General features: G+C 33.8%; 6 protein-coding genes across 13 annotated transcripts; 4 read left to right on the top strand and 2 right to left on the bottom strand.

Moving 5' to 3' along the window:
- Window positions 1-330: 330 nt before the first annotated feature.
- On the bottom strand, window positions 331-1937 carry LOC148209874 (protein rough sheath 2-like). Its single transcript, XM_088128062.1, is given in 3 exon segments — window positions 331-1120; window positions 1123-1150; window positions 1152-1937. Coding segments are annotated over 3 exon segments (1026 nt in total). The 5' UTR covers window positions 1649-1937; the 3' UTR covers window positions 331-619.
- Window positions 1938-13433: 11496 nt separating this feature from the next.
- On the top strand, window positions 13434-29384 carry LOC111013209 (uncharacterized). Of its 4 annotated transcripts, none has more exons than XM_022287615.2 (9): window positions 13438-14694; window positions 18802-19095; window positions 21446-21571; window positions 21889-21969; window positions 23702-23756; window positions 23835-23907; window positions 23981-24102; window positions 26316-26401; window positions 28898-29384. In XM_022287615.2, the coding sequence occupies exons 1-5, from the start codon at window positions 13779-13781 to the stop codon at window positions 23728-23730; spliced, it is 1446 nt and encodes a 481-aa protein (XP_022143307.1). In that variant the 5' UTR covers window positions 13438-13778; the 3' UTR covers window positions 23731-23756; window positions 23835-23907; window positions 23981-24102; window positions 26316-26401; window positions 28898-29384. The 4 variants fall into 4 exon arrangements, with proteins under 4 accessions (XP_022143309.1, XP_022143307.1, XP_022143308.1 ...); XM_022287616.2 differs by having other exon boundaries at window positions 26309-26401; XM_022287613.2 differs by lacking the exon at window positions 26316-26401.
- Window positions 29385-33586: 4202 nt separating this feature from the next.
- Window positions 33587-36904, top strand: LOC111013326 (uncharacterized). 5 transcript variants are annotated; one of them, XR_002601665.2, is made up of 6 exons: window positions 33588-33891; window positions 33982-34026; window positions 34147-34425; window positions 34512-34687; window positions 36296-36370; window positions 36457-36598. XR_002601665.2 is itself a non-coding variant. In XM_022287760.2 (5 exons), exons 1-5 carry the CDS (start codon window positions 33678-33680, stop codon window positions 36233-36235), a joined length of 750 nt encoding a protein of 249 aa, XP_022143452.1. In that variant the 5' UTR covers window positions 33587-33677; the 3' UTR covers window positions 36236-36373. The 5 variants fall into 5 exon arrangements, 4 of the variants coding, with proteins under 4 accessions (XP_022143452.1, XP_022143453.1, XP_087984368.1 ...); XM_022287760.2 differs by lacking the exon at window positions 36457-36598 and having other exon boundaries at window positions 33587-33891; window positions 36200-36373; XM_022287761.2 differs by lacking the exons at window positions 36296-36370; window positions 36457-36598 and adding an exon at window positions 36085-36211 and having other exon boundaries at window positions 33587-33891.
- A 3835-nt stretch (window positions 36905-40739) lies between these two features.
- LOC111013231 (Protein kinase superfamily protein) lies at window positions 40740-57611 on the top strand. Its single transcript, XM_022287640.2, has 16 exons — window positions 40740-41106; window positions 41207-41290; window positions 41906-42046; window positions 42123-42193; window positions 43896-43989; window positions 45342-45419; window positions 45548-45614; window positions 46404-46489; window positions 46719-46769; window positions 48093-48140; window positions 49370-49490; window positions 49587-49767; window positions 50474-50611; window positions 50704-50816; window positions 57006-57077; window positions 57151-57611. Exons 1-16 carry the CDS (start codon window positions 40900-40902, stop codon window positions 57285-57287), a joined length of 1689 nt encoding a protein of 562 aa, XP_022143332.2. The 5' UTR covers window positions 40740-40899; the 3' UTR covers window positions 57288-57611.
- Window positions 57612-58174: 563 nt separating this feature from the next.
- On the bottom strand, window positions 58175-58879 carry LOC148209873 (uncharacterized). Its single transcript, XM_088127015.1, has one exon. The coding sequence runs from the start codon at window positions 58877-58879 to the stop codon at window positions 58175-58177; it is 705 nt and encodes a 234-aa protein (XP_087983141.1).
- A 6791-nt stretch (window positions 58880-65670) lies between these two features.
- Window positions 65671-67056, top strand: LOC111013295 (TPX2 (targeting protein for Xklp2) protein family). The gene is made up of 6 exons (XM_088127984.1): window positions 65671-65748; window positions 65839-65889; window positions 65982-66080; window positions 66235-66294; window positions 66389-66483; window positions 66727-67056. Exons 1-6 carry the CDS (start codon window positions 65716-65718, stop codon window positions 66848-66850), a joined length of 462 nt encoding a protein of 153 aa, XP_087984110.1. The 5' UTR covers window positions 65671-65715; the 3' UTR covers window positions 66851-67056.
- The last annotated feature ends 4125 nt before the right edge of the window (window positions 67057-71181 follow it).

Below are 71181 nucleotides of genomic sequence, written 5' to 3'. Positions count from 1 at the left end.
TTAGAATGGCCAACACAAAGCTTCTAAAAAAAAAAAACTTGGTAAAATTTAGATATCAAAATAAAATAAGCTAATAAAAGTTGAGAAAATAAGGTAAAATTTAAACCTTTTATCTTTCCCCACCTAACAAAGAATATCCCAAAATGCTTAGTGGATTATCAGTTTTCTTCTCTCTTTTTTCCTTTTTCCTTTTCTATAATTCTGGAATATTCCCTAAAAGTAAAACAAGAATGCAAACAATATGTACTTTTTCCAACTTAAGTCCATTGTGATTAATTTCCACATAAATGTTCATCCACAATTCAAGCCACAATAGTTACTAATCCAGGCTAATTCAATTACATTTTTATTAATTAACTAATATATCATCAATGTTATCATAACATTAATAAAACAAAAAGAAGAAAAAAAAATATATTTTGCTTCAATTTTTTTTTAAAGGGCAAATTCAGAAGAGTTTTTAGGGAGGCCCCATTTGGAACAGAGATGGTTTCATCTTTATTACTTTCTTCTTTCTTCTGGTTCTAATTGTTCCCAACAAAAACAGTCTGTGTAAAAACAGTACAGAGAGAAAACCAACCTGCATTTACTCGACCGCCATGGCCATGGAGGCAGAGCTTCATCCATGTCCCTGGCCTCCGATTCGCTCCACAAGGTTCCCCAATTTCGCATGCTTGCTGCACCAAGCTTCCACAAGCTTCGCCTCTTTGCTCTCTGCCTCTCTCTGCAGCGTCTTCAGCTGCTCTCTGTAATCGCTCTCGATTCTCCCCAAATACGCCATTTCCTCCTCTCTCAAGCTCCGTATCTTCGCCTCCATCTCCTCCATTTTCTCCCTCTTCTTCCTCGCCTTCTCCGACTCCAGCTGCTGCTCCAATCGATTCAGCCGCCATGTCGCCTCCTTCTTGTGTTGTATCCAGCTCTGCCGGCCCTCTTCCAGATCCTTGCAGTACTGGAGTAGCGTTCCGATTTGGTGAACCGGCAAGATCCGGTTCACCTCCGAGTCGAGAGCGGCCGGTTCGGATGGGGACAGCGTGAGGCTCACCGAGGGGGAGGGCGTGGTGGAGGAGGTGGAGGACGAAGCGGTGCTGGTGCTCATCCACAGAGGAAGGACGGCGGAAGACGAGGTGGTGGAGGCGACGGCGGCGGCGGCGGCGGCGTAGAGCTTTGGCTGGACGTACTTCTCGGCGAAGGTCTCCAAGATGTGGTCGTACGGGCCCTGGAGCGCCTTCTCCGGGGAGGAAACAGCGGCGGCGATGGGAATATTAGCGTCGGAATTCTGGAAATCGCGCCTGTGAGAGTGATTATGCGCCTTCTGCAACTGCTTGAGCTGCTTCTCCTTGAAAACCTCCCACCACTTGCCGAGGCGCTTGGCGGTGCGGCCGGGGACCTCGGCGGCGATCTTCTTCCACTTGTTGCCGTACTTAGCCTGGAGAGAGATGACGAGGGACTGCTCTTCGGGGGAGAGGGAGCCCTTCTTCAGGCCAGGCTTGAGATAGTTCTTCCAGCGCTCGAGGCAGGATTTAGGATCGCGATGGAGAGGCTTCCCCATCCGCTGAGAGATGAGATTCCATTCTTTGGGGCCATATTGCTTGACATAGGCTCGAAGGAGTGCGTCTTCTTCCGGCTGCCACCGCTGGCGGTCCTTCATTTCATCGCCACCATTGCTGATGCAGTGAGAACAAGATCGGAAGATGATCAGAAGAAGAAGAAGAAGACGACGAAAATGGAGTTCATTCTAGAGAGAGAGAGAGAATTTTAGGGATTGGGAATTGGGGAAATAGGGTTTTCGAAGTTAGAGAAATTGGGGAAAGATGATGATGATGCTACGTACTGTTATAATGGAGCTCCGATGCCTCTGAATTCTGCTTCAGACCACGCGCCTTTTTACGGGATTTCACGCGCCTGCAATTTGCCTTCGACCTCAACTATGTGAAAATTTTATTAATTTACCCAAAAAATAATTAAAAAAAAGGTAAATTTTGGTTTAAAAGTTATGATTTCACATTAAAATTAATTTTTAATTTTAAGTCAAGGTGTGCAACTTCAACGGGAGTGTAAAAGACAATAAAATAAAATTATAAGTTTAATTCCACAACTTTCAAGTTTAAATTTAATATGTACGATAATACACTTAATTGTGTAGTTAATAGATTCTAAAAATCTTTTAATTTTGTATTTAATAGATTCATCAATTTTTAAAATTTATAAATTTATTAGACACAAAATTAAAAGTAAAATTCTTATTAAATTAAATTAAATTTTATATCTAATAAATCTGTTAAATTTTAAAAATATCTAATATGTTAGGGTCAGTCTGGTAATCTTCTCATTTTTTTTCTTGCTTCGGATAGAAATTTTGCAAACAACCAAAATAAGTTCTTGTTTATTGCTCCCATTTTCAATTTGTATAAATCTTTTTATTGTTCTTGCATTCATGTGCGTTCGAGTCGTGCAATTCTATTTTCTTTATTAAAAAAAGGAAATTAAAACATTATCAAACTGGTTCTTAGTAACCCATTAAACACAAATTAAAAGTTCGATAATCTTTTAGTCATTTTTAAGTTTTGGAGAAATACTACCCACTAATTAAATACTTTAACTCATTAAACTATAACATATTTAAATACTAATTTTTTAAATTTAGAAACTAAATTTATAATTTAATCCGAGATAAAGATTGGTAAAGGCACACACTTACGATGCAGCTGTGAATAAATTGGAGTGGGCCCACAATTTAGAAATTTCACTCCTTTTTTTTTTCTTTTTTTGCAAAGTGAAATTTGTTATTATCTTATAGTAAATATGTGAATGAGGATGGACGAGAGAGATACACCTCAAGTAGTAAAATATGTACAGAAAAAATCTATGAAAATTTTCAGTGAAGTGTTTTCTTTTTAAACTTTAGTTTCCTTAAATAATAATTATCAAAACATTTATAAAATTAGAGAACATCCTTTATAAGTTTTTTTAAAGAAACAACATTTTTTATAAGTTAATTAATGACTTTGGTAAGTTTGTTTTAGGTAAAATTGATAACGATATTGGGTAATATAGTAATAGTTTGGCCAATCGTTAAATTAATTAGTCATATATTTTGTTTTATATCTAATTAAGTAATTTAATAGCTGTTAAACAATATTATTTTATTTAATTAAGTTATTCAAACGCATAAAATGATTATTACTGTTCTAACCATTGTTATTATTATTATTATTATTATTTTATATAAGTTTTAACCATTGTTATTGATCACTGGAATGTTTCAACAATACTAATTTCTTGATTGCACACTTGTTCTTTTTTTTACTAGAACAAATATTAGTACTACACACTTCTTTTCGGTATTTTTCTTAGACAATTTATCAATATAGTGTCAACCAAGAGGATGAAATAAATATCATATTTGTCTGTATAAAGAGAAAACCCGATATATAATTTAAAAATAAGAACACTCAATATCATTTATCAGGTGATTAATGAAATGGTGTATACTTCTAGTTGTATCTAGGTGTTCAAAAAATCCAGTAATCCAAAAAATTCAAGCAATCCAATTTACTCATTTTAGTCAATGTACTTTTAAAATGATCATTTTGTTCGATATACCTTTAAAAATGGATCATTTTGGTCCTTCGTTTGTTTATCTCATTTTTTCGATCATAATTTTAGCATGATACTTTGCTCCCTAAAGTCCTTGAAATACAGCTACAATTTATTTTTAAATGATTTATATTGTGTATAAAATAACTTAGGTTAAAATTTTGCTTATAAATTTCAAATTGATCACTTTTTAAAAGTAGTAAGATCAAAACAGACGGTTTGAAAATATAATGACTAAAATGAATCAAAATTAAATAACGTTTTGAAAAATATAATGACCAAAATAATGAAAGTTAAAAAGTATAAAGACCAAAATAAACAAAAATGAAATCTACGTGAATCAAAAAGATATTTAAACCTATGTATTATTATTTGAAATATAGGTATTTTTGTAAGAAACGGTGACTATATTTATTACTAAAAATAGTAATCTTTAGTCCTATTTAACTATCGTTTGATTCCTTTTATGTTTAAATCTCTATAATTTACGGTTAAAAAAAATCTCTATAGTTTATAATTATCTTCATTTTTTAAATTAATCGTCCACTATTTTGTATATTTAAATCTCGATAAAATTATTCTAGTCATTATTTCTTTTAAAATCTCAATTAATTTTTTAAATAATAATGAGTATTAACAGTTTGGGTAAGTATTTTTCCAACCAAAGTATTATTGTCGTTATTTTTTCCATAAATATCAATATTTGTTTAAACCTAGATAATATCATGGCCATACTTATTATTATGTAAATATCAATATTAATTATTAATAACTAATCAAAATGTCACCGGTTCGAATTTCCATTCAACATGGAATTAAAAAGAAGTTCATCCAATAAAATTCATACATCTTTTTATAGATAAAAAAAGGAGTTCATTGATTAAGATAAAGTGTCACATGTACTACGCGAGATGAAATCTTCTTCAACAATAGTCTTAAGCTAAAGAAAATCGTGGAAAAATCATAAGGAAAAGCGACTATAAATTTGCTCTCTTATCCAAATATTTGTTGCCTTATCGAGAGATCTGCTTACATGCACGAAAGAGATGCAAAGGAAGAAGTTAAACAAAAACATTTAATTCTATTTTTCTCAATAGAAAAATATTATTATTATTATTATTATTATTATTTTGCTCATTTCTCGAGGAAAATCATTTTTAAAAATCTCTTTATAGTTTATAATAAAAGAAATATATTCTGAAGAAAACTGACAAATATGACATAATGTTAAAAATATATCAAATCTAAGTTTGGAGGCTAGTGCAATAATTTTTCAAAAATTTGATAATTAAAAAAAATAATTTCATCAATCAAACATAGTTATAATTAAAATATTAGTAATCTTTTTCAGTTCTCATCTCCACATTTTTTAATGGAAATAAAAGAAAAACAGTAAAGACTTAATTTATCAAAATTTGAAACACTTGATCCCAATTAGCAAGAGTACATGAGATGTGAAAATAAAACATTCTACAGTTAAAAAACCAAGGTAGTTAAATAGTCAAATGGTCGAAAATAGAATTATATATATATATATATATATATATTTAAAATATATATTTAGCTATATTAAAGCGGCTATGTCTTAACTATATACAATAAATATATTGGATTAGTCAGTGTAAAAACATATTAACCTGACCTGTGATGCTTTTTTCAGAGAATATACTCATTAAAGTATTATTATACTTTCTCCTAACAAAAAGTATTATTATATCAACAATTTTCCAAGTCACATTTTTTAAATATTCATATCATATACATTTTTTACCCACGTCAGTAATTTTAACGGAAAACCCAATGTACATCGAAGATAAAAGGTTAAAATTACCAAATCGTTTCTTATTTTTTTTGGTTAAATTTCAATCCTTTCAAACTATTACAAATATGCAAAATATTTTTTACTTACCCAACAAGAAACAATGAACTAATGTTTTGTATTTGGTTGACCTACTTATAATTAATGATCAGAGGGGCTCAAATTGAACTTAAACCCTACAAAATCAGGGGATGCAAAAATTGAGAGAGAATATAGAAAAGCGAACCTAATAACCTATTTATTCCAATCTAAAATACTAATCTACACTTGCAAATATAAACCCAAATTAGACCTACCTCAAATACGAAATCAAATGAATTTAAACAAAAATCTATCTAGCATATCTCGTACTATAGTATTAAGATGATTCTATCAATAATATCAACTAATATTGAAACCGATACAGGTATCAAAATTGATAAGACCAAATTGAAACTAAATTTAGATAAGGAGAACAAATTTATAATTTAGAATGAAACTAAAAAATATATATATAACCAAGAAAAAGGGAAAAAAAAAGTATAAAGGAGAAGGTGTCAGAGAAGGGGATGAGTTGGTTTTGGAGCAGTGTGGTGTGGCAGACTCAGAATCTCAGACTGAGTGGACAACTCTCCCTCTTCTCTCTCTCTTTCCTTTCTCCACACCACACCACAACTTTTTTTTTTCACACTCACAAATTTTTTATTTTTGTATTTGTATTTAATGGAATTAACCTATTTTAACTTTTTTTTTGTTACACTTTTTAATCTCATCGTTCAAATTTATGAATAATATTTACGTGTTTATTGAAAGGTAGATATCTCTTACCTCGTTAAAAAATTTACAATTAAGAAAGATGAATAATATATAAAAGAAAAGAGATAAAATATAATAAATAATATTCAATTTTGTACGTAACTACTTTACTGATGTGGTAAGCACCTAAATATTATTTAATATTTATAATATTTTATAATATTTATAAAAAATAGTAGAATTGGTAGAGGGTGAGTTATTGAAAAAAATTGTTGGTAGTAATTATGAGCACCTTATGTTTTATTTGTTCTACTTTTACTTTTATAAAATTTTAACTTCTTATTTGGGTGAAATTTAATATTGAATAAGTAGTAAACTTAAGCATAATTCAACTATGGGAGTAATAATTTTAATTTTTTTTTGTTGGCCAAAAGTTCTGATCCCTATCTATTTACATTTATTTTCCATTTTTTTAGTCACTCGTTTGTAGTAATGTATTCTAAAATTAAGTGAAAAAAAAAAAGAGTATGACTAATACTTTAGTTGTTAAATTCTTCGTAGTTACGAGCATTCAAGAAGTTTGGTGAGTTTGATAGTGGCAATGGACATCAAAAGGCAATAGTTATTTCCCGTTTCAATGGAGATTGCTTGCTCAATAATTCTAGGAAAGATTTTGGTCATCTGCTTGTTTTCATTCGGAATCCAAACCATTGTATCTCATTGTGGCCACTCGTCGAAAAACTGTATAAGTAAAAAAGTCTGATTGTCTGCCCCTTCATTATGATTATTAAAATGGGAAAAAACATGCTATAATAATTAAACGACTCGAAGAAAGCAAGATAGTCGAAAAGGGCAGGATAAGACAAGATGGCTAGGCTATAATAATGCGACAAGGCTGTATATATATATATAGTTTTTACTTGTTTAATTTTAAGTATTTTTTTTTGTTTGAACTTTGTTGTGGTTTATAAGTTACATTATGTTATTGAAGTATAAATTATCTCTAAGAGAGAGAGAGAGAGGAAAAAAAAGGAGAAATTGTGTGAGTGTTTTTTAAAGCAAAAATGGAAGAAAGAAAACAAAGAGACAACAAACTACGGAAAGGGAAGCAGCCCATACCCACTATATTAGGAGAAGATCTAATGGCAGTGTCTGTTCTAAGCTTTTTAAAGTGTTCCCTCACTACCACTACTAGTAGTAGGACCTTCCCACTTCTCATTTTTCTACCATTATTTTCCTCTCTTTCTTCTTTTCTTCTCTTTTCAAATATGATATACGATGGTGGTCAAAATCAGATTCGACACGTGTAAGTATCAACTCAGTTTGAAGTAGTACCCAACGATCTAGTCCATACCGAACTGAGATTAAGGAGGTACATCCACCAACCTGAGAAATCCGACAACCAATCTGAGGCCCGACAACCATAACTGTCGGTCGTAACAACCCAACGACTTTGTCTCCCTCGTCTGCCTACAAAAGAACACTCCACCTCATTGATCAGGTATGTTATTTCCTCTAAGAACGACCTGAACAGCTCGAGCTCGCAACTAACTTGGACGTTGGAGTATTTGTTCCCTGTGCAGGTTCACTTGTGTGCACTTCGTTAGCTCGTCCTTGTTAGCACGTGACCGACCTGTGAGCTCGACGGAAAACAGCATCTACAATATATGATATGATGAATTGTATTTTTTTAGTTGTTATTTTTATTCCTTTTAAGTTTCTAAAGACGTGATCGATCTTACCTCTTTCAAGTTTCAGTTCATCTCTTAATTGGTAACGTACTCTCCAAAGCGCATGATATATAAGTGAAATCCTTCGCTATGTTAATGGCGAGTTTGATACGTTGCTAGAAAAGAGTGTTCTCAAGCGAAAATATTTGTTTTGTAAGAATTTATGGAATATAATTAGTTAAATGCTTTGTTAAAAGGTATTTTAAGTTTTTTTCCCTTTTCATATTTGTTTTAGAATTTCTCGAAGTTATTTTTTAGATAAAAACATCATTTCAAGGAAAAAAGAATCAAACTTTACACAAAATTAAGTTTTATTAATGCACAAAATCAACCATGAGACAATTATGCGAAAACTTACAAATTAAGTTTATATGTGTCCCATCAATTTTCTACCAAGTATATATTTAATAATTTATTCACACCATCCTATTACCTTTTTCAACAATTATTCAAACAAAAACCTAGTAGAAAATCACCATATTTTTAAAAAGTTCGTAAAAGATTACCCTATTAATTAAACTAAACCTAGTAGAAAATCACCCTATTTTTTAAAAGTTTGTAAAAGATTACCATATTAGTTAAAGTTTAAGATGAAAACTGATATCTTGGGAGAACACATATTTAGATGATCTAGCACTAACACACGTGATGACAAAGTGAGACATAAAGCATAACTCAAGAGTAGTTGACAATTATGTAATTTTTTGGAGGTGAAGTTCCGTGAAAAAACACGTGAGGAAAGAGAAAAAGAAAGATGTGTTTGGTTTGGGATAGTTGGGGAAAAGTAAAAGGGGGAGAGAGGATTGGGACGTGGAAAAAGAGGAAAGGGAAAAGGTTGTTGGTGTTGGGGATGAACAAATAACAATACAACGCATTTCTCGGATCTGCATCAGAAACCGTGAAGCCCCCCCACCCCCTACACTACACTTTAGACCAACCCCCTTGCCCTTTCCTTTATTCTCTCTCCCCAAACTTCACCAATCCAAATGACAATACCCACCCATTCATTCAAACCAGTATGATCGAGACACTTCAATTATTCTCAATCCAACCTCCACTTTGGAAGGATGGATTTTGAAATCATTTAGTATGTTTGGATAAATAAACAAAAATAAAATTTGAAATCTAGTTTTTCGTTCAAATATTTTCTATTTCAAATACGTCAAATTTGTGAGAATTTTAAGTTTAAACTTAACGAATCCCGAATTTGCCTTACTTTGGTAGAAAAATAGTGCGTATCACTTCAACCTCCTTTGCACATCATCATTAGCTAAATTAGTTTCAAATTTTTATTTGTCCTACTATATATATATATATATATATATATATATATATATATTAAATTCTAATAACTATAAATTGACTCTCCCTATACATTTTTTTCAACATCATTCAAAGAAACTAACGTTGATTTTCTATTTTGTTTTTGATGTATTTAATTTTCCTTGTATTTCAATATTGTTCAGATGTTTATGTTTATGTTTTATATATATATATATATATATATATATATATATATATATATATTTTTTTTATATATTTGAATCCATAGTTGTTCAAAAAAAGAAAAAATATTGTTCAGATGTTTATGTTTATGTTTTTATATATATATATATATATATATATATATATATATATATATTTTTATATTTGAATCCATAGTTGTTCAAAAAAAGAAAAAAAAAACTTAATCGAGAGATTTGCAAGTTTTTTTTTTTAGTTTTTAAAATAAAGATGACATTGACAAGTTTTATTTATGTTTTCCATGGTTGAAGTGTTCATATTAAAATATTATATTATTAATAATATAATATTCTGCAAAATATTAAGGGTATAATAGTAAAATAAAATGTTATACTCTCTTTTTATTCAAACATCCAAACAATAAATTTCAAACGCAAGAATTCGAAATCATTCCATCATTTAAAATCTTATAATCTTAAATCATTTCCTACCAATTCCAGAAGCCAAACGGAGCATCGATAGATCCCGTGTCATTTTTTAAAATATTTATTGACATTAAAATCTTGATTTTAAGTTTTGTTTCGTTGGTTTCACTTAAGTCACAGTTTATTCCAGGAAGATGATGGGAATCAATGGATCAAATTGAAAATTTTCATTCATTATTTACTAAAATGTAAAAATGAAATTAATTGGTGGAACACGCTTCAAATTTGGAAATCACTTTCAAGTAATTTAGTTAATCTCCTATGATCTCATCAAATCTAATTCATATTTCTTATGTCATGCCCCCACACATTTTCAACTAACTTTACATACTTTTTAGTTAATATATTTATAATTAGCTAAGAATAAGAAATTAATATTAGGGTAATTGTTATATATTTGGGCTTCAATTTCAATTTTAGATTTCCATCGTGCATGTTGGTCATAGATGTTTTAACCAATTGAATTAATGATTGACAATCACTGAGCTATTATACTCGTGTTGGTGGAAAAAGAATATTTTATTTGTCGAAAACATTTTTATGTTTTTTTTTTTGAATCAGTAATATTTTAAGATAAATTATATTTAAGTTTCAACTTATCCTACTAATTTAAGTTTTTATTATTTAAATGTTTCAACTTGGTTACTAAAAAGTTGATCTGTTAAAGAGAGATTGAATAACCCTTATATTTATGATTTTCTGTGCTTAAAATTTTAGTTTATAAATATTACTAATGTATTTATTTGTTTTGTTATCTACTCTTTAAAATATCACTAAATTCAAAGTAAGCATCACTAATTTCAAAGTTAAAATTTTGAAAACTAACGAAAGTCGTTTCTGAAAACTTGTTTTTGTTTTTTAAATTCGGTAAATATTCAAATGGGCGTTTCTTTTTTGGGGGCAATTTATCTATAATTTTTAATAGGCTTAAAAATAAAATTATGATAAATCATCTTCTTAACGCATGATTTCATTCCTAACAAAAAAAAATTATTAGTAACTTCAGGCATCAATTTTTTAAGAAAAGAATAATCATCGAACTATTGATACCGATGTGATAAAATATATATATATATATGACGAAATCAAACCCAAAACCAAAAAAGATTTCCAAAATCAAAGCCCAAAAAAAAAATCAATTATTCCAAAATTAATGCCAAAAACTAAAACCAAACCAAAACATAAGTCAAGCCAAAATAAAAGAATGATCATAAATCAAACCCGAATTTAAACTGAAAATCAACCCAAACAAAATTCCAATCAATCAAAGAACAGAACCAATAAACTGAAAACGTGATTCCCAACAAATTGTGATTTCCACAACTTTCATGATGAGAAAAAAAAACGCATAGAATGGAGAAAATAGGAAAAACAAAGACTTTTCAAAATGAGATACAACTCTAATAAATCATTTATACGAATATAATCTCAAATTATAATTCAAATAATATAATTTAATTATATATAATTCAAATAATATAATCTAAAATATATTTAATTTAAATAACATAATTTACATAACATCGTTTAGGTCGGATGATGTTCGAATCTGCACACCCCACATTCGTTATATTAAAAAAACATACAATCTTATGATAATAATAAGAATAGTATACTTTAATTTATTTAGGCCATTCAATAACCATTTTACTTCCTAGCTATTTTTCGGTATGTTTTTCATTTTTTTTAATACACATTTGAATGTCCCCCAACATAACTTAAATGGTTATCTTCCAAAAAAAAAAGTTTGAGGTTCGAATTCTCGAAGATAATTACAATATTTATATAATAAATGAAAACTTTCTATTGAATATGCAATTTGGACACCATGAATGTTTTGGATGTCGATGGTGATGAAAATGTAAAGTTTCAATTTTGTGGAAATATCAATAAAATGTGGATATCAATGAATATTTTTGAAAAAATCATAAAATATTTAAGTTAACAAATAATCATCTTATGAATGTCAATTCATCTCTTAAAGATGTTGAATCCACGAATGTATACAAATACACATGTGAATAAAATTTAATATGGTGGACAACATTAATTCACCGAGTGTGAGAAAGTTTATTTCATGGAGGCACCCCCATGAAATAACAATGTATTAAAATGGAGCTATATAGCTCAGTCTAAATTGACATGTGTTTCTTCTCTGCGAGATTTGATGATCCCAAATTATTGTTATAAAAAGAAATATATATGTTTGAATTGAAATAGTATTTTGAAAGTCTTACCAAAAAGTTAAATGGGGCGTTCGTCCAATTTTTGGAACTCGTAATTCTATAATTGTTGATGAAAATTATTTAGAAATCACAAAAATAATACGCTCGAATTAATTAAAAAAAAGCACTTGAATTATTTTGGCCTTGTCGGTCCCTATCTTATGTCATATTATGCCCCGTTATTTTAATAAATGCATCGTGCGAACAAAGTTAATTGCATTAGTTCAAATCTGATAATTGGCAAGAGGTTGTGAGTTCGATCCCCTACCCTTTGTATTAAAAAATAAATTGCATTAATTTAAAAATGTAACTGAAACTAAAATTTAGGGATGAGATGAATGACAAAATTTATATTTTGTGATACGCCAACGTTTCTATCAACCTTTTTCATATTTTCATGGATTTGACATCAACATGAGGGATGAATCAACATTTCCATAGTATTGCATAAAAAATTGAAAAAATACAATAAAATATCTATAAAATATCAACATAATATTAATAATTGTTAACTTATTTAGAAATATTTATCCACATCAACATTTTCATAGAATTGAGATCTCAACCATTGATATCAACTTTTAAAACCTTGTGTGGACTTATCATTTACAGAACAAAAGGAGCACGTGTCAATTTTGAAATATAGCACATTATTTGGCAACGAGGTAAAGAGTTGTGCACACACCAACGAGGTAAATATAGATTCCTCCTCCAACGAGGCTCTGATGAAGATTAACTTAAATGCATCGATTACGAGTAACAGATATGGAATTGGAGCTCTGATTCAAAACTATCGGAACGAGATTCAAGCTACGATGGTCGATTTGCATGCGGCTGCAAATCCGTTAATGGCCGAAATCCTTGCGATCAAGGAAAGTTTGCGTATGGCTCTATGGTTAGGGCTGCGGGAAGTGGAGATCAAATTAGATTCTTTGAAGGCCATCAATTTGTGTTCTGGCGATTTGTATTGGCAGGGAGAAGAAGCCACTTGGGTAGAAGATGTGAAATTTTTGGCATGATGATTTCATGTTTGTTCTTTTCTTTGGCCTAACAATTTCTTCAGTTGGTTCACTCGTTGTATTGAAGCTAACTTTCAAACTTATATAGCCTTAATGATATTTTACTTATTTAAGTAACGATGTTAACAACACAAATTTATTAGAATCAAAATCTAAAATTTTTTTACCAAAGTGAGATAATTGACATATATCAGTTAAAAAAAAAAATCTAATAAATTTTGGGAACTAAATAAACAGTCAAATGATTAAATTTAACCATTATTAAAATCATCGAATTGTTTTTTAGCATTATTTTTTTTATAACTATAAGTTCAGTCATTCATTATATAAAAAAAGCTCTAGACAATGATTAAAAAATGGTCTGGTCTCGTTTCTTCCTCGTCTCTTTGTTTGCAAAAAAGAAAGGAGACCCTTCAATTTTGATTTTTGACCACGCAATTGAAACTTCCAATTCATGGGTCTTTCTTCTTCACCACTCTCCAAAATAAACAAATATGAAATCAATAGAATAACCCAAATCCCAAATCCCAAACCCAAAGCATTGAGCTGGGTTTCCCACAAAACTCAAAAAAATGCTACCCTTGAATCCTGATTTCCTTCTTCTACCCCATCGATTCCTCTCTCTGCTTCCGACCCAACTGCGAAAACAACATTCTTAGCGATTCTCTCACAGGTATTGGGCGTTTTTGGTGTAAGATCTTCTAATGGTTGTTGTACAGGCCACCAAGCTCAGCCTCCCCAACCCTTCTCTGTCTTCCCCTCAAATAACTTCTCTTCTCTTTGAACCCCATTCCCTCTCTCTCGCTCTCATGCACTCTGACTCTTCTTTCTCTCTCTACCCCTCTTTCTCCCCCCTCTCTCTCTCCTCTCTCCCTTCCCCTCAAGCAGTCGTGCCCTCTCCATGTTCTTCTGCTGCTTTTGTTGTTCTTCAGAACTCTAATTCCAACTCTGATTCTAAAGTTCTTTTCGTTGTCTCCGGCCCCCACAAGGGTGGGTCTCAGATTCTCCTCCGGTTTTACGTTCTGGAGAGTTGTAAATTGTTCAGGAGGGCTCGAGTGGTTTGCACGCAGAAGGATCTTCGATCTGATGATAAATTGGGGGTTTTGGTTAATTTTAAACATGGGCTTTCGGTTTGCCTAGCTGGGTCGGTCAATTTCTTCGCGATGTACTCTGTTTCGAGCTTGAAGATTTGGGTTTTTGCGGTGAAGATGGTGGGCGGCGACGGCGGCGATGATGGGATGGGTTTGAAATTGATGAGGTGTGCTGTGATTGACTGCTGCAAACCCATTTGGTCGATTAGCGTTTCGTTTGGGTTCTTGTTTTTGGGGGAAGAAAATGGGGTTAGGGTTGTTAATTTGAGGCCTTTTGTGAGAGGGCGTGGTCGAAAAGTTAGAAATCTGAATGCCAATGCGACTTCTAATGCCAGACGTGAAGTTCAAAAGTCATTTTTGCCTCATGGAGAAGTTTGTGGAACTTCTGGAGGCACTGACTTGAATGGTGGTTCTCTTGTTGTTAGCAACAGTGGCTTCAATGCACAAGCCAGCAGAAGTGATGATGCTGGAAGTTCAGCGGTTTGCAATGGATACTTGGATGGGAAGTTGGATAAACATTCTGTTTCTGGTAAGTCAAGAAATTTATATAACTTTTGTTTATTTAGTTATCCATTTACAGTGAGAGTGATACAACAGAAATATTGTTTCTTTATTCTGTGAACCAGAATGTGGATATATTGGTTGTGTTTCCAGGAACTTGGATTTTTTGAGGTACTACTTTGTTGATTGTTGATTCAATCTGGCATTTGAATCATAATTCTAATATTGGGAGCCTTCTTTTAATTACCTATGATTGGTGTAAGTGTAATACAAATATTATGCGTTTGTTGGACCATCTTTGCATACTGAATCATTTGGTTCTATCGAAGCAAGTGGGCACTGGTGCTTTGAACACTTCAACCTATGGGCCGCTAAAAAAATGACTGTAATTGTGGTGAAAATGACATATCTTGGTGTTCTCGCTCTTTTCCCATCTCCGTTATTATATTATTGTTGACTTATTGTTCTGATTTGTACAATTATAGGACTCACGATATTGATTTAGTCTTCTTGTTTTGAATAATTTGTTTTGTTTTGTTTGAAACCTGATTTTACTAACATAAAGCCATTGGGTTTATTGGAATTGTTTAAAGCTAGATGCGAGGAAGACATTGGATGAAAATGATAGATTAAATGCATGCACTTGTTATACACCTACATTGCTCTCATGCTTAAGAGAGGAATAGTTGGAAAGACCAATTAACCTTGTTAGGAGCTTGTCCTTGATTTTTTTAATGACTTCTTTGCGGGGAATGCCCTCAAAGGAAAGCCTTTTATTATTTGGAATTGTGCAGCAAGGGCAGTTCTTTGGCTCTTACGGAAGGAAAGGAGTAGCAGAATCTTTGAAGACAAAATGACTCTGATAGATTCTTTTTTTATGAATATTAAGCCTACGGCTTCTTGGTGGGCTTCTATGCACAAGAAAGTTTTTTGTAACTACAATATTTTTTGATTATGAAAGATTGGAAATCCGTGATTGTATAGTCTGTAGGGGAGGGTTATCTCTACCCTCTGCCTTTAGGTTGTTTTTGGCCTCTTTTTTGGATCTTGTTTCTAATACACTGTCCTCGTTTATCATGAAAAAAAAAAATTGATAGGAAGAAGAACAATATATTAAACTATCAAAAGGTACAAAATAGGTGATAACTGATAACAGATCAACGTACCTTCCTAATGGTTTCAAGAAGTTCTTCGTTCACAATGTCAAGGAGGTCGAGGTCTTGATAATGCACAATGGGACTTATTGTGCCGAAATTGCCCACGATGTTTCCACAAGGAAGAGGAAAGAGCAGCCCAACTTGATGTTGTAGTTACCAACAAGCTTGGTAGGTTGCACAGCCAAGAGGATGAATGAACAACTTAGAACATTCATTGCAGTTTCCATTATGCTCTGTAGTGAGATTTGGTTAAAGTATACTTTTTTTTTGGTTGATGAGATTTTGATGTTCAATGACCTCTGAAGTTACTACTGTCATTTTAACAATATATTTGCAACTTTGAATGTTTGAGGTGTTTTATGGTCCAAAAAACAGATCAATCTCAAAAGCCAAGGGAGTTTCAACAAATCCCTCTTTAGAACTAAGGACGGTTGTACAACCTATAGAACTGATCCTGTTCTAGTAAGGATGTCTCAATAAATCTTTCTAATTGGTATTATTTCCAAGATATTATCAAATAGGTTGTAACATATAAATGACAAGTTTCTCTTTCCTATAAAAAAATCAAATAGGTTGTAGGATACGGCAAATAGCATTGTCTCTAAGAATGAAAGAGCTCTTACTAGAAGGAAGAAAAAGGTACTGGACTTAATTTTAATCACCAATGAAATCATTTATGAGTTTAGAGTCAAGAAGGAGAAGGGCCTTGTGTTGAGAATCAATTTAAGGATGCCCTACAACCATGGGGGAATTCTTGAAGGCTATCTTGATTAAGTGTTTGATGCTATTTGAAGGAATTAGAACTTTAACGGTTCGGTGAACAGATTTTTCTGTCTTTATTGATCGAAGAACTAGAGGGTGAATAAGTTGCTAGAGGTTTGAGGCCATTTGAACCCTCTCTTACTTTCTTTTCCTTCAATTCTCGTGGGTCGTGTTGGAGCATAATACTGGGTTTTGTAAATATATGTTGGGTGTTTCCATTGTTAAGTAAAAGATTTAGAGCAGATGTGGTGTGGTGTGTGCACAGCTTAAGTTGAAACCATGACTGGAAAGTAACTATAGTATGTTCAATATCAAAGAGAGGCATTGGAAGGAAGTAGTTGAGAAGGTTAGATTTAATGCTTCACATCGGGACAATTTTATTACTGCAACCATATTTCCCCAGTATTTGAGCACTCTCTTAGATATCAAGTACAATTTTCTCATTATTCTATTGAATTGTCTGCTTTGTTCATTGGGCCTATGGTAATCTCCTACTTAAGAATCTCATTTAAGATATGACAGCCTAAACTATAGTTTTGGATTAAGGATGTCATGAAATGAATGTTAAGAATAATGATGTGATAATTAGGGTCAGACCATTGGTCCAAAGGGGCCGAGATAAATTTTAAAGAATTTAAAGGGAATGAGTTCAAACCATGGTGACCACCCACCTAGGATTTAATATCGTATGAGTTTTCTTGGCAACAAAATGTAGTAAGATTAGATGGTTGCATTGTGAGATTAGTCAAAGTGCGGGTAAGCTGGCTCGTACACTCACAGATATCAGAAAAGGAAAAAATGTATGAGATGGCGCTTGCAATTATCTTGTTGTTTGAGTTCTATCCTTGGGCTAGTATTTGAAACTATCCGTCGTTGGCACCTCTTGTATTTGAAAACTTTAGGCAGACATAACTACAAAAGGATTGAAGGACCAGATGGCTATAACCTTGGGGAAACTTTGGGTGTTTCTACTTCATACAATTTATCTATTCTCCCTTCTTTGAGTGTTTCTACTTGGTAAAACTTTTCTTTTTGTTGCCCATTGTTCAATAGGAAGACTTTTGATGTTTTTGCCATACTTTCTTTGTTGGCTGGTTTTCACTGTTGTTCTGGGATCATGGCCATCCGTTTGTGGATTCACACTGAAGGGGTTTCTAGTTTTCCTTTTCTTTTTTCTTCTTTTGAGTGATCCACATCCCTCTAGACATTCTATGGAAGGTTAGAGTTCTCAAAACAGCTAAATTATTTTAGGCTCTGATCCATAAGACAAAGTAAGAGGTTTTGATTTTGCAAATGAAATTGGAGTTTGTAGGCAAAGCAAAACTCTTGGATGGAATCCACCGGAACTATTGTCTACTGTGAGTGCAAAGTTCTGGACTGATTTATCTTTTTGTTTCTTAAATTGTAACTTACATTTTACCCTCAAACTCTACCCCAAAGCTTCTTGCTAACTGAAGCAGTGGACGAAAGCACATTGGTGGCTTTTATGCGTTCTTATATGTTTATCACAGTGATTATGATTGTAAAACAAACAATCATTTTATATTTCCATGCATTGATGTTGGGGTGGTTTAAATTGTAACAACATCAAAACTCGAGATTCCACAATCCATATTTACATGCTCTACTGACAACAACTCAATTAGAATGAGAAGCCCGATAATAAGGTCTATGAGATATGAAATAAAGCCTTCTTTATTAGGTATGGTAGATAGGCACTTCTTTCTCATAGCTAATTTTATCGGATGGATACATGTGGGATTTTTTTAACTGTAGTCCAACTACCTGATCTGCACTCGAATACTTTTCATGACAACTTATAAAATATTTATTATCTTAGCTAACAACTTGTTTTTTAGGTTTTCCTTATATGGCCAGGAAATGGGTGCTGAAGGTGCCGTCCTTTGGTTTATTTCATAAGGATGACTCTAGATGGTAAATGACTGATTGTTGAAGAGGTCTAACTTCGACAGTTCTTTTGTATCCAAAAAGACTTGGACAGTTCACATATTTTTCTGATGGAAATGAAATCTTTAGTTGGAGCCATCACCTTTGTTTTTCAATTTTTATTATATTATTCAAGTCCATTAATTTTGTCAAATCACTTTTCAATATTTTGCTAAAATTAATTTTTTTGGATATCATTGGTGTCCAAACATTGTAGTTGTGAATTTGTTCGCACATGCCTCTGATTCTGTATTTATTTTAAATTGCAGTAAGACCAAGATCTGTAAAATTGAGACAAGATTCAACCGAAGGAGGATTATATTTTGTGGCGTTGAAGGGGAGAGGAATTGAAGACCTGAAATCTGCAAAAATGATGTCATTAAAGGCAATCTCAATTCAAGCACTGTCCCCCAAGAAAATTTTGATCCTGGACTCTGTTGGTGGTTTACATCTGTTGCACATTGCTAGCACTGCCAATGGATCTGACTTTTCTTGCAACATTCGGCCATTGCCTCATCTAATGAAAGTTCAAATGCTGACCAGTCTTCCTGATATATCAATAAGTATGTTCGTCCAATTTCTTTGTTCAACTCATTTTTATATACATTTTAGTTTTTATAGGAAACGATAGATATCATTGCTATGGATGAAATACAGAAAATGGGAACCCATCAAGAACTAGAAATAACAAAAAGGCATTCCAGTTTGTCGTAAAGATCCATAAGAGTGGAATTTGTAAAAGATGAGCTAAAACATTTACACCAGCTAAGAGCTTGAATAAAAATTCTTTCACTAAAGCTATCAAAAGATAGGGATTTTTGGTTGAAGATCTTGTTCCTTACGTCCATAAGCACCAAAAAGAAGCTCCTACCATATGAACCCAGAGAATTTCTTTTCGCTTTTTGAATGGACGACCCACTATGATGGCCGATAGCAAAGTCTGGATTGTGTTACTTGGGAATTTTCCATCCAAAGAGGATAGAAGGATGTTACATTAGGTGTATATAAAACTTCGGGCTAAGAATGCTCTTTTACTAGCAGAACCCTGAACAAAACTTTGTAATTGAATGTTTGAACTGAGACTAGAGCAAGGAAAATTTACATATTTACGCTCTAATTTTTTTTAGTTGGAGGAGAGGAGCCTGGTCTAGCCTGTGCTTAGTTTGATTCTATCATTCATTTATGAGGGGTACAGTTAAGTAGGTTTTTGTCATGATCTTTACTCTAGTGTGTTTGGGGTAGGATAGGATTGCTTATGTTAAAGTTGCAGCAGCTTTTCCCCATGAGGGCAATAGTTAGAACAGCAGATCATTGTAGAATGATCTCTATAATCTGTTGGCTATATTGTGTTTTAATTCAAAAAGAACTTAGCATTGGAAGACTTATGAAAAAACTTCCCCAGTCAAGAAGTCTGGAATGTGAATCTGAAGTAAGTTGATGGGATGTGATGGGATATAACAAAGTAAATTTTTTTTTAACAAGAAACAACTTCTCATTGATATATGATTTATGAAAGGAAAAATAGATCAAAGATACAAATTCCCAGTAAAAGAGAAAAAGAGAAAAGAAAACGGTACAAAGAAGATCTCAACAAGGAGCATTACAACCATAGATAAGAATAAGGAACAAAATAAACCAATGACTGCCACGGGAGAAACCAACAAATTTTTCAAAGAATGAATCTTGGAACACCGTAGGACTCCAAGATCTATTCGGGCGAAGGGGAATCCTCAATTGCATGATAGCATCCTTCAATTCCTTTATAGAATTGATTTTCTTTTCTTGAATTGGTTCTATTGTTTATCTGGCTATCTCTTGGTTTAAATTATCTTCACTCTTTCATTTTTATGGACACTTTTGCCCAATTGGAGAAGTCTTAGGTAACTCCCTTGGACTGTGGCATTTTCTTCCCTTTTTGTAATTTCATACATCAAATGAAATTGTTTCTTATCAATTTTTTATTTTATTTTATAGAATCTAGTGGTTCAATTTTGGTTCTGGTCCTCTTTTTCGTAGAACCGAACCTATTGGTTCCAAAAATTGAAAGAAACTAACTAATGTATCCTACTTACATGCATCAATTCCTTACTTAACACTTTCTGTATCCCTTTATAACTTCTATGATCTTAAAATGTGATTTCATCTTTTCTGCTTGGTAGTTTTCCCAATCTCAAATTGCTTTGATACCACTTCTTAATACTAAGAGAAAAATTCTCATTGACTAGGTGGAAAAGAATGAATATCCTTTGTGTAATTGTAATATTTTGGGAGGGACGTGAATTTATTTCTGGGGATTTGGTGAGGTTTGATGTGAGTGTGGGTTTACTATTTGGACTTTATGTAGCTTCTCACCGTCTGAAGTTCCCGTCTTTGTTTCAAGAATGAAAAAACTAGGGAAGAAAGAAAACATTTTGGTAGGTGGTCTAGAATTTACCTTCCTCTCCCTTCAATCTAAATTTTCCTGGATTTACTACCCAATAATTAGCTACTCTCTACCTCTCTGCAATTTATTCTCTGCTATGCACCAATTTCCCATCATAGTTTTCTCTTAGTTATAACAATTCCATTCCTTTTCTACACTTTTGTCCCTCTTCTTTCTTCTTCAGTGACCACGCATATACAACTGGGGCTATCAGAGAAGAATGAGGATAAGATATCCTCCCAAGATAAGATAAATAGAGATTACAATCCACCTCTCAAATTGGTGTAGTAGGAAATAGGAAATACTGACAAACTTTTGGAAAAAAACATCCGGAAGAACTGAAGAAGCCACAAATTAAACAAGTTAGTTCACCTTTTTGCTGTCAGTCGGAATCATTTTGGCTCGATTGTTATAGGAGACATATTTTGGGGTGGGTCATTGTTTGCTCTTTTACAACTCTAACAACCAATGGAAATATATTACTTTGGCAGGGAACCAAACTGTCTGGCTAGCTGATGGGCATCATTCTATGCACACGATGGTGATACCTGATGTTGATTCTGATGTCACTGAAAATAGGGGAAACGAGAGTGAGGAATTCCTAATGAAAATATCAGGTCTCTTTAGCTGCATATGTTTCTGGTTAAAACTAATTGGCCTGAATAATATACTATTATGATATTGGAATTGCATATAGGCCCCATTAATAATGTACTCGAAAGGTAAATTGGTTTGAGGCATAACACTAGCACGTAGATTATTTTTGCCACTGAAGTTGGTTTAGAAATTTGTTTGGACACCATGCCAAACTGTATAGCTGTTTAACAATTTGGATGCATCTTTTATTCCTCCTGCGCTTCCTACTTCATCTTAGGTTCGACCTTTTCGTCACGTTCTTTTCTCACTTTACATTTTGGGTGGTTTTTGTTGCCAGTTATGCAAGTTATATTTGCTGGTGAAAAGATTCAAGACATAATGTCCTTGGCTGCGAATGCTGTTTTAATTCTTGCACAAGGTAATTTCTTATTATTTTTATCAAAATTCCTGTAAACATGTTTTTGTATGTGTAAGAAAAGACCGCTGATACTTTCTACATGAGGAATTGTGCTGCATACTATTATCATGCTGGTGTTTTAAAGATTATGATGTAAATGGAATTACCATGTCTGTTATTTTGTGAAGGTTCGTAAGCAACAACTATCTTGTACTATTGATCAATTGAAATTATTTTGAAACAGAAACTATTTAACAATTCCAAGTGTAACTCCAGCCGCCTACACTATAAATAGGACTTCTATAACTGAAGTGTTTGATTGGTTCCCAAACACTATTAAATTTGAAAAGTGATAATTTCCGGATATTGGAAAAAACGTCCCAAACACTATTAATTTGGATTTGGCCTAATCAATATAGAGACACTTCTATTCAATTATGGGTTGTGCCGTTGTGGGTTCAAAACCTGGAGGCATGGGGGCATTAAAAATCCCATGTGATTCCCTAGTTATATGGTTTTAGGAGCAACTGGTGGTTCCCTTTTCTAATCCAATGATCATCAAAGGTTTGGGAGCATTTTTTTAGGACTAATATTTTATTCCCCTAATTGTGACTTCAGCTGCCTACTCAAAAAAGAAAAAGCATAGTCATTCATCTGACAAGTAGGCAGTAGCGAAGAAGAATGAAAAAGATCACATAAAAATTTATGCAAACTGGCAAGGGGAACAAGTTTGTAGACCTAAAACTAGTCATTTCTCTTCCTTCGGCTGGCCAAACAAGGTCTTAGAGAACCCTGCAAGCAAGAATGAACCTCGAAGAATACCACAATAACAAAACGAAAGTTGAATTACACTCGTTTAATGGATGATTTTCAATGTTGGACTGAGAATGAGAACCTTTTCAAATACATGCAAGTCCTAGAAGATAGAAAAGTGAAGTTGGTGTCTTACAAGGTGAAGTTTTGAGACGATTAGGGAAACCAACAGTATGTTGTGAGGTCAAGATGAGAAGATTATTACTTATAAACTGTTGGGGAAATCTAGATGGATAAGGCGAAGGGATGGGTGCTATTTTGACATTGTGTTTCTTATAGCTTCAAGTTGGAGTACTCTCCACAAAGTCTTTTGTAACTTTTATAATTTCATTCATCAATGAAATTGTTTGTTACACCAAAAAAAAAGAAAAAAAAAAGAAGAAAAAAAACTATGCTTTATTTTTGATCAACTTATATTGAAGATCTTTTGCTTAATCCATTCAGGCAAGAGGAGATTTTGTCCCCTTAGCTTCTAGTCCATGTTCTCTTTAAACGAAGTTTCTGTTTTTTGTCCAAAAAGAAAAGAATGTAAGCTTGTAAAGTTCGATCAAAATGTTTTCTAATTCTATATTAGTGTAAGGTCAATATTTGCAAATTTTCTTTAAATTCAATTTAAGGACTTAGTTTATGTGATATTTTCTCTTTTATGGTTTTCTTTTACAACTTCTTGTAAATTTCCATCAACTCTTGTTTCTGGTTGGTGAAAATTTGTGCATGATTGTCTTTTTAATTAGCTCGCCTAGATAAGTTAGAAAAGTGTCAATAGATAGAAGAAAAGGAAAGAAAGACCAAGGGACGTCATGTCAAACAAAATTCATAAAAAGAAAAGTTAGGAAGAACACTGCGCCCAACAACCAGCATGTTCTTTTAAAATTTTGTTCTTTATATGTTACTATGGTGTTTTCTTCCGTTGTTAACAATATTCATTTCTGTTAACCAGGAAGCTTATATGCGTATACAATTTCCTGAAGTTGCGTTGCTGACTTTTTTGAAAGGTGAGCATCTTCTAATGTACTTGCACCTTCTCCTCATGCATGCACCCAAAGTTCATTTCCATTCTTGGTTATTTGTAGGACATTTTCATTCAAGGCTGTGTTAAATGATCTCTTCCAGAGTGGAGGCTTCTCGGCTTCATGTTCCGCTCAAGTAAGACAGTGAGCTGTACTGCAAGTTAATTATATGAACACATTTGTATGGAAATCTAACCTTTTTTTTTTAGATCCTAGAAATGTGGTCTTCTAATTATCGTGTCACTGTAAGTCAATACCAAGGGAGTCGAGAACTGCAGTTTTCTAACAAATGCATGGTGCATAAGACTCAGAAAGACTCAACTCTGAATAGGTATATTGTTTTTATTTTTATTTGTTTTATTTAATTGAGAGATGAATGTCATGAGATTGAAATTGTGAACTTTAGCACTCTATTGTTTTATTATTATTATTATCTTGGAAAGCAAACTAACTTTTCATTTTAAGTGCACCTTTTCTTGTTTCCATCCATTCTATGCCCTTTTTTTTGTTTGATCAGATACAAAACTTTTCATTGATTAATAAAAAGGAACAATAGTATTCAAATTTACAAACTCTTCAAGGAGTGACAGAAAGTAGAAAAGAAATAAAAAATAGACAATCCTACTAAGAAGAAATGAATGCATCCCAATTCGTACAAGTAACACTGGAAGGAATGTGCCAATAAATTAGAAAGTGCCCTGGCCCTTGATTTAGCTAGATCAAAACACTCGACCCAAGATTTATGCTTGTCTTCAAAGAATCTTCCATTTCTTTCAAAACATAACTACAATATGATAGATTTGACTAATATGATTGATTTGACTTAAAAAAAAAAAGATTTGACTAACGTATGGAAAACCCATGTGAAGCATTAAACCTAACCTTCTCAACTACTTCCTTCTAATACCTCGCCTTCCTATTGAATATCCTCTAGTTACTTTCCAGTCACAGACAGTTTCAATTTAGTAAAGTTTGCCTAAGCAATATTCATATACTTCTTTAAGCCGTGCACCCACGGCCACCACATTTGCTTTAAATCTTTAACTTAACAATGAAACACCCAACATATATTTACAAAACCCAATATCGTGCTCCAACACTAGAAACACAAGAATGGAAAGAAAAGAAAGCAAGAGAGGGTTCTCCTGGCCTCAAGCCTCTATCAACCTAAATTCTCTCTCTAGTTCTTCCATCAATAAAGACAAAAAGAACTCTTTTCTCCAAACAATTATAGTTCTAATTCCTCCATTTTTTTTTGACAGGAAACAGAAAGAATATATTAGAACAGGACCAAAAAAGGATAAGACAACCTAAAGGCGGAGGGTAGAGGGAACCCTCCCCAAAAGACTATAGACACCTTCAAGAATTCCCCCATGGTTGTAGGCCTTCTCTAAATTGATTCTCAACACAAGGCCCTTCTCCTTCTTGACTCTAAACTCAAATGATTTCATTGGTGATTAAGTCTAGTTTTTTCCCCTTCATTAAAATCTCCTTCATTCTCAGAGACAATATTAATTTGACGTATGTTACAACCTATTTGCTAATATCTTAGAGATAATACCAATTAGAGGGATTTGTTGAGACGACCTTACTTGAACAAGAGTACAACTGTGTCCTTGAGTTCTAAAGAGGGATTTGTTGAAAGTCCCTTGGCCTTTGTGGTTGATTTGTTCTCACCAATTTTGTACCTTTTGATAGCTTAAAAAAAAAGATAGCTTAATATATTTTTCTTTTCCTATCAAAAGAAGTCTTTAAAATAATCAAGTACAAGAATCTAACAAGGTTAATTGGTCTCTCCAACTATTCCTAAGCATGAGTGCAATGTAGGTGAATATTGGAAAAACAGACATTTTCACGAGTTCCATGAGTTTTAAAGAAGTAGAGGGAGGCATATTTGCTTTTGGGAACTCTTGGGTGATGGAGTTTCCATTGTCGTCCTCTAAATTCCCTGATTTCTATGCAATTTCTGCCAAGTAAGAGCTATTAGATAACTGTTGGAAGGACTCCCATGCGTGGGACCTGGGCATCAGGAGAAGGCTTTTTTCTGGAGAGATCTCAGATGGGCTGTGGAAGTGCTAGAGGCGGCTCAGATAGGCACGGGGCTTGACAAAATTTTGTGTAAAATCGATCCCTTGGGCTCTTTTACAGTGAAATTTCCCTTTATCCAACTTACCAAATCGAGAGCTAAACTCAAATTTCCCTTGGTGGATCTTATATGAAAGTTCATAATTTCTAAGTCAAGTTCTTAGAACTCAAGGACACAGTTGTACAACCCGTTGAACAGATCCCATTCAAGTAAGGTCATCTAAGTAAGTGAAGTTCTTTCTATCATCTCTATCTCATAGGAGCTTAAATATGGGGGATAAATTATAGAGGATGTTCTCCCATTGGGTGTTGGCAACCTAAGTTTGCTGCTTATGCATTAAGGAGGCTGAAATGCTGGATCACCTCTTAATGCCACTGCCCTTTTGTGCTCTTCTGTCTATTTTTGAATTGGCGATTGCCTCCCTGATAAGGTTGATTTGTGGCTTTTGGAGATTTTAGGGGGAAGTTTGTCAAAGGCAAAGCTGGAATCCTTTAAAAATGTGCTGCGAGGGCTTTGTTCGAGAGAAATCAGATGATTTTTGAAGGTAGAAATAGTAAAGTGGATTCTTTTTGATGTGATGTACAACATACTACTTGGTGGCGTTTGAAACCACAAGAAATTTTTTTTGTAGTTATAGCTTTTTCATGAATTTGAATGATTGGACGACCTTGTTGGTTTAGTTATCTCTTGGGAAGGGGTTTTCTGTACCCCAGCCCAGCCCTTAGTTTGTCTCCCATTTATGGGTTTTGATTGCAATCTCTTGTTTCTTATCAAAAGAAAATAAATAAATAAAAACAAACAAAATTGAGGAAAGAGGAAGAGTTGTGGCTTCAATTTCCGTTCACCTGGTTTCAGCTATCTGGAGTGTGGAATTTCTATATGCATTGGGAGAGTTCTAGAATAACAAGTTTTTTAGATGGACAATATGTGATGACTGTATTATGTTTGGAAAAGTCCTTTTACAAAGTAGTGGAAATATGCTTAATAAATTCAAGTGGAGGAAATTCTAGTACTTTCCTACCTGAAGGTGAAAAAATGAAGACATGAGGAGACTTTATGATCCTTGTTAGAAGCTTTTCAAGAAAATCAACTCAGATGTTGCTTTGTTGCAAGGATCAAAATTATCCTGTGATTGAACTTTGTGGACAGCCAACTGCTGATATGGAGATTAAGAAAATGATTTATTATTTATTTAATTTTTTTTTTCATGTACTAGAAGATTAAGGGTGAGATTAATGAAATGATCGATGACAGGAAGAAGAGTGGGGAAAACCATCAGATCAAACAAGGGAAAATGGCCAAAACTCTAAGAACTGGAGGGTGAGTGAAAATATGAAGAAATTTGAGAGAAGAGACGCGAAACAAAAAAAAAGTAATGGAACAGAAGTTTGGAAAGCTTATTAAAGGAAATGTGGGAAGTTTTGCCTTTCAAGAGATCAAGTGGGAAAAGATTATTGTTATCAATAAGACTTTGTTTCTTTGTTGGTTGGTACAAAATCTGGGAATCTCTAAAGAATACTATTGATGATGACAGCATGCTAAATCCAATTAATTTTGATATGGAATTGATGAGATATCCAAGTGCTTTTGTTGGAAAGAAGCTTTGTAAGTTAAGAGTTGGGTACCCCCAAGGATGCCCTGATGGGCTTGTGGATGATTGAAGATACCCTTCAAGGTTCTAGATTCAAGCCTGAGGTGAAAAACTTAATAACTTCAAACTCTATTGGCTACTAGAGTGGCCTTGGAGTGGGTGAAGCCTAATCCCTGAGATTAATGGGAAGTGGGTAGTGTAAGGGTTAGGGGATACCTCAATTATAAAGAAATGTAAAAAAATGTACAAGGGGTGGGCTGGAGTACGTACTCAAAGGCATCTTCTTTTTGAGGCTGCAATGGTGTGTGTTCTATAGAATTTCCTTGAAGGATCTTGACCACATTTTGTGGAGATGTCAGTTTGCTTATTTGGGTCATTTCTTTGAGTTGTTTGGGTGTCCTGGGCTTGTAACAGCTGCCCGACGTTGATGGAGGAGATTTTGTTGTTTCTTTCCTTTCAGGATAAGGGAAGGTCTTTGTGGTAGAAGAAGATTTTGGCCAATTATAGTGTTTTTGTTAACCTCTGAAGTGTTTTGGGTGGATCTTCTTATTTCCCTTATATTTTTCTATCAATATGAGTTCAATTTTCAGCATCCGAAAAAAAAGTATTTTATATCCTTTAGCTTAAAGCCTTTGCCAGAGGTTCCACGTGATTGAGAGAAGGGTAAAAATGTATTTGACATGGCAAGGATATTTATTTAATGAAAACTTCAATGGGATTGTAGTTAACTTGAAAAGGACATTTGGTACCGTCTACCATGTCTATCTAGGGTGGTGGTCGTGGTCCATTGAGATGTTCTAAGAGGGAAAGAGAGAAGCCGAAACCTTTAAGTGTAAGCTACATAAAAAGAGCACTTTGGTAATAGAACTTAATGTGGCTGGTGAGTAAGGTGAGATGTTTTAAGGCTGTATTTATGATTTCTATATTAATAGTCGAAGACTCGACGCACAGCAGACGAGAACTGATCTTGGTAAATTTTGAGGAGCTGTGGTGTTCGAACTCCAATGCTTCCATTTTCCCGTTTTGTCCCTGTGAATTTCAGGTAGTAGTGATTTTCAAAGAGAGGTTCTCTTGTTGCACATTTTGATATTTTGCTCTGGATCTCTACTCTAATACCCACTATTTTATCCCTTTTTCCTTTTTTTTACGAGGTTACTTGTAAAACTTATATTTATCTGTTGTATTTCCATATTATATTCTCTATTTTGCTGCTGGTAGTCGTTTGTAACATGTCTTGTGCATCTGTCTATCGTAGTGAACGTTTTTCTTGCTCAGTTTTCTTTAAAGGAATGCATCTATAAAGCAATTTCAGCCTGAAAGACGAACTCTCTTCGAATTAGTAATTGCCTCAATATAAGTGCCAAATCTCCTTGGGATCTTGACTTTATTTGCATCAGGATTATGTATTGCTTTTATTTGTCTCATTGAGATTTATGGTATATGACATAGGACCACACTTGGGAATATGCTTTTATGGAGTTCTGAAATTCTGAAGATGGAAGTCTTTCAACAGCATAAAGCCACCACTCTGCTGTGTTTTGCCTTGGCCTTGCATCCATGAGCTGCAAGACAAGTTTGGGGCCAAGAAACGAGCATGCTAGCTGTTGGTTTGTCTATTTCGTCCTTATCTTGGTTCAACTAGCAGAAAGAATTTCGTATGTTCATCCGACCCGCTATCATGAAAAGATACAACACAACAGAGGCCTTCTGTTGGTTTTACTGTTGCAAGATGAATGTCATAACTCATAATTGCATGGATCCTCCTTACTCCCAACATTCTAGTTTGAATCTATATATGCATCTACTAGGACTGATTTTAATCAAGGAATGTATGTAGTTAGCTTTTTAGTTTGCTATTTAATTCTAATGCCAACTATTGTCCTAATATATTAGCTTCTTTTTCCTAAATACAGTTGGTATTACTTTTTGATGACCACATTTTTCCCATCTGTGATGACTTTCACAAATTTTTACTCATCTTTACCAGTTTCATAGGTTCAAATTTTGGAGGGATCATGGTAAAGACGACCGACAAATGAGATTAATTGAGATATATCCAAGTTGGCATACTTCGAAGACGAATTCAGAAAGTTGCCGATCTGTTCTTTTTGATAGGATTATTGGTTTTTTTCTTTTTCTCCTGGAAGGTGAAGAATCAAAGCATTAAATGAACTAAAAACATAAATAAATGAAGAAGCAAGAATCATTATGCTTCAAATTCTCTGGAATTCCTAACTTGGACAATTAAAGAGTTGTAGCTGGGTGTGAGAATATAATAAATTTAATATTTGGCTACTTGATTTTGTGTTTAGATGAGGTCTCTGTGGGTGAATTTTGAGTGAAATAATTTTTGTTTAATTTTTAAGAAGGTATTTGTTTAAAATAAGGTCGAATAAACACTAGCTTAGTAGCATTAGGACATATATAGGAAAAAAAAGGTAAAAGGACTCGTTAAGAACAAATTAGTTCGAGTTTTATAATGATCCCGATAATTAAATATCGTAGGATCAAATAGTTGTCTTGAAGGTTTGTCAAAGGTGCTTAAGAAAGTGACAGTGTTAAAGAGAATCTAGGATGAGGAATGGGACAAAGCCAAGCATTTAATAGGGTGGGTTTTGAGGGAAAGCATTTTTAGTTAATGATTCAGAAGGTAGCAGAAAGAATGATATAAATAACCATAAGAGAAAGCAAAAGAAAGTTGATTTTCTTAGTTGGCAAAGGCAATGGACCCCAAAAAAACAGCCTCCATTTTTCATTGAAACCAACCTTCAATTAGCGGGAACAAATTCAATACTACACGGGTACCACACTTTCTTTATTTACACTATGATTTTATGTTTATAAATAATCTTTTAATATCAACGGACCTCATATAACTTTTAATACGATGCTGACGTGACAAACAGTAAGTGAAAAAAGTTTCCATACTTGAATATATGTGTCATTTCATTTACATTGGATTCAGATTCGAGCCAGACAAAATTAACGGCCATGATGAGTCCTCACCAATTGGGACCCTCCCACTTCTATAATTGGAATCCCCCAAACTCTCCATTCATTCTCACCACAATATATGTTGATAACTTCATCACATGCACATGCCATTCAACAAGTCTCTCTCTCATCCACTCCTTTTTTCACTCATACAACTCAAGGAAAACTACTTGACGCTTTGATCATATCTCTTCCCCTCCCCCACCTTCTTCTACCCATTGTCTCTTCAAGGACAGTGATTAGACATAAAGGAGAATATTTGTTTTGTTTTTCTTTTTCCTCTTTTACTTTTCTAACGGTTTTAATCTCTACGTAATTTTTATTTCTCATCTATCAAATAGTTTGCAATGAGACTTTATGTTTGGAAGAGACATATATCTGAGCATAATGTTATAAAATAGTGTATGCTTTTTAGCTATTTTATAGTGTGGAGAGAATACTAGTTTGTTTTTTCACCTTGGACTCTGCGAAGAGGATTTTGCACATGTAGAGATATATGTATATATTTTTAAACGTTTAGTACAAATAGTGATAATTGTTTTGTCTATATACAAATTTGTGATGTTCTAAGTAGATGTAAAAATCTTTTTCAATAATTTGCCTTCACTTTTAGAATTTTGCGGGACTCTATACTAGAGTAAAAGGTGGAAGAGAGATTGAGCAATTACCGTTGGGCCATACTTAACCTATTTTGACCAATGCCCCATAACAATGAATTTTGAAAAGTCAAAACTCTCCCATAAAATATGAATTCCTACCGGGAAAGACTTGCATCGTGCTCCACAGCAAATTGCCTTGATCCCATCTTCTACCTCGATATATGACAAACATATGTAAGGGCAAACTCTTTGTGTTGGAATATCTCTAGGCCGGAAGCGCTTTTCTTTCTCTTTCTTTACATTAGCACACAAAATCGATCTTATGTTATGTTAGAAAAAGAAACGATCCGCTAGATTCAGAATTGATATGTAATAATGAGTTAGATTGCACCCATATCAATCCATTTTATTCTATTTGGTAAAAAATGTATAAAGAAGAGGACAAAAATAGTTCCACCTTCTAAAGGTTCATATTTTAAAATATGATTTGAGTTAGTTTCCGTGTGACTAGGATTTTAATCGTTAAAAATCAACTAAGATTTCAATAACATATTTAATTTAACATGACTCATTTAAATTCTAGAGATAAATATTATTCTAATTTCAATAAAAACAACATAATAAATAAAATATAAATTATGTTTTAGGAATAAGCTTGAAATTTTAAAATTATAAATTAATCTCTGATTTTCAACTTCTACCTTTTAATATGGTAAATTTTAAGGCGGAAAAAAAAGCATCTATTGTTAACTTATCTACTAACAAAAAAAGATAATTTATGCACATGACCATGTCCTTAAGTGCAAATCTATGAACTTCTGTTTAGCGGAACAAAAAAAAAAATCATTTTTCTTCATAGCCCTCAAAAAAGATATAATAAATTAATTTTACTTCATTTTTTTTCAGCAATTATTAAAGCATCATAGGTTTTAGGTTTCCAATTTATATGTCTCAACTGAAAATTTTACTTCAATAAGGTGTAAATTTCATTAATATAGAAATAAAAATATAGAGTTCACCCTTCTTTTCTTAGTTTCCTTCGTACTTTTATTTCTTGTGTCCTACAGAGATCGAGGCTTGGAACCCAAAATGTATGTTTAGTAGATTTTGTACACGATGAGGTATGATTGCATGAGCGGGTTCCTCACATCGTATTTGCCTTTAAGATACAATAATAAAGTAGATTTTTAATATTAGTATGCTTGGATATAGAGTTTGGAGCATTGCTTGAATTGCTTCTATATCTTATACGTATTCCAGGATCCATGATGGTGCTTCACATTTTACCTCGACTATTTAATATTTTGGTTAGAGTGACGTATATTTTCGTGCTATTGCTTGGCGACATAGTGTTCGTTCATCTAGTTTCCATTCATTGATTAAGATTTGTAGAGACTAAAGTTTGAGAGAATCAGATAATTCTATTATCATTCACTGAATAGTATACATAGACAAGTTTTTAAAGTTGAATGATAAAAGACAAATTAATACATGTGATTACGATAATATTAAATATTCTAACGGGATCCACTTGAGATTTAATTATTTTCATCGATGATTTTTATTTTATTTACCTGATGTTTTTTTTTCCGGTGTTTTTAAGGTTTTGTTAGCCGATTTTTTTTTTTCCTTTTTGTATCTTGATCTCATTGGTAAGATATCTCTTTTTTCTTGCAATATATAAAAATAAAATAAAAAATAATAGATACCATAAAAAACACACAAATATATTAAATTACCATTCTAATCCCTATATATTTTTTTTTAACAATTATGGATGGCAATTTTCCCATGAGGACCCGCGCAAAATGCTGTGGGGAGTCTTAATATTATGAAGGACAGGAGGAAATTTTTGTCCTTTATTTAATTTTGAGGCTAGGGTGGAGGTAGACCGTAATTTTTTAATATGCATGAATTAATAAAATAATTAAGTTGAATCTAAATATAACTTAATTAATAAGACATATATCTTCGACAAAAAATAAAATAAATAAAATAATGAGTTCGAATCTCTATCTATACATGTTGTTGTATTTAGCATGAAATTTCCCATGAGGGAGGATAGATAGTGGGAGTAGGATAACATTTTGAATATATAGAAACAAAAATGAATCGAAACTGAAAAATATAGAGGCCAAAATAATATTTTAACCTGATAATATGGTTAATATAAAAACAAAGTTAGCCTATCATAGCACTATATTAGCTGCAACATAGCTTTCCATATTACTATTTTAATTTAATAAGATGATTTATTAAATTCAATAAGTCAAGGGACTAAACTGTAATATGGCTAAATTTTCATTTTGAGACTAGTTAGTATGTATGATATGATAATTTTCAAAAAGAACAAATTAAAGGTGCAATAAAAAGAGATGAATAAATAGGAAAATGACAGTTTATAAATGTATATATGTTACACACAAAACTAAAAAACCAACCAATGAAAAAAAAAAGTAATAAAAAATATATTGAATTCTTATACATGCTGATGTGGCAAAAAAATTCATTTTTCAATTTGAAAACCGTTAGAAATAAAAAGAGAGAAAAAGAAAAAGTGGGCATTGCCAAAGTAAACAGAGGCATTTGAAAAGTTTGAAGGAAGGTCTGGTAAATTTGTTAAGCTCATCATTTCCATGGAGCAACCTCCGTTAATTTCTCAGCGACGAGATGAGCCGGAATTCAGCCTCCGAGAATGGGCGGCCAAGGCCAAAGTCGGCCGCGACACCACAATTTCCCGGCGATTCTCCGGCTCCTACATCAGAAGCTTTCGAGAAGACGCGAGGTCGTTCCGATCAAACATCACCACCATCACCAGCACCGCCTCCTCCCCCGGCTACCCTTTTGGAGGTTTTTCTTTCTCTCGCTTCCTTTTTGTGGAATTCAGACTCTGGCCATGGGGTTCTTCTGTTCTTGACTTCTCTGGCTTCTATTTTGCAGATGAAATTGACCCAGCTACGTATTCGTTCACCAACGCCATCAAGGGTGGGTTTATTTGAATTCGGATCTTACTTTGCCTACAAACTGTTTGTGGAAATGCATGTGGTGGAGTTGATGCATTTTTGTGGTTTTTTGTTTTGTAACTGGGTGCTGCTTCTTGTGCAGCACTGCAAGCCAGGTCGCTTAACAGTTGGGAATGCTTTTCTCTTGATGGGTTCACTTTGAATTCCAAGTGGAACGAGGCCGAGAAATATATATGCAACCCACTTTCAGGGGAAGTTCCTATGGAGTGTTTGTCTGCAAAATCGCTTAGTGGAAGGTCGTTTAGGAACTTGACGAACAGAATTGCAATTTCTGCTCCTTTAGTTTATTCAAATCATTCACAACAAATCCAAACGAAGCCCTGTTCTATTACACAAGTAGTTCAGAAACTCCCTGTTCCAGGTTGAACCATTTGTCTTTCTTCTTTACAATTCGAGTTTGTTCAGTTTGGGGGTCGGAAATTTTGAATTCTCTGTGGTGATTTCCAGAGAAGAAAGTGGATGCCATGACCAGAGACGTGGGAACTCAAAGCACACCATCGAAACTTGGTTCAGATAGTCCTAGTCCTGCTTCCACACCTCCCATTGTGGAGAGAGCGTTAAAGCGATGCGAATTGGAACAAGACTCGCCTAATTCAAATTCAGAAATTACTCCAGAGGCAGAGGTATGCCGCTTCCAATCTTTCATGAGCTTAATCTTTGTTATATTTGTCTGATGCATTTAGTTTGATTTCAACTGTCTAAATGGAAAATTTGAGAGTCAACTGCAGAGCTAACTGGTAGTTTCGAAATGTTAAAATAACCTTATGAACCAAGAAAATACTTGGCTCCTTAGAGGTGGAAGCAATTATGTCTTTTAACACCCTTAAATGTGGGAGCAATTATGTTTTTAACACCCTTAAATATTTGATAATTAAGAGAGAAATATAAAAAACAAATTTTTTTTCTAAATAATGAGTTGTCCAAGATTTAATGGTGTCAAAAGACAAAGTTGCTCCGTGTATTTTTTCTACCCAATAGCAATTAAATCCAAAAGTTTAAGTTAGATATGTTATAATTTATATAATATTTTAAAATTTTTAATACTTCTCTCAGTTACACACTCGAAAATTTACAGGACACCTGACAAGTGACCTATTATTAATTGGAGAAGAAATGAGACCGAATAAGTTTACATACACCATATACTTGTTTTGGTGGTGATTTGACGGGAAAATGTTAAAATGAATTTGATATGATTTAGTTTTAGCGAACATTTGAAACAACCTTGCTGGGATCCCCAAAATCTGACCTGCCTTTCTTCATAGCTTGAGGAGAAACGTTTCTGAGCTTTGTGAAGTTAATGCAAAGTTTAATTGTGTTGGCCTAAGCCTCACAGAATAGAATATAAAGAAAGAAAGAAACAAGTGGAGCACAAGTGAAGTCCAGCTTTCTCAGAAACAAAAGCTTTTCCTCCAATCTATTTCTATCCCTCCTAAACAGCCCCACTAAGGATGAGGCAACCAAATCCGGATTGTCCTGATAGATGTCACAAATCAGAGTACTATACCCATCCAAGGTGGGGGACTGTTTTTGTTAGCCACAAGTTGTTACAATTTTGGTCCCTTTTTGATATTTTTTTCCCATATTGGCCTACTTTCCAGCTCATGCAGTTGTGATTGTCTCTATATTGTGGAAACATAAATTTCTAGAAATTAAAGTGATAATAATATTCAGATGTCAGAAAACCCTGCCTCGAACTTTCAGAAGCAAAGAGAAAACTCTTGGTGTTGAGAGAGTCAGTGTCTCAACACTTGAATTGCTGCATAAATTTCAAATTTCCCTCCTTAAGTTATGTATTTGTTTTTTTCATTCCTCTATATCTCTTTCATTTTCTTTCCTTTTTACCATAGTGGAGCCCATCAAGATTCGCCTTTACATATATACTCCTTTGTTTTTCATCGAGATTCTCCTGCAGCTCTTTTTTTTCCATCTTTCTGAGAGTTGTGGCCATGTATGTTCCCTTATTATTAGATTAAGCAGCAAAAAGTTGCTGAATTACTGCATCTGCCATTTTTTACAGAACCATCCACCAGAAAAGAATCTTCAAACATAAGAACCATCAAGAAAAATGGCCAGTGTTGATTTTTTTTCTTTTTTCTTTTACTGCTTAGATCAAGTGAAATTTGTTTCTGCAGACTCTTAACTTAACTGTACGCGGAAGAGAAAAATAGAGGTTAATAAACCATCATTCTGTATTGTTTCTCCTGTAATTCCCAAATGAACCTCATTAGATGTGGACAAGTTGAAGTGTCAGAAGTTCCAAAAAGTGCAATCTGAAGTACTCAAATAATTTCAAAGGGGGCCATGTGGGTATTTCCTGAATGAACATCCAGGCTTTAACAAAAAGCTTGTAGATGACGACTGAATTAAAAGCAACCTTATCTGAGTGCAGGTGATAAAAAGAGAAATGAAAGAGGAGGAGGGACACACAGAAACAATAATAGCAGAAGAGAAGTGCAAGCAAGGGGGATGCTTGTCATGGATGAAGAAGAAGCAGAAAGAGGAACAGAGATCAAGAAGATCAAAGAGGTTTCTTTCTCATCTAAAACTAAAAGGGTGCTGAAAAAGGGGAGGGATTGTAGAAAATGGTGAAGAACAAGGAGGAGATGGGAGAGATCTGTAATAAGGGCAAGGGATATATCATAAGGATTAAGGGATGGTTTGGTGTGAGAACTGAGAGTGGTCCTCCTATTGGCTTTTGCCTCTAAGCCACTTCATAATTTGTTCTTTGTGATGGAGAAGAAAAGAAAGTAGGCCGACAGCTTAGGATTCACGTGCATGCTTTTGTCTTTGTGTTCTGAATAGTAGGGCTCTAAAGAGCCTCTCCCTTTTGTTTTGAACTTTAAAATCTCTCTCCTCTCTCTCTCTCTCTCTCTCTCTCTCTCTCTCTCTCTCTCTCTCTCTCTCTCTGAGCCTCTCCCTTTTGTTTTGAACTTTAAAATCTCTCTCTTCTCTCTCTCTCTCTCTCTCTCTCTTCTCTCTCTCTCTCTCTGAGCCTCTCCCTTTTGTTTTGAACTTTAAAATCTTCTCTCTCTCTCTCTCTCTCTCTCTCTCTCTCTCTCTCTCTCTCTCTCTCTCTCTCTCTCTCTCTCTCTCATAGTTATTAGTTTGACCTTTATTGTAAAATTTTTACACTGTATTTAAGAAAATTTGGCTTAGACGACCTGTTTTCAAATTCGAATCTAGTTAGATATAGACTCTATATCGTGTGGTTTAGGATTTTGGTTCATGTCGGAGTTGGACCACTTGTTTTTTGAATTTGATACTAGGATGGATAGGTATGGTTTAAGATCAAAATCATGTCAAAGAAATGACCAAACCCGTTCATCGGAATCTAGCCACAAAATCGAGCAAATAAATACTCTCGTGAAATCATTTAAAAGCAGTCAACACTATTAGAGTAACAAATTCTTGCAAAAAGTGTCTTATGTCACGCTAGGCATTAGCATAAACCTGCACCTTCTGCTGAACGAAACAAGAAAAGGGGGGAGACTATTGATGAATGAGAAATTTCGGCTAATTACTAAAGGTCACGTCACAAAATTAAAATTATATTAGACGAATGACAAATTTACACGTGTCTTAAATTAATTTTTAAATCGACGAATCAAATTGCGTTATGTGTCTCTCTTATGACCGTTCGATGAAATCAACTAATTTGATAAAATCCATGAAGAGATTGGGCCTAAGTAAGCCCATGACCCATAAAGACCCACCAACTCTATAAATAGAGGGGTGGCCCCTCATTTGAAGGGAGGAGAAGAAGGATTGGAAGATATCTAGAAGAAGCACTCAGAAAATCATTCAGAGTCAAAAGAGTTCCAGACTTCGAGAAAATTGAATCTTCTCTCCCCAAGCAACATTACTTGAAGAGTTCATTGCCGGCTGCAAAGCCGAAGCACTTCACAAGCTGCAAAACCGAAGAACTTCACGAGCGCAAAGCCGAAGACTTCAAAGATTCTTCAATAAGCTCAAAACTGAAGACTTCACAAAACCTTCGTCAAGCTACAAGCCACATAATTTTATGAAGTCAAAGTGTTCAACAAGCTCAAAGCCGAAGACTTCAAAGATCCTTCGTCAAGTAAGAAGTTAAGGCATCAACCATTTATTTAAGAACAAACTCACGAGCCCCTGAATTAAAGTTTACATTTGAGAGAATTAATCGGATTATACATTAGAAATTGTAACACTTACATACATAAATACAAATAGAAGTTCATAAATTCGAGTTTTCTCTTATTGAATTTCTCGTCGAACAACTATTTAAGAAAACACTGAAGAATCTCTATCACACTTCGCTTGAGAAACAAGAGAAGATTTTTGTTTATCAGATTGCATTTTTTAAATTTTGAAACTATCGAATATCTTGTAGATCTCGTTCTTAGATTTATGCTCTTCTCCTCCCTTGCTTCTCGAGGGAGAGAAAAGCGTGAGCGAGGGAGGTGAGCGAGAGCATTATGGAGTGAGGGATAAGCGAGAGCGTGAATGCAAAGGAAGAGAGTGAGAAAACCTTATTTTTTGGCGATACATGTATTAATCAGTTGAACTACGCTCAAGTACGAGTTGGCACGTAAGGATGAATTTAAATGGAACATTTTCTATTCAAATTTACTCAGCATAGTCATTTAAGTCTGGGGTTTAAATTCAAAATTTCCCTAGACTAAGTTTATATTCCGAGTTATTTCGGATCCACTTAAAAAGTGTGAAGATAGTACCAATTTCCAGAGGAGACGTGATGGGCGTGATATGTTCTTTTTTCTCCTCGTTTTTGATATTTTAGTTAGAAGTTTGATCCTCCAATTTTTTCAAAGTTACGTCTAACAAGGTGTTGCATTCTTAAAAGTTTTTAATAAATTTGTCTCTTCGAATTTCAAAAAGTTTATAATAGATTCTCAAATGTTTGATTTTGTGTTTAATAAATAATATATCCAACGCAATATATAAATGCTAAAATTAAAAGCTACTCGACATTAAATGACGTAGCTAACGTAGGGAGCTATTAAATATAAAGCTAAAAGTTATCATAAAATTTTAAAGTATAAGATCAAATAGACACAATATTAAAATTTTAGGGATCTATTACAGTTTTATTTTTAGATATAAAACTTATTAGACACCATTCTAAAAGTTTAAGCTAAATTTTAATCTAACAATTTTTTCTCTCTATATTTGGCTTGAGTGTTTAATTTTATAATCCGCTACTTAATATTTTTTTTTTTGTTAAATTACAAGATTAGTTTCTTAACTTTTAGAGGGGTGATCTAATAGTTTAACTTAAAAAAGTTACTAATAGATGGTTTAACTTTCAATATTTTGTGTGTAGTAAATCCCTAAACTTTAAAAATATTTAATAGATTTCTAAAATTCTATCTTGGGTCTAAATAGAATCATGACCTTTCAATTTCGTTTTTAATAAGTTTATGGATTTTAAAATATGTCTTGTGACCTATTAAAAAAAAAATAAAAATTGAAGTTCACGGAGCTACCAGATACTTCTAAAATTTATGAACTTATTAAACACAATCTTGAATGTTCATGAACTAAACTTATAACTTTATATTTAAATTATTCCATTTTATAAGAACATAAATAATAAACAATATGAAATTAATGTTATAATGACAGGTAAACATAAAAATTATTATAAAACAAATAAAAATAAACTAACCAACCATTTTTTCTTTTATTATTAATGTAGTTTATAAGGGGAAAAAAACTAAAGCAAGTGGTTTAAAAATTTTTGAAAATATTTTAAAATTTATGTTTGAACTAGACATTAACTTTTTATCATGAAGTCTCAAAACTTTTAAATTTCAAATTACATCAAGTTTGATTAATTTTCTGTATTTTCAATTAGATGTAATCTATAACACCCCAAGTCTTTTTTTTTTAACAAAAAAAAGCTCTAAGTCTACCCCACTATTTAAATATTTACGGACATTGATAAAATAAATGAGCAAAAGACGAAAGATAACCAAAATAAAGAAAATAAAGTAGCTATACAAAATAAGATTGGTAGGGTAACCCAATCTATGAGTAGGTACTTCTCACTTAGTCTCAGCTACAAACTATGACCAATAGAGTTAGACACTTCACCTAATATTTTTAAGTCGAACCTCCAGTCGCCTTCTAGAGATGAGACCTTTTGGTGAAGCAAAGTCAATTTCAGGTACTTTGTCTTTCTTCCCACTTTTTTTCTTGCCCTACTTTCTAAGTCTAGATAGAAAAGGGAAAGATGAATAGACAAAAAAAAATAGTATAAAATATATTATGCAGTGTAATTTTTTAGTACAACAAGTGGAGGGAGATTCAAACTCATGACCTCTTGATCATAGACAGGTGTTAATTACGGTGGAGCTAATTCAAGTTGGAACTCATGCCTCTTTTTAATGGTAGGTTTAAAAACTATTTTGATTTGACCTTAAAAGGTTCATTTTGGTCAATGTATTTTTAATTTTGGTATTTGTTCATTTAGTTATTGTACTTTTAAAACGTCTATTTTGATTCTATTGTATCATATTATATCAAAGTACAAATTGTTTGAATAAAATACGTAGGGACGAAGATTCGAATTAACGACCTTTTTAGTCAAATATACATGACTAGTTGAGCTAATTTCAGTCCATTATTTTTGTTGGGAAGGCGAGATATATATATATTATACATATAAAAATTATAACAATTCCCCGGGAACCCAGGGAAGGAAAAAAAAAAAAAAAAGAAAAACCGCCAGCGGTGGTGGAAGAACAATCCACCGTTCGAATTTGAATTTGACGCCAAAATCCCGCCTTCTCTGTATCGGCGGCGGCGGCGGCTTGCAAATGAGAAGCTTCAAATGAAGAGGATTAGGGAGAATTTGAATTTTCGCTCTGTGGCAACTCTTTGCGTTCTAACAACAGGAACCGTCCTTGCGTTCAAGCCCTCCAATTCTACCAAATCCGTCTCATCATCTTCCGATTCTCATTCCATTTCTCTCGATTTCGTCGAGAAAATTAGGACTGCTGTCTCCGGCTTCCGGCGCTCTTCCCGCGCGATCTCCACAGTCTGATGTTCTATTATCCCTTTTCCTCACTTTCGCTTTATTGATGTTTTTTTTTAATTCGTTGAATCGTTTCTTAACTCCGGCATACCTTGAATGGCAGATTTCTCTCATTGTTCTTGACTACAAGTACTCTTTGCATGGGTTGGTTCCGAGCTCTGAGGAGTACCGTCTCAAATCATCTGAGGTTTGTGTCTATTTACTTTGGCATGTAGTGAAACTGTTTGATCTCTGAGGGATAATTTTCCTACTGAGATTTTCGGAATTGAAATTGTACGAAAATGTACACACACACACACTCTCTCCCTCGTGGTGCCCGTGAGGGATTAGGTCGTTCAATCATCATTCTGTAATGCTGATGGAAAGGCTATATGCTGTAAAACGGCGTTCGTTACATCATTTCTATCTCAGTAGGTTTGTTTTAGATGATCCATTGATTGTCAATGCATGATGGTTGCGGAATAGTGGCGAATTCAAAATTTTGCTCGTCTTTCAATTTTCATGTGGGTCTTATGAACTGCCTAAGAAAAGGGGTTTCATTCTTCTATTTACCTACTTGATGAAAGGGGAAGCCAAATTATCCTTGTCATCTTTAGGATCAATCTTATACAAGATCTTTAACTTTGAAATACATATAATTAATAATTCTTCAAAGTTACTCTCTGGCTTTAAGAATGCCCATCTTATTCTAGGGCTTCATTGAATTTGAGTTTAATCTCGAGCAAGAGATGAACATAATTAACTCAATTCTAAAAAGGATTCTATTATTTATTTCTGATTTTATGAAAATGATCTTGACTAGGTTCATTTACGCTCTGCAAAGAGACTTTTAAAGCTATGTCAAGTTAACAAAGGGTTTTATGTTAAAGCTGGTCAGTTTGCAGCTTCATTGCGGCAGGCACCAAATGAATACTCATCCACACTCTCTTCACTGCAAGATCAGGTCTGATCTAAGTGTCTTGCAATTTCTAGTTTTTGTAGATTGAGATACTAATTTTATATAGTCATTAAAACCTCAGGCTGTTCCTTGTCCATTCAAAGATATAAAAGAAGTGCTAATCAGCAACCTTGGTTCAGATATATCAGCGATGTAAGTACAAAAATAGTGGGACTAGTGTACTGGTATGTACTTTCCACGTTGGTTTCATATTTTTATTTTAGGTATATTTATTTCAAGTTTAAATCTCAATTTGGTTTTTAAACTTTTAGATTTATTGATACTGGTCCCTTGTAAGGTATTCCCTTACTTTTATTGATATTCAAGAACAAGAACAACGGAATCAACCCAGCCAATTCGAGAGGGCTGGAAAACTCTCCAAGAAAGCACTATGCTATTCTTACTTGCTAAGAAAATACCTACCTCCCTCAAGGGACATTCTCCCTTTTAACAAACTACTCCCCACACTCAAGTGGGCCCTACTCTTCTAACTAACTGGAAGTATAATTCCCCTTCTTCCCCTCCTAGTATATGTCTTCACTACTGGGGGTCTAACATCCCCAAATTCTGTGAATGTCTGTTTTAGCTGAGAACTTTTAAAAAATAACCATTTTGCTTCTTGTTGTTTTGATGCCGTCAGGATCCACCTTGCCCAATAGTAATACCCATCTTACCCAGCCTATGCGTCTTCAATATATGCTCATGTCAACCCATTAATACATATATTTGATTCAATGTCATCCATTTGTTAAATAATTGGTGGCAAAATAATGTAAATGACCAAAATGGTTATTATATTTTTAAAGTTCAAGAACTAAAATAGCTACAGTTATTGAGTAACTAAGGCAATTAAGGAACTCACTATACTATATTTTATAAATTCTATCATTTTTGTTTTAACTTATAAATTTGTTTGGTACGTATATTACAGTTTATTTAAAAAGGTTTCTTTAATCAACATGTTAGCTGAAATTATCTATGTTATTGAATTTTAAAATCGATGCTCTTCTGTCCAATGGGTTCTGTTGATTTGTTTCTAAAAAAAATAAAAAGGTTTCTTTAATAATCAAGCGCGAGCAGAATGTCCCACCAATCTTTAGATTCTAGACATGCTTACAACTCTACTAGATACACATACAATGGTCCGAAAGACTCTCTGACATGACAAATTCATTGAAATTTTAGTCTTACAATTTTGTTACTAAAATACCTGCTTGTGTATGGTAGCATCGTAATAAGCGTTTAGCATTTTCCCAAGGGCATAGTTCTTATTCAATATTTGAGAATGATAAGAAGTTCATCAAGTTAGATAATTTATTGTGAGAAGCCATTCTCATATTGAGTTTGATTCTAACGCCAGGGCCAGCAATAGAAAATAAGATGTGAAGTAAGAATGTTCTTATTGCTCTCATGATTTGTGAATGATTTATGCAACATTTGTAGGTAATAATCAATAAGGAAACTGCCTAACTGCAGAAAGAAAAGCAAATTGCAGCAGTAATTTATTTAAGGAAGGTACTAAATGAATTAAATAAGAAAGGAGAAAAGGAACGTCTCAAATTCTTAGATTTTGCTATCATTTCCTCAGAATGTAAATCAGATTTAGGTGGAAGCTTGAGCTGTGTATGTTTCGGAACTAAAGAATGCTGGTTAAAATGAGTAGCATTTTGTTAGGTTAGTTTTTAAGTTATTCTGAATCTTTGAGGGTCATGCTAAAATTATATCTTTGGTACATCTGGATTTCTGAATTTACATTAATATGTCAGTTTTCCCCCCCAAGCTATCTTCATCAAAAGTATTGTCTACTTGGTTAGATATTGTTTTATTCCATAATTTGGGCTTGTCTATACATCAGGTTTCTTTCACTCGAAGAACAACCTTTAGCTGCAGCGTCAATTGCTCAGGTGCACCGTGCTATACTGAAAAATAATCAAGAAGTAGCTATCAAGGTTTGTAAATTTGGACATACCATGTTCTTTGTGGTGCATGTGCGCTGAGAAAGCTCTAATATAAAAAACATGACATGGAGGGCATTTAAATGGGTTTATTAGAGAAGTAGAAAGTTTGTCACCTTTGAAAGTCCCTATATGGTTAAAGCAAACTCCGTGGGTTTTGTTTGGAAAATTTTGATGTTGATTAAACAATACATCAACAAAAAGTGATTTTAGATCCTACTTGAGTAGATTTGGTTCTTTCTGAATTCTTTCCTATCTTTCGATATTCAGTTACTCACCTTATAATTTGAGGTCAAAAACCAAATTGTAATTTCACGATCCAATATTTTGAATTTCAATCTCATTTTTGGATATAAATCACAAAAATTCTACTGTGCTGTTTTTTTTCCTTCCAAACTTCCAATTTCAGTTTCAAACTTCCATATCTTGACTGGCTGACTTTTATTGTGCTTTTACAAGGAAGTGAGGGCGTCTAATAAGTTGTTTAATAGTTGATGTGTTGAATTATATGCATAATTAACAACTAATAGTAATAAATGGTTGATTGGAAGAATGAATGTAGAATCTAGAGGACAATAATCTTGTGTTTGATGTTTCTTTAATAGAGGGTGATATTTTTGGAGTTGTTCGGGAGGAGGGATTTATCTATCATATCAAAGCATGTACTTCAAAAACAATGAATGGAGCATTATGTTCAACCACCTTATTTGATGTGGAGGATTAGGGAGATGAGACCAATTTGGAAGATATATAGGGCTACAAGTCTTGATAGCATGGAGCTATTTAGTGATAATGAGTTTTATTTTTTAGGTCTTCGAGTGTGTAATTTCTTTTTATTTTTAAAAGTAGCATCACAAATGTGAGGATAGAGACTCGATCCTTTTTGACCTTTAATAGAGGTTGCTAATCCTAAACTGTCGAGTTGTGTTCATGTTGCCAATTTTTAAGTCTTTCAGTTGTGATTATGTAGGTTGTTTTATCTTTTTATATTGTTAAAAGTCTCATAATACTATATTTGTTTATTATATGTTATCCACTACTTTCTTATTCTCATTCTTTATACTGATATTTAATATTCTAGGAATGTTCATGTTTTCTTTTAATTTATATATCATATGCCCTTAAGAAAAATCTCTCTATTGTTTGCACTTCAAGCTTAGATTCTAGAGGGTTATTGTGATTCAATGTGCTTCACTCTGTAAAAAACCATGGTTGCTTTTTCTCTTTCTTATAGATCCAAGTAATAAGATGTTTAAAATATTGTATTTTCATTGTGTATAATAAGAATAACAAATGACATGTAATAAAATGAGATTTCTATTTATTATTATTTTCTTAAAGTGTAGGTGCAGTACCCTGGATTGATGCAACACGTGAAAATAGACACAACAGTCATGAATTTCCTATCGAAAACCATCTCATGGGTGAGCTCTTTGATGGGGCCATATCTCATCCTTTAATTTTTCATCTCTTAATGCATAGTGTAGAAATTTCATTTTCTTTAAGTACTACTTACCCCGTACCTACGATTGGGTGTTCTCCTTTCATACAGCTATTCCCTGACTACAGGTTCGAGTGGCTGGCATCAGAATTTGAAAGGACAATTTTTTTGGAGTTGGGTAAGTTTTTAAAACTTCTATGGTTTTTTAGAGGTTTTTTTCCATAGTTGATGTATTTTATTAATTATGAATACTAGAGAACCTTAAAGAACGTTTGGTTGTAATGTAATGTAATGTAACTTAAAGACGTTTTGTAAACTTTGTTTTTAATTTAAACACATTTTTTTGTGTTGACATATTAATTTTAAAATATAACATTTACATGAAGTCTTACTTACAATTTAATATTGTATGTGAATATTTAACTCTCAACCCTAAATAAAATACATGAAAACAATTAAATAATATTTATGTTTTCTTCTGCTTCTTGTTTTTATAAAATTGTCTTACAAAACAGATTTTCAGCATCAAAAAATTGTTTTTGATTTTTTAAAAACAAAAAATGGTTGTTTATAGATGTCATAATATTCTGCTTTAGAGGCTGAATGATTTCATTGGGTTATTGCTAACATTGTGAATTGATCTTCAAAAATGAGTGAACTTTTGCAAGATATGTCATGGGTAAATTTCAAAAGTAGGTTCATGGATTTCCATGTATAACTAAGAAGAATTCTACAAATCAAAGACCTATTATTTTATGGAGGGTTAAATAATCTTGGGATAAAAACATACGGCCTCTACAAATTTGGAGAATCTGTCAAATGAATATGAAGCAGAGGCTTGCAAATTTGGCCTCTACTCAGGAAGTTAGGCCCTAAATTTATACAATTTTCTATTTGAACAGCTTACAATTGGATATAAGCCAAAATGACAAGTAAATTAATGATGTTATTCATTCTGGCTATGCAGATTTCACTCAGGAGGCTAGAAATGCTGAGAGGACTGCTGAAAACTTCAAGAACAACAATTTGGTCAAGATTCCTCGTGTATATTGGGTATGGAAATTGAGGTTCTTGTTTGTCATGTACAATTTATATTTTCCACAGGTTGTCTCATATTTAATTAATTCTAACAGTAAAAGCATTTAATCTCGATACTGTGTGACAAGTTGGATCTGTCAAGGTGCCTGGGATGGTTTTTTTCATTTTTTGTCTCTTGGGCTCTTTGATATGGGATGGGATGTTTATGCAGCAATGGTAATCTGATCAGCTCGAACATGTTTAGGAATTTACTTCAAGGCAAGTTCTGACAATGGAGTTCTGTAAAGGGCACAAGGTATGACTTTTGGCTTATTGTTTCATGGTTTGAGATGTAACATTCGACTTTTAGTATATTATGATTCTTTAAACCTCTTTTTATAACCCTTAGACGTTACATTTGTAAAGGTACAGGGTACTTTTGACTTCATGTTTCATGGTACGATACTAGCCAATAAGCCATGTGATAGTAGACCTTAGTTTTGTACCTTTTTATTATTTGTCCTACTTTTTTTTTTCCATCTCACCCTCATACTTTGTAATAAGTTTATTGGAGAAGGACTCATTGGAAGATAACAGCCTACACCTCAGAATGAATTAGGCCAGCACATCTATTTAGATCCAAAGTTTTAATTATCTTTTTTAATTTTTAATTTTTTGATAAGAAACTGAACTTTTCATTAAGACAAATGAAAATAGAAAGCATATACAAAGTTTTAATTATGTAATTACTTCCCTTGTAAGTTAATTATTTTCCCCTTATTTTTAAGTTACCATTGCTATATTGTATTACAAATTAAGCTGTATTAGTTGAAAAGTTATGAACCAGAAATGATCAAGATGTTTCTTTTACACGTTATCCCAATGGCCTTGCTTGTAGTTCAACCCTCAAATATTTCCCTCTTCATTTTTGTTTTTGCAACCCATAACTACAACAAACCTAAACTTGAACTTGTAGTTTTAGCCTTAAAGTCACAACTCATAGTCCTTGTTCTTGCCTTTGCAGCCCATTGGGTGGCAGAAAAGTTGAATGTCAACATTGTCTGTTCATTTCTTTTTCCTTCACCATGTCTCTAGCTTATATCCTCCCTCCTATTAATCGGTACATTCTTCAGAGTCTCAACTAGAACTACCAACACCTGATTTTCATCTTCTGGCCCTCCTTGCACCCATTTTCATGGTTGGAAGCCTAACATGCTGGATACATAACTCGTTGGCGCCTTTATCAAAAGATTGGAAACATTGTGGTTCTCTATCCACGAAGAATCAACTGCCAATGTTGAATTTAGGACCTTCCAAAGCATCAATTTCAGCATATTGTGAGTAAGCTGTGCATGATGTGGGAAAGTTTGGGAAACTAACTAGCTAATGCCACAGTAGTGTTCGTGGCAGAGGGCTGGACATATATGTAGTTTTATTATTGGCTGCACATATTTGTAGTTTTGTTCTTTCCTTTACCGATTGTTGATTTCATTTTCTTTATTTGGTTTCTTAATTAGCCTTGGGTATGTAAAACTAGCGGCCTTTTTGTAATCCTCCTATCGACTGGTATGCATATTTTATACTACTGTTATATAAGAAGCTATTCAAACATTTGTTTACTGAAGTTTCTTAATTTCAGGTTGATGATATTGAATTCATGAAGCAATCAGGTATAAAGCCGACAAAGGTTGGTTTTTCATTTACATAGTAACAAAAATGACCAACTTCAGTCATCAAAATCTTGATGATTTGGTAACTTTTGTTTATGGATCATTTTAAAAGTTACTAAAACACCAAGGCTAAGCTGTGACCAACGTAGGTTAAGCTGTGCCCTTCCAACGTTGGTCATCAAAATCATGTTTAGTATGAAATGTATTGTGAGGTTGAGTGGATGGATGTTTATACTATGTGCCGTGAGTTGTCGATTCAAGGATAATTGAGAAGCTTTACCAATTCCATGCTGACTGCTTTATAGCTTTAGAGCTTCTATATTATTGTATTTCAGTAGGTGTCTGCATATTAATGTATCCATCTAAGTTTATCATGTAGCGGGGGTTCATTGGGCTGAGATGAGGATCTTTGTTGTAGAAGAAGAAAACTAGTGTCATGGGATCTTTGTTGTAGAAGAAAAAAACTAGTGTCATTATTTTCACTTCCGTATATTTGATCCTCAAAATATAGCACGAAGTTCTGCATTTATGTCGTCCATATCCACTTGAGCTCATTTTTCAGATTTATCATCTGGACTTTAATGTTGGAGTATCTTCACTTCAACTTTCAGAATATCTTTTGATATTTATTGTGTTTTTTTGTTTGATTCTACTCTGGAAGTGGTGTTTGAACTTGTAGTATCTCCATCTTTGGTCACTCAGCCAGACAAATTATATATCATTGCATATTTATTTCCCCCTCAAGATGTGCTCAATAAGAGCTTGCTTGTCCACCTCCCATTAACGTGTTCATTCCTTGGTTATGTGAGAACAATATCATACACACAAATGAGAGAAAGAAATAGGGAGAGTACGGGAAAAAATATATAGGAAACCTTTACAAGATTGTATCAATGTGATTCGTGTAAAATAGAACAATAATTAGAATTAGCCTTGAGAGTCCTGGCTAATTTGGAACCATTTGTTTCTTACAATAAGACAAATCCATTTTGTGCAAGAAGTCGTTTTCTTCTTATTATAATTGCTGTTTACTTGGGTACTTTTTATGAATTGGGCATTGGGATACTGTAGCTGGCAGAATAAAAAAATCAATAAAGAATTTATTTTTTCAAGTTCATTTCATCTTAACACTTTGTTGGAAAATGAATTTGCTTTTACACCGTTTGAGTCTCCAACAATTATTCCAATAATTACATATTGGATTTGACCGATGCTTCATTTGTCTTAATTTCGGTTCATATTTTAGGTTGCCAAAGCACTTGTTGAAATATTTGCTGAAATGATTTTTGTCCATGGTTTCGTGCATTGTGATCCACACCCTGGTAATATATTGGTTTCTCAGGACAGTTTGAATGGCTTGACTCTCAGTAAGTGCCATTTGATGATTTAATTTGTTGGATTTTTGATGTTGAATCCTTTTAGTCTATCCCATATACAATCCATTTATGAAAGAAACAATGCAGTTCTTCTAGATCATGGAATCTACAAACAGTTGGATGAAGAATTTAGACTGGACTATTGTCAGCTCTGGAAGGCTATGATTATGCTAGATACCAATAAAATACTTCAACTAGGAGAACGATTTGGTGTTCCGAAGTACTGCAGATATTTCCCTCTTATTTTCACTGGGAGATCTTTTGATAGGTGATTATTATCTTACTTCTTATTTTGACTGGGAGATCTTTTGATAGGTGATTATTATTTTACTTCATTATTGATCGTTATGAATTCTGAGCACAAGCATTTAATCTATAATTTGACATATGTTGCAACTATGCACCGTTAATTAGGATGTTTTGTGGTTAGCTTGTAGATGGACGTTATGCGAAATGTTGTTAAATAACTTGTACTGTAAGATTGCAATGGTGGGTTTCATTCGAGTCTAATTTGTTAAAATCTCTAACATTCAGAGCGTTAGCCATAATATAGAACTTAGAGGCTATAGCTGCCATGAATCTAAATTAAAATTCATAACAAGTTACTCAGATTCCATCAAAAGACAGAACAGAGGAGAATATAAACACAAGAAAGTAGGGTGGCCATGAAACGATCCTAAAGAGTTGATGGACAGTATTGATAAATGAAAATGACCGCACTAATTAGATGTGGTTAAATTGTGGAAAGTTTGATGGCTAAAAAAAGATGCATGTATTGTTGCTATATTGCACTTGAGAATTGTGTATTACAAATTACTGATAGTCAATGTAAATTTGTAGCCTGTAACTTTGAGAATGCATTAGAATTGTTCTACAATGACATTATCTGCTTTTTTTATGTGAACCTGATTTCTGAAGATTTAATTGTGAAATATAAAGATGATTCCTGCTAACTTTATCACTTCTTTTTATAGTACATCTGCTCTTGGGATGGGAATGTCCTATGAAGAGAAAAAAAATCTTAAGCAGGAATTGAAGTTGTTAAAGATGGAGGACATATCTTCATTCATGGAATCTTTGCCTCCAGATTTTCTCACTGTACTGCGCACAGAGTGAGACAAAAAAAGTGGAATTTATGCTGTGTAATTTAGCGACTTGATGCATCTCTGTCTCCTCAACATTTTTTATTTTTTCTGTGCTTCAGTGGTTCATTGAGGTCCATCACGAGAAAGTTGGGTGTTTCACAACGAGTTAGAATATTAACCTATGCCAAATATGCATTACATGGTTCTTCTCCCAAATTGAACCTTGAAACAGGTAAGGACATTTCATACAAAATTGAGTTTTGAAAATCGTGTTTCTTAGAATTGGCTGAAGCAAAACAATTGATGATGGTGACTTTTCAGTAGCGTTGATAAGGATCAACTTTGACATAAATTGTTATGAATATTTTACTTCTAGAAGGTTAAATTACCATATATAGTTTGAGCTTGATTTCAATTTGTTCCCAATGTTTCTAAAAGTTGAATTGTAGTTCCTAAATTTTGGTTAGATCTTCCAAAAGATCTTACTATATGTTAATTAATATCCTATATACACGGCACATATGCTATAAGCATGGACAATGAGCTGATGTTTTGTTTAAGTGATGTGTGAAGGGATAATGAGGGAATCAAATTTTCAAGTAAAAAGGGGAAGACAGGTTTGAGGGGTTGAATCTTAGAGATTAGAGTTCTTAAAAAATGCAAAGAGGGATTGGAGGCAATTTGAAACCTGAAGGGCGTTGGCTTTACTTTGGGGTTTTAATTTGCATGAAAAAACATGTCTCAATTTTGTGCAAAAAAAAAAAAAAAAAAGAAAGAGAAAAAAGAGTGGGTTTTTATTAAATTCTCACGAGGTGGTAGGTTGTAGATCGTCTCCCATCCCTCTTGGTCTGAAACCCCAATTCTTAAAACTTGACTCTTCAAACCTGTTTCTCCCTTTACCCAAAAACCCAATACCCTCGTTACTTCTCCCTAAATTTTTACCCAATTCAAATCTTCATGAATAACCCCCTTTGTTATTGACACATTACATCCGCTCATTGTCTCTCTTTGCCACATTAAGAAAAATTTTAACATCTTATATGGACAAGGATGATGCTGTAAGGTAACTCCCTCACGCTAGGTACTTAGATTAACAACAGAATATAGAAACAAGCAACCGTTCGAGAGGGTTGCGCTCTCCCACTAGTCTCACTCACGAGTACAAAAACAAAAGCATCCCTCTAGCCTTGGCAGCCACAAAACATATATTCTCCCTTCCCCAACCTAGGACCACACAAAAGACAAAAGCTAAGGTCCTACCCAAGTCAACCTTCTAATTGTCAGAAGAGGGGGAATTACCCCCGTACTCCTGCGTACATAGGTATGTCTAATCGGAGGCCTAACATCACCCCTCGGGGGTCCAGACACCTTGTCCTCAAGGTGGAAGTTTGGGAATTGGAGCTTGAAATTCTCAAGGTTTTCCCAAGTGGCGTCGCCCTCATCTGTATGTTTCCAGTGCACTAGGGCTTCCAATTCGGTAGTGACGCATTGTGGCGAAGGGCCAATACTTTGTGAGGTTCAGGGAGGACTTCGAAGTCATCCGTTAGTGGTGGCACGGTTGGGTATATTTCTTTGCCTGGGCAAATGACCTTTCGCAACTGTGACACATGGAATACCAGGTGGATAGATGCTTCCGTTGGGAGCTCTAACTTGTAGGCGACTTTGCCAATCCGCTCGGTGACGGTGAAGGGGCCGAAGAAACATGGGCACGGCTTTTCGTTCCTCTGTTTAGCCATCGAACGTTGCCTGTAGGGTCGTAGTTTCAAAAAAACCTGTTCTCCCACCTCGAATTCCACCTCTCTGCGATGTGCATCTGCGTACTTCCGCATACGTTCTTGGGTTAGGATCAGGTTAGCCTTCAACTTGTCCAGGGCTATATCCCGCTCCTCGAGTTGTTGATCTAGCGTGGCGTTGGTTGTCCTTTGGGTGCCATACAACACGAGTGGGGGTGGAGGCCTGCCGAATACTGCCTGAAATGGGGTGGTCCCGATGGAATTGTGGAAGGTGGTATTATACCAAAATTCAGCCCACGCGATCCAATGCCCCCATTGCTTAGGATTCTCACTGCAAAAACAACGGAGGTAAGTTTCCAAACATTTGTTCACAATTTCCGTCTGGCCATCAGTTTGGGGGTGGTAGGCCGTGCTTCGGTGTAGCTTAGTGCCCTGCAAACGAAACAATTTTGTCCAAAACTGGCTGATGAAGATCTTGTCACGATCGGAGACGATGGTACGGGGGAATCCATGTAGGCGCACAACTTCTCTCACAAACACTGCTGCCACTGTTTTTGCTGTGAACGGGTGTTTCAAGGGGATGAAGTGAGCGTATTTGCTCAAACTGTCCACAATCACATAGATCAAGTCCTGTCCTAATGACTTAGGCAGCCCCTCGATGAAGTCCATGGAGATGTCCTCCCAAATTCGATCCGGTATGCCCAAGGGTTGTAAGAGGCCGGCGGGTGCTACTGCGAGGTTCTTATTCTTCTGACATGTGTGGCACTGTTCTACGTACGCCTTAGTCATGGTTTTCATTCCCGGCCAATAGAGCTCCCCCGTTAAGATGGTGGGAATTTGTAGGATGGTGGGAATGAGAGAGGAATTTCGGGATAGGACCAATCTGTCCTTGTAGCGTAACATACCCTGCTGCAACGAATATCTTGGGACGCTGTCGGGGTCCTTCTGTAGCTCCTCAAGGATTTTAATGAATTCAGGGTCCTTGGCTACTTCGGTCTTAATCACGTTTACATCGATCAAGGTTGGTGCTAAAAGGGTTGCCAGCTGACCGATATGTGGAAGGCGTGAGAGGGTATCAGCGGCCTTGTTTTCCAAGCCGGGTCGATATTGGATTTCAAAGTCGTATCCCAGCAATTTCGATACCCACTTTTGATATTCGGGTTGCACGATCTTTTGTTCCAACAAGTACTTCAGAGCTTGTTGATCGGTTCTCACTATGAACTGTTGCCCGAGCAGATACGGTCTCCATTTCTGAATGGCCAGGACAATGGCCATCAATTCTCTTTCATAGATGGGTTTAAGCTGGGCCTGTGTGGAGAGGGTGTGGTTGAAGAAAGCTATTGGTCTCTGTTGCTGGGATAAGACGGCACCTAACCCCGTACCTGATGCATCCGTTTCGATGATGAAGGGTAGGGTGAAATCTGGTAGCGCTAGGACTGGCAGGGTCACCATGGCATTTTTTAGCTTTTCAAAGGCCTCAGTGGCTTCGAATGTCCAGTGGAAGGCATCCTTCAGTTGCGTCAAAGGGGCTGCTATGGATCCATAATTAGAGACAAACTTGCGACAGTACCCTGTCAAGCCTAAGAATCCCCACAGTTCCTTGAGGTTCGTAGGTTGTGGCCATTGGAGCATTGCTCTAATCTTTTCAGGGTCTGCTTCAACGCCTTCTGCGGACACCAGGTGTCCCAGATACTCGATCCTTTCCTTGGCAAACTGACACTTCTTCAAGTTGGCACAGAGGGAGTGATCTCTCAATATGTTGAAAACCACAGTCAGATGGTGGATGTGGGCATCTGCATCAGAGCTATATATTAGGATATCATCAAAGAAGACCAAAATGAACTTACGTAAGAATGGTCGAAATATTTGGTTCATCAATGCTTGGAACGTGGCAGGAGCATTGGTTACACCAAATGGCATCACCATGAACTCATAGTGACCCTCGTGTGTCCGGAATGCTGTTTTGTGCACATCTTTAGGGGCCATTCTGATCTGGTGATACCCTGATTTTAGATCGATCTTCGAGTACACCTTCGAGCCGTGGAGTTCATCTAGCAATTCCTCAATGACAGGAATGGGAAACTTATCCGGTATCGTAGCATTGTTCAGGGATCTATAGTCTACACATAATCTCCAGCTACCATCTTTCTTCTTTACTAAGATCACGGGGCTCGAGTAAGGGCTGGTACTCGGTCTAATCACTCCGGCCTCTAACATCTCACTGATTAGTTTCTCTATTTCGGTTTTCTGAACATGGGGATAGTGATAGGGTCGGACATTGACGGGTGGCTGGCCATCTTTCAGTTGGATTCTGTGGTCAATGGCTCGACAAGGGGGTAGGGAGGAGGGTGGTTGGAAAACCTCCGGGTAGCCAGCTATTAGATTCTCGATTTCTTGTACCCGGCGGTTGGGAATGATGGCCTCAATAGCCTCCTGTCCCTTCGGTTGCACAGAGAAGGCCCTGAGCTCCACCAGGAATCCCTGATCATGTGTTTCCCAAGTTCGCACAGCTTCTTGAGGGTCACCTCCATTCTCATCAAGGTTGGGTCTCCCTTGAGGGTGATTCTGTGGCTCCCATTTCGAAAAGACATGGTAAGTGCCTGCCAATCCACCTCCATCGTTCCTAGGGTGCTTAACAATTGCATCCCCAGCACCACATCCAGGTTTCCTAGCTTAAGGGGAAGGAAATTTTCTCTTATGGTTAACTTCGGGAGGCAGAGGACGATTCCCTTGCATATCCCCTTGCCCCTTACGGCTACACCCGTGCCCATTATTACTCTATAATTGGAGGTCTCGTGTAGGGGAAGGTTGAGCGCATCAACTAACTTCTGTGATATGAAGTTGTGTGTGGCTCCACAGTCGATCAAGATGACCACCTCCTTGTCCTCGATCAGCCCTCGCAATTTCATGGTCCCTGGAGTTGAGAAGCCCACAACGGTGTTTAGTGCCAGCTCGGCGACTTCCTCTACGGTGGTGGTTTCTCTCCCTTCCATACTCATAATCGGCTCTTCTTGATCCAGTTCCATGCCTTCGTCGTCGTGCACTACGAAGACCTTCAGCTCTTGGTTCTTACACCTATGCCCAATGCTGTATTTTTCCTCGCACCGAAAACAGAGCCCCTTGTCCTTGCGCCACTGGTACTCTGTTTCGTTAGCTTTTCTTGTGTATGTTCCTTTCGTAGCGGTTGGGCCATAGGATATGACTTACCAGATAGAGTAACCGTGCGAGTTGTCACTGTCTCTAATGTCTTGGAGGTGTTTTTGGCGTATTTGCCAGTGTCCTAGGACCCAGACTTGGGCTTCCATCCCTTGTTGTATGGATTGGCGAATTCCTATCTTCAATAAGTTGGGCTTTTTTCATGATTTGTTCGAGGCCCACCAGTTCCCAAAGTTTAAGTTCCGCCCTGATGTTGGGTTCTAACCCGTTGATGAATGTACTTTCCATAACATCCTCAGCTATATTGGGCAAAGAAGCTGACCAAGCTTTAAATATTTGCCGGTATTCAGTGACCGTACCCTCTAGCTTGATGGAAAGGAAGCAGGAAAGAAGATTTTGATCTTTGGAATCACTAAACCGCTCAAACATCCTGGTTTTCAGATTGTTCCAATCCTCGAATGGTTGCCGGTTTTCCGACCAGCGGTACCATTTCATAGCTGCACCTTCAAAGCTAATAATTGTCATTGTCATCTTTTCCTCCTCACTCAGGTGGTTGATCTCAAAGTATCTCTCAGCTCTAAAGAGCCACGAATCTGGGTCGTCCCCTGTGAAAACAGGCATCTCCACCTTTTTAAACTTGTTTCGTTCGACCCCGGACCCCTCAGCTTTGCCCGTTGATGAATCGCCTTGTTGCTCATTGTTCCCTTCGGGTTGTTTCCTTTTCAGGGTTGAACTTCCATTCTCCGCCGCAGCTGGACGCGGGCTCTTCCCTTGGGACACTTCTAGTATGAATCCATCCAACTTTCGTTGAGTTTCCTCATTCTTGTGACGTTGTTCGATCATCTGCGCCTCAGTTCTCTTACGTTGTTCCTCCAGTTGGGAACTAATTTGTTGTAGGACCTCCTTGATTCCACTCACTTCCTTTTTGGTCGACTCGCACCTTTCCTCTAGTTGTTTCGTTCGCTATTCGCACTCTTTCCCCGGTCGAACGAGCTCTGATACCAATTTGTGAGGTAGCTCCCTCACGCTAGGTACTTAGATTAACAACAGAATATAGAAACAAGCAATCGTTCGAGAGGGTTGCGCTCTCCCACTAGTCTCACTCACGAGTACAAAAACAAAAGCATCCCTCTAGCCTTGGCAGCCACAAAACATATATTCTCCCTTCCCCAACCTAGGATCACACAAAAGACAAAAGCTAAGGTCCTACCCAGGTCAACCTCCTAATTGTCAGAAGAGGGGGAATTACCCCCTGTACCCACCCCTGCATACATAGGTATGTCTAATCGGAGGCCTAACAGATACCTTATAATGAGAAATGTTTTGGAAGATCTGACCAAAGCACATGGATTATAATAAAACTTCAAAAAATATAGGACTTAATTGAAATGAAGGTCAAATCATAATCATAAAGAACTTAAATGGTGATTAAACCATTCTAGAATTATATTTTTTCCATCCTTTTAATTACATGTCCATAATTAAATTTGTTCTCTATTGAAATAACGGTTCTCTTTCCCCTGTTCATTTAGATACTATTGTGAAGGTTGCTTATTTCAGATTGAAGACAAACTTAAGTTACCTTCACTTGAGGCTCATTCTTGGTAAGATTTTATTTATTTCAGATCCTTGTAGATTTTTAGGAATTGGTAATGACCTTCATTTCTGTTCTTGTAGCTGGAATTGAGGCGCTTTCAAGTTTCCAAAAGTTCATGCATTTTACGTATTCATTGTGTAGAAGGTTCTTTTATGCCATGAAAAGTATGCCGATGCTTTCATTCCCGTATCATATGAGACCCTCTTCCTTGACTTAGACCTTATAATTGGAAACTATCAGTTATTAAAGGATGGTTTCTCAAGTTGTATTTCTTTGTTTATGTCTTGACAAAAATACAAAGGGGCTCAGATAGGATAGGATAGGACTGAATGTAGCCTTCTCTCATACTTCAAGGCACTTGATTGTCAAATTTTTTGGGACTATTGAGTAGGCATTTTGAAGATTCAAAATTCGTGTTAATGTAAAGGTTTCGAAACTTTTTGGTTCTGTACAGAAGCAAGTTAAGTTAAAGCTTGCATCTTTGATGAACCTCGAGGCCTTACTTCTTTTAATATATTTCGAAAGTTACCTTTGAACTTGAGACCTGTTCCTGGATTATTCCTGCATCTATTTTTGTAAATCTATATGTTGGGTGCTTTAGAAAATTGCATATCTTCTTGTTCAAGTAAACTTTGTGAAATAACTTATGTTAAGAAAATACAAGTATGGACACCTTTGAGAGAAGACACTTTCACACTCTAATCCTCATTCATTTAGCTACTTCACCAACATAAGACAAGCTTCCTATCTGTAGGCAAGAGATCTTCGAGATCTAAGTAAATGATATTTTTCTAAATCCTTCTTAGATTCTAACTATCTTAGATATTTTTTTGGGAAATCCAACCAAATCCGAACGAATTCTTGAATTTCTTGTCTAGAGCATATTGAGATATTTATTTACAACGTCTAAGATATTTAGAGGTGGCCTTTGGTAACATGATGTAGATGAAGTTCATTTTTGCCCCTTCCATCAAAGGATTATGGCTTAACTTTGAGTTCTTGGTACACATTGATATTCTCAAGCCCACGTAGGAAGAAGTTGCCAGATGATACTAGTTGAGAGGCTGATAGTAGATTTTTCATCATCCTAGGTGTACGGAAACATTATGTAGACTCTCTTCCTTGTTTTTTCCGAGTTCTTTCATCTCCTTTAAATCCTACTTTCGTTTGACCTCTTCTTTGGCCACTAAAGAGTGTCCCTTCATTATTCGTCTTTAACAAGGCCTCTAATATTTTCTTTGCCATTGCTTCTTGATTGGCAAGTAAATTTTCTAGGTCAGTAAGGGATGGTTGGATTGGCCAATCTTGAACAGTAGCGATAATGCTTCTATACTTAGGTTTAAGTCCATGAATAATCATTCTTCTCATTATTGATTCTGAAATAGTAGCAACAGGATCTAATTCAGAAATTTCACGGCAAAGAGATTTTACCTTGTTGAAATATTGATTAATTGTCGTATCTCTTTGAGCAACTGATAGAAGCTTGTTCTTCAAAAGCCGTAATCTTGCATCATTTCTCTTTAAGACGAGTGAGGCCAACGTATCCCATGCCACTTTAGGAGTCTCTGCTTTTCTAATATGCTCTAACATTTCTTCATCAATAGTAATTTTAATAGCAAACATAACCTTCCCTGCCTTAGTCTTCCATTTCTTCAAGGCTGTAGCATCTTCAGGCGGTGTGACTTCACTGCCTCCCACAACTTCCCATAAGTCTTGGCCTTGGAGATAAGATTCCATGCAACTAGACCATGTCTTGTAGTTTTGAGTGTTGAGCTTTTTGATTCTTCCAACAATTTGAAGGTCTCCCATGCGCTTTAGTGACGAGCACACCCCACTAAAAAGCTATGTTTTAGGCAACAAGCTTCACAATCTCGATTGTACACGAAAGAGCTTTTATTAAAAAAATACAAGTACAAACACTTCGAGGAATCCTCGCTCATTAGCTACTTCACTTGTTTGCCTAATATGGTGGGACAAGCTTTCTATTTATAGGCGAGAGATTGTTGGACCCCAAGTAAAAGACATTTTTCTAGACTCTTCCAATATCCTAAATATCTTAGCTAGTTTCCTGGGAAATCTAACGAAAGCATAATTAAGTCTGTAGAAATCTTTAGAGTTCAAAAGATATTATTAAAGTCTAAGATATTTCAAGAGAGAACTATTGTGGTATATTTGAAATATGTGTAAAATATCTTAGAAGCTTCTAGAAGAGCTGGTGTTGTACTTGTGTATATACTTTAATAAACTTCTTCCATCAAGAAAAAGTTACAAATAAACATTCCATTACTTGGTCACATGCAAAAGAAAAAAATTACTTGGGTTGGGGGAGCAATGGTGTAAGGCAACAAGCAAAATTTTCTTTTTCTTCCATTTAACAATAGTGGGTGTGAGATCTTTACACTGGGAGCACAGGTCTGGATCTTGAATCGGATGATGAATTCTCTTATGGAATCGGAGGGAGTTCCTAAATGACCATACCAGGAAATTCTACCGTACTCCGTGCAAAACATTAACCATAGTGAGGTACTTTATCAAAGTTTGAATTTGAAATTTATACTAATGATTCCATATTAAAGGCTAAATATGTTGATACTTAGGAAGCAATTAAAGACGTTTTATAACTCGAGCAGGTTCCTGTTAATCTTGAAAGTGTTCAAAGCATAAACAAATCTGCCACCCTTAATTATAATTGTATTGGTATGATCTATAATTTGAAGGGATTTAGAAATCACAATACAATGAAGCTTATTGAGATTGAGAAGAAGCATTGTGACTTTGATTTTGTCATAAGGGGAGATTGCTAGAGATTTTGCCTTAAAACCTTCTAATTTACAAATATTGAGTATGAACAAAAATAATTAAGGTTAAAATAATATTACTTTCCACGGGTCTATTTTGGTCTCCAACCTTTTAAAGAGTGGCTATTTTGGTCAGTATTTGCAAAATTTTGACACAAATTTTATTCGAAACAAAAATCTTTTGATACAAAGTTATGACAATGTTTAAATAACTTTATTGAGTATAGTGTAGAGTTGAAACTGAGATTGAAAAAAATACAATAAAAAAGAATATGATAAAGTCAAAACGGTCAATTTTAAAGTACAATGACCAAAATTGATAGAAGTTGAAAGTATGGGACCAAAATGAACGATTTGGAAATATAATACCAAAAAAGCTACAAGTTTAGGAACGAAAATAATATTTAAACCAATATTTATTTATTAAGTACAATTTTTATTGGATTATTTATTACACGAAAATTATCACGTTAATTTTAAATAATATGTAATTAATAGAATATCATGTTCAAGAAGTTAAAGGGATATGGGTAAGGTTGGGTGTGGAATCCTAATAACATTTTTTTTTATGTTGGTAATTGGTATGACCTCTTTTATAAGAACTAAAAGTTAGTTTAACCAAATCATTTATTGAGATATACAAGTAAATTGTATCATATGTAACAAGTCTAAATGAGGTATAGGATCCTGCACTTAGTAACAAAACATAAATTAACCTCATTATTATAAATCAAGTTATTGAATATTTTAAATAAATCACGAAATTCAAAACTTCCTATTATTCAATAAAGACCTAAAATTTTTAATAACAAAACAAAAACCAATTAATAGATATTTAAAAAAAATTAATATAGAATGAACCTATGCAATTCGATCTTAATCTCGTTATCAACTTCTACTTATACATTAAAAAATTTATAAGTAAATGAGTAAACAGGAGAATTCAGAACATAGTGTCATGGGATAAAATTAGCTCCTTCTACATTAAAAGAGTAAATGAGTAATTTCATTAGCGGATTTGAGTATTTTTTATTTTTTTTAGTACAATATTGTAGGGGAGGGATATTGAACTCACAATCTTTTGATTGGAGATATATATCAATTAACGTTGAGTTGTACTCGCTTTGACGATCTGAGACTTAAATAACGATACTCTCTCTCACTATGAGATTATTAGTTGAAAGTTAAATTTCAATATGTATTAACTTTTAAGTTAGTTTCAAGATACTCCCATCGTTTGAAAATTTTCACTTATTTTCTTGACCTTTAAAATTAATTCAAATTGTCAGTTTGAGGTTAGCTTTAATTATACTCCTAATGTGGTTGTCGAGTTATAAATGAAGCAGTGGTAGACTAGCTTTTCTAAAATGAACGACACACGTAGCAAAAAAGAGTGGCACATTTGAATAATATTTTTTAATAAATTTTAAATTTCAAAGATAAAATTGAAACATTTTAAATGATAGAAGTATAATTGAAACTAACTTCAAAATTTCAATGGCATTTCGAATCATTCAACCTGAATTGATAGTTTTAACGTACATTTGTAAATATATATATTTTTTTCCTTTTGTTGAGAACACAACATCCTAGTTGAGGGTTGGAGAATCGAACCTTTGACCTATCAAAAAGGTATTTTTTTTTTTGTCATTTCAATAACTTTAGAGTGGTTTTTGCATCATTGTCAATGAAGAAAAGAAAGAAAGAAAAAAAAAAACAAAAGGGAATTGTGCTCCCAATGGAAGGAAAAATCAAAGTGCAAGAAGTCCCTTTTGGTTTTGGAATGAGATGGATTACACGTCCACCTTTGATTATGTTTTGGTGAGTAATCTATCGCTTTGAGTTCCTTATTAGAAACTTTAAAAAGAAGTTGTGAGGATTGATTAGGATCGAGAGTTGGTTCATTTTTTCCAATCAAACACCTAACTAATTCCATGACTCCTCGCTTACCTTCAATAATGCAATTCCTCCAAACCCACTTTACTCCTTTTCATTTTAATCAAATATATATCCTATCAATCGTCGCCTCACCTCAACGGGTTAATACACCTATTTCTGACTGAAAAGGTCGTGAGTTCAAATCCACAATACCCCACAAGTTGTACTTGTCTCTGTTCTTTCAAAACGTCTACTCGCTAAATTTCTTGAAACATAGTCACAAATGTTTATTAAAGGGTTTCGATTGTGTATGAAAATTTGTGATAAAATTTTACAAATAAGAACCAAAATGGTAACTTTTAATTAATAGTAAATGAATCAAAATAGACATTTCAAAACTATAATGACTAAAATGAACCAGAGTTGAAAGTGCGGAAATCAAAATGAACTTCTTTCAAAGTAACAAAAACCAATAGTAAAATAATCAAAATAGAATTTAAACCGTATTATTGATGTTGTTCGAGACGCCTTTGTTTAATTACTCTTTTCCCAAAAAAAAAAAAAAGATACGTTTGGTGGATAACGGGTTTAAGAAGAAATAATTGAGAGTGGTTGTTAACAACCTTATTTTTCATTTTGATTATGTTGTTCATATAATATAATCGACAGTGACAAAGCAGTACTTTTCATCTAACCAACTTCTACGTTGATATAATTTGTATAGATGAAGATGCTTTTCTTTTTTTAAAAAATAATAATAATAAAACACATATGTCTCATTTTATTTGAATTTTTGGAAATTTAAATCTCAGCCAACTCGAAACGTGGGGAAAGTGAAAAAAGAAAAAATAGTTGAATTTTGGGAGAATTGAGTTCGAATCTCATGACATATTTAAGAGGTAAAAATCTCTATTGATTTTTTACGATGTTAAATTTGATTAAATGGTTTTCTTGTAAGATTAGTCAAGCTCGCTAGCTAGTTTGACCAAAAAAAAAAGATTTTTTATACTAGTTAAATTCCTGCCCACTTTATTAATGTAAGCTTATCATTAAACAATTTAAATTTAAATGTTTATTGACGAGATGGGTGTAATTGGAAAAAGTTATAACATAATCCACTAAATTTAAAATTTTTAAACAGCTTGAAAATTGAAAAAGCAGACAAAATATTAGAGATTAAAACGTAGGTTCAATTGAAACCTTAGTAACATTTTTTAATTAGTTGTAGGGTCATCGAGTGTCCAGCCTTTGATTGAAATTTGGTAATATTCTATAAAAAGAAAATAATTTTGTTTAATAAAGGTATGTTTACTTTTCATATTTAAATAGTTTAGTATTAATTAATTACGATGGTTTCTGTTGTTCCTCATGTTATAAAAAAGGAGGTATTTATAAAAATAGTATAAAATAAATATATATATTTTTTAAAGAATTTTGAAGTTTTACCAAAATATCATAATTCGATTTTTTTTTAAAAAAAGAAGCATGATCCACGTCCAAACTCAAATTTAATTATAACACCAAACACAATAGAAAAAGTATGCTTATGCTATGCTTGAAAAAAAAAAAGAATAAACTAAAAGTTGTAACATTATCTCAAACATATATTATGCTATATAGTGAAACTCTAAAAAAAATAAAATAAATAAAATAAAATTTCTAAGATAATTGCATACTCAAAATTTTCTTCTTGTGTTGGCTTATTAGTCTAAAGGGATCAAGGTAAATCAAAAAAATTTAGAGAGATTGGTTCAAACTCTATGGCCACTTGTCTAAAAATTAATTTCTTATATGCGTACAAATTGACCCGGACACTCATAAATTTAGGAAAAAAAACAAGGGCACTTTATCAACAAATTTAGTTTTCTATTTTATTTTAAAAAATATATTTTTAAAATTGTATCCATATATAAATAATTGTATAATAACAAATAGTAGAGGTACACGACCATATCAATGATTACTATGATTATATAATTAACTAATGTCTAGATGAATCTATGATTATTTTTTTTAGTACAACATGTGGGGATGATGATCGAACTCAAAACCTCTTGGTTTGAGATATATGTCAATTACCGCTGAACTATGCTCGTTTTGGCCTAGATGAATCTATGATTACTACGAGTATAGTCAATTAATATATAAGTTACTCATGAATTATACAAACCAACGATTATAATACAAAATATTTAAGTTAATATTTTTAATATTGTTTGCAATGTCTCTATGTGTATTCCATATTAGAAACTTTGTTGATTTTTTCATTCATATTTGTCATCCGCTCGCTTTGGCTACATATTATCAGACGTTGATGTTAATAACTTTTAATTTTCCATGATAAAATTTGAACGCAATAAAAACTTTTTCTTTTTCATATTTTAGTACAACAAGTGAGAATTTCGAACTAATGACTTATTGATCAAAATAGTACCAACTACCGCTTAACTAAATTTATATGGGTGGAGAAAGAAAAACTTTTTCTAGAGTATATTAAATATAAAATAAATAAAAGTAAAAGTAAAAAACAATAGGAACAATATAATATCAATTTACCTATCTCTCAAAAACATAAATAGACGAAGAAACAGGAAAAGCATATCAAGTGCCTCATCTCTTCATTTGTAATGTATCATTATTTAAGAAAAATAAAGGCTAAATTATTTGAAGGAAAAAAAAAACCCTCAATTTTGTCATTTGTTCAAGACTACCCATGACATTTCGAAAGTCTCAAGATCACCACTCTTGACTTTTCTTAAACGTTTCAAAAATATTCTTTGAGCAAAAACGTTCGTTAATATTTTGGATGAAAAATTGATTTGAAAGAATCTGAAACGACACGTAACAATTAATGGTTGAATTAAGTTTCAAAAGAGATAAATGTGAAAGAATCTATTGTTTTTAAATGGAGGATTAAGGAACAATTGAGTAGACAACAAAGAAACAAACTTTGTTGACAATTAATGAAAGAAGAAGACTTTTAAGGCAAAACTAAGACTTATATACTAGGTCGACTTCCACGCTAGTTGCGACGTTGTTTCAAATTTTGTCGCGTCAACTTTCCATTAAGAATATTAACAGATATTTGTTCGAGTATTTTTGAAACTTTTATAAAAGTTAAATGATAGTATTGAAACTTTTGAAAGAATATGAGAATTTTTAAACAAATGGCGAAGTTCAGAGGGTTTTTTTTTTTTTAAATTTACCTTAAAAAATCAACATTATAAGAAATTACAAACATGGTTTGAGGGGACCTAATATCATTCCTAAAAGCAAGCTAAAATTGGCTACATTCCTTCCCTTTATCCTCATCATTGATCATAATATCCTTCTTTTCCAACCACCATTATTATTCCCAAAAAAAAAAAAAAACCAAATCATTACACATTTTACTTGTGTTCTCTTTATGTATGAACCAAAGATTCTACTAAAAACTAAACTACAAAGAGCTATTACTCAACACCCAACTTTACAAAATGCTTCTTACAAAAATACCCATATGAAAATAATGCAAAAAATCCTAATATCATATATTAACACACCATATTAACCTTGAAAACTTACCAAAATGTTTCCCATATAAAGTTCAATTGAGACATTATCTTTTTGCCAATATTATAGGGTTTGGTGATATAAGAATGTTTGAGCAGCCCCAAACAAAGGACACATGACTCTGAAATTTGAGCATGCCTTAGCTTCAACAAGCAAAAAAAAAAAAAAAAAAAAAAAAAGTGAATTTGGAGAGTGAAATTTGATCAGAAAGTTTGGTAGAAGAGAGCATGCAAGTTTTTTAGACATGTTGGTGATGTGGCAACAGCAATGACCAATGAAATCACTCACAAATATTAATTAATGCTGACCAATCTCCGAACTTTTTTTGCCACAGTTTCACTATATATACTTTCACTTCATCACTTCCATTTTAGGTTGCACCATTGAATATAGTTAAGTTCATATTATCAACAACTCATGGACAAGTTTCAACCAAGATCTTTGATCAAGGTTTGTGAGTGACTTATTAGCTTTCTTGGTTTTGGTCTTGTTTTTTTCTTTTTTTTTTTTTTTTGAACTCTCTTTTTTCTTCTTCTTAAGGTGAAAGATGGAGTTAGAGATCGGGTTTCGGAGAGAGCGGAGAGAGCTCGGGTGAGTTTTCGTGATTGGAATTTGAAGTTCTTCTTTGCCTTGTTTTGTGGAATGGAAGTGTGAGGTTCGCTTTTGTTTCTTTGTTTTTTTAGGGTTCTCAAAAGGTTGTCGTGAAAGAAAACACCAAAATGCAAGATTTCAAATTGCATACGCAAGAAAGAGCGGTGAAGCGGGCCATGTTCAACTACTCGGTGAGTTGAGTGCTGAGTTCTGATTACATATATTAGCTTAAGTTTTTAGGTTAAGTGGTGAGCTTTAATATAATCGTATCAATCGCTGTCTTGTCTATTAATATTTTTTATTCATCTTGTCGGGTCTTGTATTAATTTTCGAACCGACGTGCAGGTAGCAACCAAGTCATATGTGACGGAGATACAAAAGAAAATTGAAGAAAAGTTGCACAAGGTAAAAACTTGCCCAATCTTTGCACAACACACACAAAGTTTTGCAATAAAACAGTGCAGAAAAAGAACTGAACAAAAACAAAATGTGAAAGCAGATGATTGAAGAGGAAGAGATTCGTTTGCTGAGAAAGGAGATGGTTCCAAGAGCTCAACTAATGCCCTACTTTGATAGACCCTACTTTCCACAAAGGTAGTGCACAAAAAAGTTTACACACTTTTATTTGCATTATTAAGGGTACTTTTGGGATAGTAAAAACGTGATTTTAACCGATTAAAAGTACAGTGAGTTTGATTACGTAGTTAAAAAGCACTTCCTATACAAAATCATCAGTAAAGGATAAAAAAAAGAGTACTTTTGAACGTTCGACTCTCAAAAGTCATCCTAAACTCGTGCCCTGATAAAAAGAATACAATGTGGTTGAATCATTTGCAGATCGAACCGACCTTTGACGATCCCGAGAGAGCCGAGCTTCCTGGTGAACAAGGAGCAATGGAGCTGCAACACTGACAGTGAACTTTACAGCTTTCAGAGACAAGCTCTAAAACCAATCAAATAAAACTATAATGTGTAGATTTGAGTTTGTAAACCAGTGTTTGCTCTGATTCTACTTTTGATGCACTTTGTACAATTTAGTCACATAGAGAGAGTGAAGTTTTTGAGGTAGAGAAGCAATTGCTTTCTGACTTGTTTTTTCAAAATGTATCAAAATAAAATGAATATTTCGTCTAACTTGAGCATAGCTTAACAGACGAAATAATAATAAAAATTTTCATTTTTAGAAAAAAACAAAATGTAAATATGTTTCCTAAATGTCTAGAGGAGAGGCAAACAGAGACCATTTTTTTTTTGGAAAAATTAATCATAAACGAAGAGTTAGGACTAATTTTAGACTTTATTAAAAGCACAGTGACTAAGCTTGAAAAATTGAAAATACATAAGCTAAAATAGAACACATCCCAAAGTACGAGGACTAAAATAACATATATTTGAATATTTTCTTTTCTATAAGAAAATTATTATTTTTTTAGTTAAAAAATTACAAGTTGTAAGATCGAGCCATCAACCTTTTAGATGATAAAACTTTATCTATTGAAGTAATGCTCGAGTCGTTAGAAAATTACTATTAAGACTACATTAAAACAAAATTAAATATAACCTAACTCGTGGCTTAAATAACTTTTGGGTCATGAATATGATGGGTTCTAAAGTACCAACCAAATCAAAACTAAATCTTTAGAATATATAGCAAATGTTTAAAATTGAGTACAATGATAGACTAACTGAAAATGCACTAGTGCTGGGTCGGCCCCAAGTCAAAAGATTCATATTCGAATTTGTAACATATGAGCTTCTGCATGTTAGTCTAAGTTTTTAAGTTTAGCAATGACTTTAATATGTTATTGGAATAAAAGGTCCTACATTGTTGCTGACATTCTCTGTCTAGTAAATATTGACAACTTATTTATTGGGTCTCGTGTTGGATTTCGAATTTTACAGAAGGTAAAAAAGTTTTTAACCTATTAGAACCACTTTTTAGTAACTTTTGTGGGAGCGTCAAGAAGTTTTAGGAGAAGCGCTTAATCCCAAGCTTATAAAAGAAGTGCTTTCCTGAAAATTCCCATTTCCAAAGAGTTGTAATTTGCTCTAATTTAATACCCGTTATCACTGCAAGAATTTTTTGCTATCCTGACGTTTTTTTTCGCCAAGGCAAGAAAAAACATGGAGAAAACTATCTTCTACCAACAGAAACAAAGAGGAGAGTGAATTAAAGGCATTTGATTATTTGGAGTTCTTATCCAAAATGAAAATAATTTGATTAATTCTTCAAATGTGTTCTTTATTGAATAATAAGATAGACACAAGAACCAAAAATAAGGCCACAGCTGGATGATTTGAGGTCTCTTAAAATGTCACTTGCAAAGAACTACAGTTGTGGGATTAGTTTTCCTTTTTTGGTGGATTGTCTACATCTGTTTTTCTTTTTAGGGGAAAATTTCCATGTTAATTATATCTTTTGTTTTCTTTTTCTTTTAGATGGCTAACTAAGCGACTATACTATACTTACAACGTGTCAACATTTTCTATGAGGGATGAATCGATATTTCTATATTATTGTAAAAAATCGACAAAATATATATCAACAAAGTATCACTAATATATATGGACTCATATAGCTATTCATAATTTTTAATTTATTTAACAAAATGTGAAATGCTCATGTGTTAATTTAAATATTTGTTACGAATTTTTTATTTTTATCATTTTTCTTTCAGAAATATCCATCATGGTAGCATTTTATCGATATTTTCATCAACATGCTCATTTGAACTTGTTTGAGCTTTTTTTTAGTACAACATGTGGAGTGGAAATTCGAACTCACGACTCAAGATCGAACATAGATGTTTTAACTAGTTAAGCTATACTCAGGTTGCCATCTTGTTGAGCTTTGATATTGTATCAATATTTATAGAGTTTCATATCTATATCAATTGACAATGAGAGGAGTATATATACATAGATACATACATAAATTATAAATCTTTGTTAGGTTGTTTATATTTTCGATGTAAGCTGAATCCTTAATATAGATTGAGTTAACAAGTTTCATTATCGTAACTCTACAATTCAATTCGTAAATTTGTTCAACCCATATGAACTAATTTTGGAGATCCCTAGACCAGTCCAACTCATAAATTTTTAAATTATTTAAAACTAACTCAACTCAAATAAGTTTATAACCGGACTCAACTCATACCATAGAATCTCGAGTTTTCTAAATACCCCTCTAGCACAACCATTAAGAACCATATGGAGATAGCCCGATGCCACAAAATGATTGAGAACTATTAGGTCAAATTGCACACTTTGTTCTTTGCATTCAATAAGTTCTTCTGAGTTTAGCACTCCTTCACAGAACGAGGAAAGCGGGCTTTCAGTTACCTCATCCCTTTTTAGTAACAAAATGAATTAGAGCAAAACCTTTATTCCAGCAAAAAAAAGATATTCAACTCGGCACAACATAGGAAAAATTTAAAGGTAGAATGAAAGAGTGTCATTTTCATCTTTTGCGATGTCCTTTGGAACGTTTCTACAACTCCGTTTTGTTATAGAGTGTGTTGTGTGAGCAGCTAGATGGGTGCGTAACTCGTAGAAATCTATCCAATAATTCAGGCCAAATCCTGAAGAAAGAGCAACCTTTGCTGATTGCCAAATCCATTTTTTGGGTCAATTTTGACATAATGGTTGAGAGAATCATTGCAAATGATTTTTCTTTCCGAACAAGAAAGATGGAAGTAATTATATTCCTATTGTTAGGTGCCAACTAAAGTTTACTCAAATGCTCAAGTTAATATTGAGTATGAGAAAGACAAAACAACTCGAGAAAAGAAAATCAATTTTTACTATTCACTATCGACTTTTTATTTTTACTTTTGTAAATGCTACCAATTTTTACTTCGTCCTTTCAATCTTACAATCAAATTAGACCTTCAACGTAAATAAACGTTGTAATTTTTACAACCAACTTTAGCGTTGTTTTTTACTAAAATCTCATCAATTTCATGCTAAGCATATATTTATTATTCATTGATAGCATGTAAAATACTTATTGCTACATTACAAGTTTGATTCTTAATTAATAAACTTTTGTACTTAAAAAAGTTAAATCTTAGCTTTGAAAGTTATGTATATATCTAATCAAAGACTAATCACAATACATATACAATTGTCAATGATCGTTTATTAACATTATGTTTCTTCTTTTCAATTTCATGTTTCAAATATTTTTTTAATTTCTCATTTCTCTTTTTCAATTTAGAAAAATAGAAATACATTTAATAAATATTTCTCTTTTACTTTTTTTTTTTAAAATAAAGAAATCGAAACATGTTTTATAACCGTCTTTTATTTCCTATTCTCTAAAATTTTAGATTAGAAAAAAAGGTAAAATCAAATTAAAATTTTCGTATTAGATATTCAAAACCTTTATGTTATATATATTATATTGGGGCACTTGCAAAATTAGTTTTTTTTTTTTAAAAAAACTAATATTTATTTGCAAAATTAGCAACCACATCTCAATTTTGGGAAAATATCAAACAATTCATCCAAAATATAAAAAAAGTTTAATTTACCTTCAAATCTCTTTCCTCTTGTCTTTCTCAAAGAAAAAATAAATATTTCATTTTGATATATCTTATAGTCATAGGATTTAGTTTCGAATACCTTTGATATATATTATAGTCATACCATTTAGTGTCTTATAAACTGTTAATATATAACTCAAAGTCAAACCTCAAAGGCATATCAATTTAGCTTTTAATTAGTTTATCATATAATTACTGATATATATCTCCTCATATAGCTTTGATATATTATTCAACTTTTGATACATCACCAATATATCTTGATATACCTTATTTAATTGTTGATATATGCATGTGCTAATTGATAAACCTTTTTTTTTTTTTGAAACAAATATTGATAAACTAATTTGATATATTATTGATAGACCTCATTATACACCTAATTTGATTGTCGATATATTTGATATGAATATTGATACACCTAATTTGATTTTCGATATACTTGATATGAATATTAAGGGTTTATTTTACTCCCAAAAAAAATGGAATTAAGGGTTTAAAAATCATAAAATTATAAATTTTAGATAACATCATAGAAACTTTTTCCCTTACTCTTTGACATCGTTTATCATTTGGAGTTTAAAGATGACATACTCAATTGCTGTTACATAAGCTCTTGCCTTTAGCTAGGCAATATAATAAAGTTTGACAAAGAAAAATTTATGTCTAATCACCAATCTAAATTGTAATAGATTCGATGAAATTTATCGAGAAAATAAAATAATTCCTCGCATTATGAACA

This window comes from Momordica charantia (genome assembly GCF_013281855.1).
Source record: "Momordica charantia cultivar OHB3-1 chromosome 8 unlocalized genomic scaffold, Mcharantia_2.0 BLBB01000008.1, whole genome shotgun sequence".
Taxonomy (NCBI): Eukaryota; Viridiplantae; Streptophyta; class Magnoliopsida; order Cucurbitales; family Cucurbitaceae; genus Momordica; species Momordica charantia.
Note: the sequence above shows the minus strand (reverse complement) of the source record. Positions and strands in the feature narration are given on the sequence as shown.

Excerpts from the sequence above, each read along its gene's own strand:
- LOC111013209 (XM_022287613.2), top strand. The coding sequence starts at position 13,779 with ATGGTTGTTGTACAGGCCACCAAGCTCAGCCTCCCCAACCCTTCTCTG. Across the intron at positions 21,572-21,888 it reads ATTCCTAATGAAAATATCAG|TTATGCAAGTTATATTTGCT; the intron begins GTCTCTTTAGCT and ends TTTTGTTGCCAG. Across the intron at positions 21,970-23,701 it reads TGTTTTAATTCTTGCACAAG|GAAGCTTATATGCGTATACA; the intron begins GTAATTTCTTAT and ends TCTGTTAACCAG.
- LOC111013326 (XM_022287759.2), top strand. The coding sequence starts at position 33,678 with ATGGAGCAACCTCCGTTAATTTCTCAGCGACGAGATGAGCCGGAATTC. Across the intron at positions 33,892-33,981 it reads CCCCGGCTACCCTTTTGGAG|ATGAAATTGACCCAGCTACG; the intron begins GTTTTTCTTTCT and ends TCTATTTTGCAG. Across the intron at positions 34,027-34,146 it reads GTTCACCAACGCCATCAAGG|CACTGCAAGCCAGGTCGCTT; the intron begins GTGGGTTTATTT and ends CTTCTTGTGCAG.
- LOC111013231 (XM_022287640.2), top strand. The coding sequence starts at position 40,900 with ATGAAGAGGATTAGGGAGAATTTGAATTTTCGCTCTGTGGCAACTCTT. Across the intron at positions 41,291-41,905 it reads ACCGTCTCAAATCATCTGAG|GTTCATTTACGCTCTGCAAA; the intron begins GTTTGTGTCTAT and ends GATCTTGACTAG. Across the intron at positions 42,047-42,122 it reads TCTCTTCACTGCAAGATCAG|GCTGTTCCTTGTCCATTCAA; the intron begins GTCTGATCTAAG and ends TTAAAACCTCAG.
- LOC148209873 (XM_088127015.1), bottom strand. The coding sequence starts at position 58,879 with ATGGGAGACCTTCAAATTGTTGGAAGAATCAAAAAGCTCAACACTCAA.
- LOC111013295 (XM_088127984.1), top strand. The coding sequence starts at position 65,716 with ATGGACAAGTTTCAACCAAGATCTTTGATCAAG. Across the intron at positions 66,081-66,234 it reads GGGCCATGTTCAACTACTCG|GTAGCAACCAAGTCATATGT; the intron begins GTGAGTTGAGTG and ends ACCGACGTGCAG. Across the intron at positions 66,484-66,726 it reads AGACCCTACTTTCCACAAAG|ATCGAACCGACCTTTGACGA; the intron begins GTAGTGCACAAA and ends AATCATTTGCAG.